Source organism: Hordeum vulgare, chromosome 5H (assembly GCF_904849725.1).
Source record: "Hordeum vulgare subsp. vulgare chromosome 5H, MorexV3_pseudomolecules_assembly, whole genome shotgun sequence".
NCBI lineage: Eukaryota > Viridiplantae > Streptophyta > Magnoliopsida > Poales > Poaceae > Hordeum > Hordeum vulgare.
In genome coordinates, this window is record NC_058522.1 from 527,530,961 (window position 1) to 527,593,709 (window position 62,749).

The 62,749-nt window shown below is 45.1% G+C and overlaps 5 protein-coding genes and 1 non-coding gene across 7 annotated transcripts; 3 read left to right on the forward strand and 3 right to left on the reverse strand.

The window, feature by feature from the left end:
- Window positions 1-9,135: 9,135 nt before the first annotated feature.
- On the forward strand, window positions 9,136-11,027 carry LOC123398374 (probable glucan endo-1,3-beta-glucosidase A6). Its single transcript, XM_045092853.1, has 2 exons — window positions 9,136-10,578; window positions 10,816-11,027. Exons 1-2 carry the CDS (start codon window positions 9,150-9,152, stop codon window positions 10,854-10,856), a joined length of 1,470 nt encoding a protein of 489 aa, XP_044948788.1. The 5' UTR covers window positions 9,136-9,149; the 3' UTR covers window positions 10,857-11,027.
- A 682-nt stretch (window positions 11,028-11,709) lies between these two features.
- LOC123400461 lies at window positions 11,710-11,905 on the reverse strand. Its single transcript, XR_006610732.1, has one exon. It is a non-coding gene; the product is annotated as a U2 spliceosomal RNA (small nuclear RNA).
- A 16,165-nt stretch (window positions 11,906-28,070) lies between these two features.
- Window positions 28,071-29,110, forward strand: LOC123452262 (transmembrane protein 256 homolog). 2 transcript variants are annotated; one of them, XM_045128890.1, is made up of 5 exons: window positions 28,071-28,257; window positions 28,338-28,408; window positions 28,534-28,614; window positions 28,701-28,744; window positions 28,866-29,110. In XM_045128890.1, exons 1-5 carry the CDS (start codon window positions 28,206-28,208, stop codon window positions 28,963-28,965), a joined length of 348 nt encoding a protein of 115 aa, XP_044984825.1. In that variant the 5' UTR covers window positions 28,071-28,205; the 3' UTR covers window positions 28,966-29,110. The 2 variants fall into 2 exon arrangements, with proteins under 2 accessions (XP_044984825.1, XP_044984826.1); XM_045128891.1 differs by having other exon boundaries at window positions 28,073-28,241.
- LOC123452260 (major pollen allergen Ole e 10) lies at window positions 28,976-31,657 on the reverse strand. The gene is made up of 3 exons (XM_045128889.1): window positions 31,094-31,657; window positions 30,356-30,613; window positions 28,976-29,815 (listed from the first exon to the last, which is right to left on the reverse strand). The coding sequence occupies exons 1-3, from the start codon at window positions 31,218-31,220 to the stop codon at window positions 29,781-29,783; spliced, it is 420 nt and encodes a 139-aa protein (XP_044984824.1). The 5' UTR covers window positions 31,221-31,657; the 3' UTR covers window positions 28,976-29,780.
- On the forward strand, window positions 31,658-37,077 carry LOC123452258 (protein TORNADO 1). Its single transcript, XM_045128887.1, has 3 exons — window positions 31,658-33,673; window positions 33,986-35,223; window positions 35,452-37,077. Exons 1-3 carry the CDS (start codon window positions 32,116-32,118, stop codon window positions 36,805-36,807), a joined length of 4,152 nt encoding a protein of 1,383 aa, XP_044984822.1. The 5' UTR covers window positions 31,658-32,115; the 3' UTR covers window positions 36,808-37,077.
- Window positions 37,078-37,094: 17 nt separating this feature from the next.
- On the reverse strand, window positions 37,095-40,595 carry LOC123452259 (oligopeptide transporter 3). The gene is made up of 5 exons (XM_045128888.1): window positions 39,928-40,595; window positions 39,196-39,293; window positions 38,267-39,104; window positions 37,987-38,169; window positions 37,095-37,915 (listed from the first exon to the last, which is right to left on the reverse strand). The coding sequence occupies exons 1-5, from the start codon at window positions 40,429-40,431 to the stop codon at window positions 37,301-37,303; spliced, it is 2,238 nt and encodes a 745-aa protein (XP_044984823.1). The 5' UTR covers window positions 40,432-40,595; the 3' UTR covers window positions 37,095-37,300.
- Window positions 40,596-62,749: the final 22,154 nt, after the last annotated feature.

Consider the following 62,749-nt stretch of genomic DNA (forward strand, 5'->3'; position numbering starts at 1 on the left):
CAACTTACACTAAGTTACATTGCTTGCAAGGCTTGTGTGTGATGTTGTATTACCGAGTGGGCCCCGAGATACCTCTCCGTTCACACGGACTGACAAATCCCAGTCTTGATCCATACTAACTCAACTAACACCTTCGGAGATACCTGTAGAGCATCTTTATAGTCACCCAGTTACGTTGCGACGTTTGATACACACAAAGCATTCCTCCGGTGTTAGTGAGTTATATGATCTCATGGTCATAGGAATAAATACTTGACACGTAGAAAACAGTAGCAACAAAATGACACGATCAACATGCTACGTCTATTAGTTTGGGTCTAGTCCATCACATGATTCTCCTAATGATGTGATCCCGTTATCAAGTGACAACACTTGCCTATGGCCAGGAAACCTTGACCATCTTTGATTAACGAGCTAGTCAACTAGAGGCTTACTAGGGACAGTGTTTTGTCTATGTATCCACACAAGTATTGTGTTTCCAATCAATACAATTATAGCATGGATAATAAACGATTATCATGAACTAAGAAATATAATAATAACTAATTTATTATTGCCTCTAGGGCATATTTCCAACAAAGCATCCCTATGCTAATCATATCATCTATATGATTCATGATCGACCTTTCGGTCTCATGTGTTCCGAGGCCATGTCTGCACATGCTAGGCTCGTCAAGCTTAACCCAAGTGTTCCGCGTGCGCAACTGTTTTGCACCCGTTGTATGTGAACGTTGAGTCTATCACACCCGATCATCACGTGGTGTCTCGAAATGACAAACTGTAGAAACGGTGCACAGTCGGGGAGAACACAATTTCATGTTGAAATTTTAGTGAGAGATCACCTCATAATGCTACCGTTGTTCGAAGCAAAATAAGGTGCATAAAAGGATTAACATCACATGCAATTCATAAGTGACATGATATGGCCATCATCACGTGCTCCTTGATCTCCATCACCAAAGCACCGGCACGATCTTCTTGTCACCGGCGCCACACCATGATCTCCATCAACGTGTCGCCATCGGGGTTGTCGTGGTACTCATGCTATTACTACTAAAGCTACATCCTAGCAAAATAGTAAACGCATCTGCAAGCACAAACGTTAGTATAAAGACAACCCTATGGCTCCTGCCGGTTGCCGTACCATCGACGTGCAAGTCGATATTATCTATTACAACATGATCATCTCATACATCCAATATATCACATCACATCATTGGCCATATCATATCACAAGCATACCCTGCAAAAACAAGTTAGACATCCTCTAATTTTGTTGTTGCATGTTTTACGTGGTGACCATGGGTATCTAGTAGGATCGCATCTTACTTACACAAACACCACAACGGAGATATATGAGTTGCTATTTAACCTCATCCAAGGACCTCCTCGGTCAAATCCGATTCAACTAAAGTTGGAGAAACTGACACTTGCCAGTCATCTTTGAGCAACGGGGTTACTCGTAGCGATGAAACCAGTCTCTCGTAAGCGTACGAGTAATGTCGGTCCAAGCCGCTTCAATCCAACAATACCGCGAAATCAAGAAAAGACTAAGGAGGGCAGCAAAACGCACATCACCGCCCACAAAAACTTTTGTGTTCTACTCGAGAAGACATCTACGCATGAACCTAGCTCATGATGCCACTGTTGGGGAACGTCGCATGGGAAACAAAAAATTTCCTACGCGCACGAAGACCTGTCATGGTGATGTCCATCTACGAGAGGGGATATTCGATCTACGTACCCTTGTAGACCGTACAGCAGAAGCGTTAGTGAACGCGGTTGATGTAGTGGAACGTCCTCACGTCCCTCGATCCACCCCGCGAACCGTCCCGCGATCAGTCCCACGATCTAGTGCCGAACGGACGGCACCTCCGCGTTCAGCACACGTACAGCTCGACGATGATCTCGGCCTTCTTGATCCAGCAAGAGAGACAGAGAGGTAGATGAGTTCTCCGGCAGCGTGACAGCGCTCCGGAGGTTGGTGGTGATCTTATCTCAGCAGGGCTCCGTCCGAGCTCCGCAGAAACGCGATCTAGAGGTAAAACCGTGGAGATATGTGGTCGGGCTGCCGTGGCAAAGTTGTGTCAAATCAGCCCTAAAACCTCCGTATATATAGGGGGAAGAGGGGGAGCCTTGCCTTGGGGTCCAAGGACCCCCAAGGGGTTCAGCCGAGCCAAGGGGGGCAACCCTCCCCTTCCAAACCGAGTCCAACTAGGGTTGGAAGGAGGAGTCCTTCCCCCTTTTCCCACCTCTTCTTTTTTTCTTCCTTTTCTCTTTGATTTTCTTCCTATGGCGCATAGGGCCTTCTTGGGCTGTCCCACCAGCCCACTAAGGGCTGGTGCGCCACCCCCAAGGCCTATGGGCTTCCCCGGGGTGGGTTGCCCCCCCCGGTGAACACCCGGAACCCATTCGTCATTCCGAGTACATTCCCGGTAACTCCGAAAACCTTCCAGTAATCAAATGAGGTCATCCTATATATCAATCTTCGTTTTCGGACCATTCCGGAAACCCTCGTGACGTCCGTGATCTCATCCGGGACTCCGAACAACATTCGGTAACCAACCATATAACTCAAATACGCATAAAACAACGTCGAACCTTAAGTGTGCAGACCCTGCGGGTTCGAGAACTATGTAGACATGACCCGAGAGACTCCTTGGTCAATATCCAATAGCGGGACCTGGATGCCCATATTGGATCCTACATATTCTACGAAGATCTTATCGTTTCAACCTCAGTGCCAAGGATTCGTATAATCCCGTATGTCATTCCCTTTGTCCTTCGGTATGTTACTTGCCCGAGATTCGATCGTCAGTATCCGCATACCTATTTCAATCTCGTTTACCGGCAAGTCTCTTTACTCGTTCTGTAATACAAGATCCCGCAACTTACACTAAGTCACATTGCTTGCAAGGCTTGTGTGTGATGTTGTATTACCGAGTGGGCCCCGAGATACCTCTTCGTCACACGGAGTGACAAATCCCAGTCTCGATCCATACTAACTCAACGAACACCTTCGGAGATACCTGTAGAGCACTTTTATAGTCACCCAGTTATGTTGGGACGTTTGATACACACAAAGTATTCCTCCGGTGTGAGTGAGTTATATGATTTCATGGTCATAGGAACAAATACTTGACACGCAGAAAACAGTAGCAACAAAATGACACGATCAACATGCTACGTCTATTAGTTTGGGTCTAGTCCATCGCGTGATTCTCCTAATGACGTGATCCAGTTATCAAGCAACAACACCTTGTTTATAATCAGAAGACACTGACTATCTTTGATCAACTGGCTAGCCAACTAGAGGCTTGCTAGGGACACTGTTTTGTCTATGTATCCACACATGTAAATAAGTCTTCATTCAATTCAATTATAGCATGGATGATAAACGATTATCTTGATACAGGAATTATAATAATAACTATATTTATTATTGCCTCTAGGGCATAATTCCAACATATATAACTTGTACTCTATTATGCAGAATGAAGATTCTGGATTGTAAAAGTAGGAACATCCTAAATATTGGGTTTATTGACCCAGATAAAATACATATAGCGACGCTAACTGATAAACCCAAGGAGACGGAGGAAAACCTTCTAAGGTTTCTAACAGATCAAAAATTTTGTGACCACATACTGTTTCCATACAACTTCAGGTGAGGGTCTTTACTCTGTTGTATCCATTCACTTATAAGTGTAATTGATAAGTTACTGACATATATATATATATATATATATATATATATATATATATATATATATGTGTGTGTGTGTGTGTGTGTATGTATATATACATGTGCAGCTTCCATTGGATTCTGTTGGACATTCAAATTGATAAGGGAAGAGTTGATGCTTTCGACCCATTGTCGAGACCCTTGAAACAGTTCCAAAGCCTGCAGGACATGCTCCAAGGGTAATTTCAATCATTCTTGCGCTCTATCGGTCTCTTTCGATGATTTTCTGATATATCAATTAATGAAAAACTTAGCAAATCATTATCCTTGTCGGGCAGGGTTTGGAAGCGGTTCAAGTGCGTGACTCCCGGTATCGAGCCTCAGAAGCTGACCTTTAGAGCGGCTCAGGTAAGTAGTAGTATGATATACTTCTATTTTCAATACATTTATGATGCTAGATTATTATTTTGATTATATATATTCTATTCTCGTAAAGTGCGACCAGCAGCCACGGGGAACGCATCTATGCGGATACTATGTTTGCGAGACCATTCGCACGTTTACCTCTGAGCACAAGGATCACAGATTCGACGTAAGCAATGAACATTCACACCTCTATTTTTACCCGTCATTCTTTGTTATCGTGATTGATATTCATATTCATCTCCTCTTCTTATATAGTACACGGCCATGAGGACAAAGGTCCTACCAGAGCAACGCGCCATTGCTATTGCAGAGGAGCTTGCGGGATTTCTAAGGACGGAAGCTATAGATGACAAATGACGATTTAGTGTAGCTAGGGGCCATTACTGATGATCGTCCATGTAATCGAATAGACGGGCTCTAGTCCCGATAATTCAGATCTCCATATAATTGTATATATATGCTCGCTTGTAAGATAAGTTAATCTTATATATATATATGCATAATTATTTCTATTTAAATTATATGAAAACTAATTCCCGAACACCAAACGAGGCATCACGTTAATCTCCCGAACACCAAAACCCTAAAACCCTAAAACCCAAAAATAATTTCATTCAAAAAAAACCCAAAAATAAACAAAATCTGAAACTCTTTAGTCCCGGTCCGTGTAACGAACCGAGACTAAAGGGCCTGCCCCTGGGGCGCCACGTGGAGCACCTTTAGTCCCGGCTTGGAACAGGGCCGGGACTAAAGGTTAGGCCTTTAGTCCCGTCCCTTTAGTCCCGGTTGGTGAATCGGGACTAAAGCCCCTTATGGGCCGGGGCTAAAGGCCCCGTCCCCACTAGTGATCCAACCACACGTTGGTTCATAAAAAACACTTTCTTGTTAGGTTTGTGTTAACTCTACTTATATTTTTACAATTAAACTACCGTGGGCCGTATATACACGTGCACAAGTGTGTCACCAAGATAAGGGTGGTTGTAATAGAGAGTATCATATATTAGTGTATGATACTACATCCGTAATATATAATATCATAGGTTAGTATCATAGGATAGTTCATTTATTATCATGCATGACACATACTAGCATAACATTTAATATGACATTGTATCATGATATGATACTCAATCCTCTCTTTCTCCATTAAATTATATGTCACCCCATCAAATATGTCAGTTTACATGCATGATAGTACCTATGATACTTTCATTGCATGCATCTTAGGTTTATAAGTCGAGTAAATTACACGAACGGTCCTGAAACTCGTTGGCCCGCTCTAATACAGTCCTCGAACTAGTGAATCACTCCAAAACAGTCCTCATACTTGCCATTACCCTACACGTACGGTCCTGTTTAGGTTTCCGCATATGCTGGGCGCTGAGATGGGTGCGATGTTCCTTCGAGCGGGTCCAGCCGGAACGCTTTGCTACGTAATTGTGCAACCGTCCCGGTGATTGCATATTGTTTCCAGTTCGAGCCCTTCACCCTTTTTGCCCCTCTCTCTCTCTCTCTGTTATCTCGATGACAACCATGGCTGGCGGCCGTGGATGGTGATTGACGTGATCGCAGATACGGGAGTCACGCGTTCCTGGGGGATTTCGCGAGGCGGCGAGTAGATCTTCGTCTACCGCTGTGAATGTCGTTGATGTTACCTATAGAGCGACACAACGGTGGTCATGTGCCCATGTACGGTAAGATTCAACTACCCCCAATATTCTCTAACATTTTCTTTGTAAGTGCTAGTTGTATTATGACCACGTCGATCGCGTTGGCCGGATGTGTTATAGTACAGTTTAAGTACTTTCAGCACAGTTTTAGTTAGGGTGTAGGCAGATTCTTATGTTTCTTTGTGGGATGCTAAAATCGGTGTTTTCCTTTTCGTTTTACACAAGAAGGCACTGATTTCTACACCATTGGAGGCGTTTTCACTGGCGGTGGATACAATAGGTCTTATATGAATGGTCGCAAGGTCTGCTATGACTATTGTGATGCCAGTGTTGCCTGCATGGATATGTTGTATGAATTAATAGAGGTACTGGGTTATGAGACTGCAGGCAGAATAGACATATTGTTGCTGCTACCTGGAATGCAAATAAATGAGGATGGACTGGAATTAATATCCAGAAACAATGATATGAACTGCATTAGGAAGTTTGTTAGGGAGAGGCACAAATACCTTATGTTCTATCTAGATCATGATGGCTCTTATGGTGGAGGATGGGATGATGTCGTATCCAATCCGTGTGCACATCCTCCTCCCGTGATTAGTCCAACGAAGAGCAAAACAATTGACGGTACTTTAGAGCAAAGCATTGTTTTCCTTCAGGGAAACACTTCTGACATGACGTATGCATGTGAGAGCACTGTACAAGGATCAAATAGGAGCACAAGAAGAGGAACAATAGAGGGGGAGGGAGAATTAAGCAGTGAATCAGATTCAGATGATTCGGATTATGACCTGGAGCTGGCTGACAGTGATTATGATCTCGAGGATGGTGATGATGATTTGGTCAGTGATGAAGTTGAACATGCAGATGCTAATGTTAAGAAAGGAAGGACAAAAGGGAAGCGGCTAGAAGAAGAGCCAAATTCTGAAGACGATAATCTTGAATTGCCAGATTCAGATGACAAAGAAATGAAGTTCAACTTCAAACATTTCACTGAAGAGGATTTGAATGAGCCCAAGTTTCATGTGGGGCAGGTTTTCTCGTGTGTTGCACTGGTCAGACAGGCAGTTAGGGAGTATAGTTGCAAGGAGATATTGCAAATCACATTTCCCAAAAATGACAAAACAAGGATTGGAGCAAAATGCAATGATGGATGCCCATGGTATTTATATGCTTCTTATGGCAATAGAACAAAAGGTATAATAGTTAAAACATTTAAAGATGAGCACACATGCAGTAAGAAGTGGCATGTTAGAACTTTCACTGCCAAGTACATAGCTAGCAAATATGTTGACAAGATAAGAGCAGATGAGAAGATTTCTCTGAAGGGTTTAGGATCTATGGTGCAGCAAGAATGGAACATGAAGGTTCACAGGCAAAAGCTTTGGAGAGCAAGGAAAATAGCATTCAACATTATCTATGGAGATGACATAAAACAATACAATATGTTGTGGGATTATGCAGCGGAGTTAAGGAGATCAAATCTTGGTAGCTCATTCTTTTTGCAAGTTGCTGATGATGGCAATTCCAGAAGTGTTATTTCTCATTTGATGCATGCAAGAGGGGATTTCTTTTAGCTTGCAGGCCTGTTATTTTCTTAGATGGTTGTCACTTGAAAACTCAATGTGGAGGCATGATGTTGACTGCAATAGGAATGGATCCTAACGACTCTATCTATCATGTGGCCTTCGCTGTTGTGGAAATTGAGAACACGAAATCTTGGAGATGGTTCCTGAGTGCTCAAAAAGAAGACCTTGGCATTGTCAACACCTCAGGTTGGACGATCATGTCTGACAAGCATAAGGTAAGTAGATGTTAATAATGCTTATGCATGTTTTTTTATATGTGACAATGCTTATGAACATTTGCTCTTTTACATGACAATGCCTACCGGGTTTAATTAAGGCTGTTAGAGAATATTTCAGTGATTCTGAGCATAGGTATTGAGTGAGACATATCTGGCAGAATTTCACTAAAACTTTTAAAGGAGAAATATTAAAAAACCAATTATGGAGATGTGCTAGAAGTACAACTCATGGTCAGTGGAGAGGGAACATGGATAGAATGCTAGTTCTTAATAAAGATGCTCATGATTGGTTAGAGGAATTAGACCCTAAAACATGGGTGAGGGGATTTCAGAGTGATTTCCCCAAGTGTGATGTCTTATTGAACAATAGTTGTGAAGTGTTCAATGAGTATATTTTAGAAGCAAGAGAACTCCCCGTTTTGAGCATGATTCAAAGGGTAAAAGGGCAGTTGATGGGCAGAATCTATGGTAAGAAGATGGAGTCAGAAACTTGGCCTGGAACCATATGCCCTAAAATCAGAAAAAGATTGCAAAGGAATATTGATGTTGCAAACACTTGCCATGCAGATCATTTTGGTCCGGGTATGTTTGAAGTGCAAGACAGAAATATGCAGTTCAGTATGGACATCAGGTTGAGGAAATGCAGTTGCAGAAGGTGGGATTTAATCAGAATTCCTTAATGATGCAGGTGCCCTAATGATGAATGTACAATTGCCATATGCCCTAATGATGGGGAATGCATGTACAATTAAAAAAGAAATTAGAGGGAAAGCAACGTCTAATTCTTTAGAATCAAAGCCGAAGAATGCAAGATGAAGAACCCCGAGATCAACAATGAATGCATAGAGAAGATATTGATTCAACTAATGGGAGTAGTTATGAAAGTTGGATATCTTCTAAAATTTCTAATTGCAGTTCTTGTTTTCTTGCATCTTGTTGTTTTCGCAAAGATTTGATGAATTATGATGTATCCAATGCCTTTGAAAAAAATAAAAAACAACAAAATGTGTATTCACGCCTGAAAATGTAATGAAAATAAAAGATGTTATGGGCCGGCGTGGACGGCGGTCGAGCAGACCCCGCAAAACGGACATGTATAAAAAGATATTCAAGCGTTTTTTTCGTGAACCGCAAACGATTTTTATGGATCAGCTTTATACGGAGTTTGCTAGAGATGCTCTAAGTATGAGGAGTAAAGAAGACGCACCCCAACAATCAGTGAGCCATGAAGTGGCGTTGGTATTCATCCACAAGTCAACTATCGGTGAGCAGCGATCGAAACACGACTCCCATAAAAAAGAACGTCGTCGTTCTTGATCCAAGGGATGCGCATGAATTTTATCTGTTTTTTCTTGACCATCGGTCGTTGCTTGTGTATTGTGAGACAATAACAATGGCCGGTGACGCCTTGAGATCGATGCATTCACCTGCTGCCTCTATCGTATTCCTCAAAAATTAGTCGTACTATACCAAATTTCTCTTCTTTATCTCCGGATTCATGCAAGTTGTCCTAATGTTATACGCTACATACACGTTATAAACGAAAGTCTCCCGCTCTGCCATGCTATCACGGTTCACCTCCACCATGGCAATGGCATCATCGTCCCCCATCGTCCTGCTCAGCTTCCTCTTCCTCGCCATTGCCGCCGCCGAGCCGGCCTCGGGGACAGCACAACACTTTCTGGGCGTCAGCTACGGCAGGCTGGGCGACGACCTGCCGCCCCCGCACCGCGCGCTCGAGCTCGCCCGCTCGGCCGGTGCCGCCGCGGTCAGGTTCTACGACGCCAACGCCACATTCCTGGTTCCGGCCGCATCATCCGGTCTCGGGTTCGTCCCGGGGGTCCCCAACGAGCTCATCGCCTCCCTGGCCGCTTCCCAGCGCGCCGCCGACGCGTGGGTTGCCTCCACGCTCCTCCCCTTCCGCCGCAACCGCCGCCTCCGCTACCTCTTCGTCGGCAACGAGGTGCTCTCCGACCCCACCACCAAGTCCCGCTGGTCCCGCCTCGTCCCCGCCATGGTCAACCTCCACCGCGCGCTCCGACGCCATGGCCTCGGCCGCGTCAAGGTCAGCACCACGCTCGGGATGGACGCTCTCGTCGGCCAGAACGTGTTCCCACCGTCCGCCGGGGTGTTCCGCCCGGACATCATCGACGTCGCCGTGCGCCCGCTCCTCGCTTTCCTTGAGCGCACGCACTCGTACCTTTTCTTTGACGCGTACACCTACTTCACCTGGTCGGCGAATCACACCATCATGCCGCTCACCTACGCTCTGCTCGAGCCGTCGCCGGCGCCGGGGTACCAGTACCACGACCACGGGACGGGGCTGTCGTACACCAACCTCCTCGACCACATGCTCGACGCGGTGATCGCCGCCATGTGCCGCGCGGGGTACTGCGGCGTCAAGCTGGCGCTGGCCGAGACCGGCTGGCCCAACGCCGGCGACCTCGACCAGTTCGGCGCCAACGTGCGGAACGCGGCCACGTACAACCGCAACGTGGCGCGGCACCTGGCGTCCGGCGCCGGCACGCCGCGGCGGCCGGGGATGCGCATGCCGGCGTTCGTGTTCGCGCTCTTCAACGAGAACCTCAAGGGAGGCCCCGGCACAGAGCGGCACTGGGGCCTCTTCTACCCCAACGGCAGCGCAGTGTACGATGTCGACCTGGCGGGTAGCCCGCCGGCAGCGTCGTACCCTCCGCTGCCACCGGCCACGAACGACCTGCCGTACCCCGGGCAGCTGTGGTGCGTTGCGAGGACTGATCGCCAGGGGGCAGTGGCGAACGAGACGGCGGTGAGGGAGCAGGTGGCGACGGCGTGCGCGGACGAGGCCGCGCTGTGCGACCCCGTGCGGCCAGGAGGCGAGTGCCATCTGCCGGACACGGTGGCCGCGCACGCGAGCTACGTGTTCAGCGCGCACTGGAACAGGTTCAGCAAGCAGTACGGCGGGTGGTGCTACTTCGGCGGCCTCGCCGTGGAGACGACCGTCGATCCCAGTGAGCTTTTCTTTCTATCTGCTCCAGAGATTCTTCTTTTAAAAAAGTTTCGCCTCTTTGACCGCAATGCACTATATATACACACTCTTTCGAATGTGCCAACGACAATGTGTTTTTTTAGCTTGACAGTGTATGTTCCAATTAGAGTCTAATTATTGCCTCGTACAGTATATGTTGCATACAAGTATCTATCATCTACTATATGATCTAATGATAGTTTTCATTTCTCCTCTTCAGGCCATGGATCTTGTAAATTTCCCAGCGTCATACCAAACTAGAGAGGCTCGGTTTTCCTTTCCGTTTTAAGCACAACGCTGATTGAATAATGAACTCCTGTACCTACCGCTATATTTGTCTTTGCTGTAGTTGATTATCAAGATCTACACTTCTACTGTGGTTAAATTGTCGCACGATTCATATTGGAGGAAATAAAATTTGATGGTTCTTAAGGTTGGAAACCTTTGCTGGTATATTATTTCACCGCGCCATATTGTTCACCAAGTACTGTAGAAGAAAACCTAACAACCTGTCATTGGTTCCAAGGTTTACACCTCTATGTGACTATTACTGTATTGGTACTTTGCTACTCTCTGTGTATTATAATACTTGTTGTTGGGAGAGCTAATCTAGTTCTCCCCAACAATAAATATTTAAAAACAGGGGTAGTATAAAGCTAACTAGCACTCATGATGCCTCAAAGACGACTAGTGAAGAGTTTTCCTGTGAGAAAGAGGCATGAAGTGCCCTCAAAATTTTCACCGTTGAAGATATGCTAACAGTTCTAGACATTGAGAATTTGTTCGGTAATCCACCGACTCCTTAAAATTTAAGAATCTATGGATCATCTGTGCAACCGCTTCATGAATTTTAACTATAGCTCCGTCTGTTCCGAAAGCAGAGCCGGGGAGCGGAGGGACTTCGAACGGGGCTGAATGATTGAAGATTGGTACCAGTTTCAAACCATGCCGACGAACTCCAACTTTATGCTTTCTTCAATGTTCAAGCGACTTGCGTTCCAAACCATATGGAAACTCCAAATTTCAACTTTTGATGTTTGATTTAGTTACGACATGCTAGGCAATAGTGAAATGCATTAACTCGACAAAATTTTGAAATTAAGGCTTGATTTGCTTGGGGTGCGCCATGCCCACGCAATAGTGCAACGCCTAGGCGACACGTGAGAGCCCCGACAGCAAGCTACCGTGGCGGTCCCTTACTCATAAAAAATAATTTAATATCATTGTGGACACATAACCCACATGCTAGATATTAAACTGATAAGAATAGATACTACACTTGATCTTAGCCAAAAGGCCAAAAAAAGTATGAGCTGAAACGTTGAACTAGGTCTCATTTTATAGCCATCCTCCCTAAGTGTTGCTCCTCCGTCCATAATGTGGTACATAAACTTCTGCCTTCTTTGTTTTTTTTAACATAATGTGCCTTCTCTGCTTTGTGTTCCCGGCAATGCCACCAGTTGTTGGTTTCGGCCCAAACTAGGAGGCCATATGTGTATCACACATTACCGCAGCATGGGCTTTTCTGAACCTTTCTATTCTTGGTTTTGTTAGAACTCATCTAGCCGAGTTTTAGTTACGACTCATTCATCTTTTTTAGCTATAAGATGTGATACTTTAAGATACTTGTGTGTTGATGTGGTTGTATCTGTTTTTATTGTCTATGTTGTTGGATCGATAAAAGAGGTATCTAGAGGGGGTGAATAGACTACTTGCATAAATTAAAATCCTAGCATTTTCTCAATTTTAATGGTTGACAGATTTTATCAATTCTAACAAGTCTAGTGCACCCTACACATGCTAGTCAACAAATATGACAGTTCAAAGTAAAGACTTTGCACATGTAAGAAGGAGTAGAATTTAGGAAGATCAAATGCAAGGATTGACACGACGATTTTTGGCGTGGTTTCGATAGGTGGTGCTATCGTACGTCCACGTTAGTGGAAACCTCAACCCACAGAGGGTAACGAATGTAAGAGTCCATGGAGGGCTCCACCCACAAGGGGTCCACGAAGAAGCGACATTTTCTATTGCAGCATGGCTTCCGTCCACACAGGACTAGCCTCACTCACGGTAGATCTTCACAAAGTAGGCGATCTCCTTGCGCGTACAAACTTCTTGGTTTAACTCCACAACACGAAGTAGGAGGCTCCCAAACGACACCTAATCAATCTAGGAGGCACCACCCTTCAAAAGGTAATAGATGCGGTAGAACGATGAACTCCTTGCTCTTGTGCTTCAAAAGATACTCACCTCAACACTCAATCACCCTCTCACAGATTTGGCATGGGTAGGAGAGATTGATCTTGTGGTTTAGGGTTTAGGGTTTAGGGTTTAGGGTTTTTAGGGTTTAAGCAATTTGGGGAGGCTAGAGATCAAGTTTCAAATGGTTGGATTGGAATCTCTTGATCTCAACACATGAGTACGTGGCTCTCTCAGAAAAATGGGTCTGACAAGTGTAAGTGTGTTCTGAGTGCTTCCTCCACGAATGAGAGGAGGTGGAGGGGCATATATATGCATCCCCCGTAGTCCAACTGTTACAACATTACTGCCCAACTCGGTGACACCGGAATGAATCTGGTGGTACCGAGTTGCACTAAATGTGGCAACTTTTGAATTCTCGGTGAGACGAATATACAAATCTCGATGGTACCGATACGATGACCTAGACCAGTGTCCAAATATTGGTGAGACCAATTTCAATCTCGGAATTTTTTATTCCTGGAATTTTCTAATAAGAATTTGTCCAGTGAATCTCGGTGGCACCGATATGGAAGTTGGTGGTACCGAGAGATTAGGGTTTTGCAAAGGACCTATCCAGTGGAAAATCGGTAGGTCCAAGTGGAAAAAGTTGGTGGCATCGATTTTGCTGGTTCAGCTTTGGACAGAGATATTTGTGGGAGAATGACTCAGTTTTTTTAGTGGTTACCTCTAAGCTCTTGAGCAACCAATTCATCATAATACATCACCCCTTTTAATAGTATTGGCTTTCCTATGGATTCAAAGTGATTTCTCACAAATGTAAAATGTAGAGTCTTCTTGCTTTAAGCTTGAGACAATCCTATTCCATTCCTTGCATCAAGGGGCTTCTCATCACAATCCTTTGGCCAATGCTCTCTGTGGACTATACCTGAAATATACTAGGTAAAAGTGTTAGTCCAAGAAACAATGTATGTTGTCATGAATTATCAAAACCACCAAGGGAGCATATGTGCTTTCATTCTCCCCCTTTTTGGTAATTGATGACAACATGCAAACAAAGCTTCAATTAAAGATAGGCATCAGAATATGAGAGCTTTGAAAGATACATGACTAGTAATGGCTCCCCTAAATGTATGCCATCCCTTTTTAAAGGATAGTTGCTTTGGACTACATGGGCAGACACATAGTAGAAAGGACAAGACAAGTCATATAAATCTTGACTATATGCATCAAACATATGTGAATGAAGAGCTTCCATGTTCAAGACTCACTCTTGCAAACAATATGTGCAAGAGACAAGAGATCATAATGAACAAGGACATGATGCATATACTTACCTTGAGGTTCTTGAGCGTCTTGGCAGTAGGAGTACATTTGGGAAAATAAATGTTATATGACACAAGAGTACTCTATTGTAAAGATGCAAAGAGCTTAAAAAGTACCAAGATATGGAGAACATATGAGAAATCTAATTTGATGATAAATATGTCTCCAAGGTTATTTAGAACTTTCTCCCCTAAGAATGAATACATAAGAATTTCATCTCCCCCCTGAATCATAGCATGTAGATATTGGGAGTAGGTAGGGTGAGATAAGTTAAATCCAAAGATAGCAATAAAACAATTATATATATCTCCCTTAATGGTAATTCTGCCCCTAAGTATGTAAGGTTTGATATATCTCCCCCTTTGGCAGATCTCCCCTTAGGTAGACCTTCCCTTAGGAACATATATCCCCCCTTTGACTGAAGCTTATTGGAAGCTTTGATATTTCTCCCCCTGTGGCATTAATTTCCAAAAAGATCATAGGGTAATGGCTCATTGAGAGAAAGGGAACCTTGATTCTTCTCTCTCTAAGAAGGGTTCCTTGAATTTAACTTTTCTCCCCCTTAAGAATAGATAAGAGTTCCTTGAACTATCTTTCCCTGTGTTAGGGATCATGGATGTTTCTCCCTCTTATAATGTGGGATCACTAAGGATTTCTCCCCCTAGAGAAGTTTTATCCCCCTAAAATTTTTTGGTAAACAAGATTATATTCTCCTTTGGCAAACATGGAAATGTTCAATAAGAGCTTAGGAATTAATAAAACTTAGGATCATTGGCTATATTTCTCCCCCTTAGGCAAAAATCCAGAAAATATCTGAAAATCATAGGCAGTGATATGTTTGTGAGGCACCGAGGCAATATGGTTTGGTAGAACCAAGAGTGATAATAGGCCTCTCGGAGAAATCGATTAAACCGAGTTTCCCAGATCGGTGAGACCGAGTTGCAATGAAAATCAACTCCTTAACTAAAATAGATATAAAATATCCACAAATTTAAAAGGAAATAAGAGAATTTTTTTTGGAAAATATATACATACATATAGATGAGAGTTGAATGGTTCCAAGAAATCATGCAATGAAAAATGTGAACCATACAAGAATATCCATCTAGATGTGGGGCGGTGACTAAGTCACCTATATTAGAGTATATTGACTTGAGGAGTCAAGCAAGAATGCTTGATGATAGGTCATACTCATTGTTAAGCGTAAAATGGGGTTACCATTTTTTTTACTAAACTTTTAATGTCTTCATATCACTTGAGTTGCTTTACCTCATGACTTGGTGTAAATATTTATCAAGGATATCAGTACATACCTTCGAATGATGTTGATGAAGTGGCGTGTAGGTGAACTTGTCGTGGATGCTTAACGTTGATGAAGATCATCTTAAGTTGGAAGCAATATGTGTCGTTTTGGTTCACTTTTCACCTACATTGTTTAGTCAAGCAAGGAAGAACATAATATATCCAAATGACATGAGTGAATTTCATCATCATATAATTGTCAAGGATATGATTTTGTTGTCTTCTTCCTTCATCTCCGAAGAAGGGGTTGTTGATACTTGGCTATGACAAGATTGCTTTTGATGTGAGTTGATTGCAATCTTGTGGAGTGTATTTCCTCCAAGTACCTACAAAAGTTTAGATGCAATACAAGGGAGCATAGTTTTCCAAGACATAAGACAATGAGATATCATAAGCATCGGGATATAATCAAGTAAGCTCATGCCCTTGCATGCATCCGAGTGAGTCTAGCTCAAGTTTGAAGCATCAATGATGTTCAATTCACTCAGCAAATGACAAAACACTTTCTCATCAAGTGGTTTGGTAAAGATATGAGCTAATTTTTGTCGGTATGAACATGCTTGAGATCTATATCTCCTTTACCAACATGATCACGAATGAAATGATGTCGCACTTGAATATGTGTTGTTCGAGAATGTTGCACATGATTATATGCAATTTTAATATCACTTTCATTGTCACACAATAATGGAACATGTCTCACATGAATGCCATAATCCTTAAGAGTTTGAGTCATCCATAGTAATTGCGCACAACATGATCCAGCGGCAATGTATTCCGCTTTGGCAGTAGATAAAGATACCGAGTTTTGTTTCTTGGATGACCAAGACACAAGAGATCTCCCAATAAATTGACATGTACCTGAGGTGGATTTTCTATCAACCTTGTTTTTGTCATAGTCCGAATCGGAATAGCCAACAATATTAAAAGAAGATCCCTTGGGATACCATATTCCAAAGTTTGGTGTATGTATCAGGTATCTCACGATTATTTTCACAACCAATAGATGACACTCTTTAGGTGCAAGTTGATATCGGGCACATATGCAAACACTCAACATGAGGGCACCACACATATATAGCAATGAACCGATAATTAATAAATAAACCTTTTGATCAACCGGTTTGTACTCCTTAGTGAGGTAAACATGTCCACTAGCAGGCATGGGGATTCTCATACCTTTGCATTCTTGCATATTGAACTTCCTGATTAAGCCCTTGGTGTACTTGGTTTGAGAGATAAACGTACCTTCTCTCGATTGTTTGATTTGCAATCCAAGGAAGAATTTCAGCTCACACATCATAGACATCTCATATTTCTCTCACATCAACCTTCCAAATTTCTCACTAAACTGTGGGTTAGTAGAACCAAAGATAATATCATCCACATATATTTGGCACGCAAAAAGTTCTCCATTAACTCTTTTAGTGAATAAGCTTGCGTCAATTTTACCAATCTCAAAACCCTTTTCAATGAGAAACTTCGTTAGGCATTTGTACCAAGCTCTAGGGGCTTGTTTAAGACCATATAAAGCTTTATGAAGTTTGTAAACATGATTAGGTTTCTTGGGATTCTCAAAACTGGGAGGTTGTTTGACATAAACCTCCTCCTCAATTTCACCATTTAGAAAAGCAGTTTTGATATCCATTTGGTAAAGAGTAATATCATGGTGATTGTCATAAGCGAGAAGAATGTGAATAGCTTCAAGTCTAGCAACGGGGGCATGGTCTGACCATAGTCCATACCTTCGACTTGCGTGTATCCTTGGTCTACGAGACGCGCCTTGTTGCGTACAACTTGACCATCTTCATCTTGCTTGTTCTGAAACACCCATTTTGTACCGATGATGTTGTACTCGTCCTCGGGATTTTAAACAAGTGTCCACACTTGATTCATATCAAAGTTGTGTAGCTCTTCATGCATGGCATTCACCCAATCCGGGTCTTGAAGGGCTTCTTCTACCTTCAAGGGATCAATGCTAGAGATATGCTCATAAAAGTTAGCTAAACGAGATTTAGAGCGAGTGATTCTCCTGGTTTGTATGTCACCGAAGATTTGATTCAGTGGATGATATTTGTCCACTCTTGCACGAACTCATGACAACTTCTTTTTGTTGGATGGTGGAGCTTCTTCATCATCATCATCTTGCTCATTCTCATTGACGGTGTCATCCCCTTAAGGTGGTGGTGAGGAAGGTTGAGGTGGATCATCACGATGTACTTCTTCCTGTTCTTCATCATGTCGTGTACCGCTTGTGGATGCCTCCATGTAGTTTTGGGGTTCACCTTGACGCGAAGTAGGAGCTTCCATTTGGGTTGATGAAGTACTTTCCTTCACCTCCATGGGACGAATCTTGTCGATAGGTAGATCTTAGATGGCTTCCGAAGGTTCCTTATCTCCTACATCATTTGGAAATTGTTTGACTTCCAAACCATTAGATTCATCAAACTTCACATCTACCGTCTCTTCAACTATTCAAGTGAAGCTATTGTAGACATGGTAAGTGTGAGAGTTTGATCCGTAACCGAGTAGGAAAACTTCATGAGATTTATGAGCAAATTTTGTGCGATGATGCTTATCAAGAATGTAGCACTTAGAGCTGAATACTCGAAAGTATCCAAGTTGGGGTTTGTTACCGGTGAGTAGATCGTATGCCATTTTACCGAGAAGCTTGTGTAAGTAGAGTCGGTTTATGGCGTGCCAAGATGTTTCCACGGCTTCTGCCCAAAAGTGTCTTGGCGTCTTGTATTTTTCAAACATCATTCTAGCCATATCTATGAGAGTTCGGTTCTTCCTCTCAACAAATCCATTTTGTTGAGGTGTGTACATCATAGATAACTCATGTGGGATACCTTCTTCGTCAAGAAAAGTATCCACATTTGTGTTCTTGAACTCCGTTCCATTGTCGCTTCGAACTTTCTTGATCTTCACTTCAAATTGATTTTGAGCTTTCCGAGCGAAGTTCTTGAAGATCTTTTGTACCTGCGACTTATAATCAAGAAAGAATACCCATGTAAATCTCGAAAAATCATAAACAATGACTAAACCATAAGAATTTCCACCGAGGCTCTTGTAAGCATTGGGACCAAAGAGATCCATGTGAAGCAACTCGAGTGGCCTTCTTGTAGTCATGATGTTCTTCACAGGATGACTTCCACCGACTTGCTTTCCTGCTTGACAAGCACTACAAAGTCTATCTTTATCAAAGATAACATCTTTAACTCCAAGAATACGATCACCTTTGATAAGCCTGTCAAGGTTACTCATACCAACATGTCCTAGCCTTCTATGCCATAACCAACCTTTAGAAGATTTTGCAATAAGACATGTAGGGGTTCAGATTTTTTAGTGAAATCGATAATGTATATATCACCTTTGTGAAAACCATTAAATACCATGTTATAATTATCACGGCGAAACACTTGGTAGTCAACTTCCGTAAATAGCACATTGAAACCAAAGTCTGCTAGTCTAGATACGAAAAGAAGATTGTATCCAAGGGATTCAACAAGCATGACATTTTGAATGGAATTATCACGAGATATGGACACCTTACCAAGACCAAGTACCTTACCCTTGGAGTTATCTCCAAAAGTCACATACTTTAGAGGTCCATGTTTTGGTGTGATCTCATGGAACATGTATTTATCTCCACTCATGTGATTGGTGCATCACTGTCAAGTATCCACTCTTTTCCTTCGGTCATTGATACGTCCATTTTGCATCATGCTTTCATGTTGATATTTATCGCTTTTTGGGCTGTTATTACACTTCACGGTACAATACTTATGCCTTTTCTCTCTTATTTTGCAAGGTTTACATGAAGAGGGAGAATGCCGGCAGCTGGAATTCTGGCCTGAAAAAGGAGCAAGTTTGAGATACCTATTCTGCGCAACTCCAAAAGCTGTGAAAATCAACGAGTAATTATTTTGGAATTTATAAAAAATACTGGGCCGAAGAAGTACCAGAGGGGAGCCACCAGGAGGCCACAAGCCTGCTAGGCGCGACCTACCCCCCTGACCGCGCCTAGGGGGCTTGTGGGCTCCCTGTTGGCCCTCTGGCTCCCCTCTTTTGCTATAAGGAGGGTTTCGTTCCAGAAAAAATCAAGAGGAGGCTTTCGGGAGGAATCGCCGCTGCCATGAGGCAGAACTTGAGCAGAACCAATCTAGAGCTCCGGCAGGGTCGTCCTGCCGGGGAAACTTCCCTCCCGGAGGGCGAAATCATCGCCATCGTCATCACCAACACTCCTCTCATCGGAGGGGAATCATCACCATCAACATCTTCATCAGCACCATCTCATCTCCAAACCCTAGTTCATCTCTTGTAACCAATCTCCGTCTCGCGACTCCGATTGGTACTTGTAAGGTTGCTAGTAGTGTTAATTACTCTTTATAGTTGATGCTAGTTGGACTACTCAGTGGAAGATTATATGTTCATATCCTTGATGCTATTCAATACCTCTCTGGTCATGAATATTATTATGCTTTGTGAGTAGTCACTTTTGTTCCTGAGGACATGGGATAAGTCATGCTATAAGTAGTCATGTGAATTTGGTATTCGTTCGATATTTTGATGCGTTGTATGTTGTTTTTCCTCTAGTGGTGTTATGTGAACGTCGACTACATAACACTTCACCATTATTTGGGCCTAGAGGAAGGCATTGGGAAGTAGTAAGTACATGATGGGTTGCTAGAGTGACAGAAGCTTAAACCCTAGTTTATGCGTTGCTTCGTAAGGGGCTGATTTGGATCCACTAGTTTAATGCTATGGTTAGACTTTGTCTTAATTCTTCTTTCGTAGTTGTGGATGCTTGCGAGAGGGGTTAATCATAAGTGGGAGGTTTGTCCAAGTAAGGGCAGCACCCAAGCACCGGTCCACCCACATATCAAACTATCAAAGTAGCGAACGCGAATCATATGAACATGATGAAAACTAGCTTGACTGAAATTCCCATGTGTCCTCAAGAGCGCTTTACCTCATATAAGAGTTTGTCCAGGCTTGTCCCTTGCTACAAAAGGGATTGGGCCACTTTGCTGCACCTTTGTTACTATTGTTACTTGCTACTTGCTACGAATCATCTTTTCACACAACTATTTGTTACCGATAATTTCAGTGCTTGCAGAGAATACCTTGCTGAAAACCACTTGTCATATCCTTTTGCTCCTCGTTGGGTTCGACACCCTTACTTATCAAAAGGACTACGATAGATCCCCTGCACTTGTGGGGCATCAACCATGTAGTCTCTAAGGTTCGCCATAAGATTAAGGTTCCTCATGGTCTTCTCGTATGCGATGTCAAACTCCGCATCTTCATTGTAGTAGCCATGCTCCACATTTTCATCGTCAGATTAGAATATCCTCGTCATATGAATCAAGAATTTCATCATAATTTTGACTATGACAATGTTCATGTTTATGCATGTGAATCACTTCAACAATGATATTGTTAATGGTAATGACATCTCCTTAGCACGCATGAGGTCACGAAGCTCAAATAGACATTTATCAAAGTTAGGATCATTTGGCTTCATTTTGTAAAAGGTAACGCATTTATGGAAAATGATATCAAGATTTTTCAGGGAATAGTCGGGATATCTTTTCTCTAAGTTTTTTCACAAAGTATGAGCACACTCAAATTTTCGCAATTTTATTAAGCACATTTCTTGGTAGTCCTCTAATGATGATATTTACAGTTTAAAGATTATCAAGCATATCAAGTTCTTCATCATGAGAAGGATGTAAGGGATCGATGGGAGGATCATAGGAATATTCAACATACTTGCGCAAATGGAATTCATCAAATATATCAAGCATTTCATCTTTCCATTGTCTATAATATTCCCCAACAAGAATAGGCACTCTACAACTAATATTCCCCAAACTAGGCACATCCATCTTCCTCCAATGGTGTTTAAACCAAGGTTATGGAGACCTTGCTGTGATACCAATTGTTGGATCGATAGAAGAGGTGTCTAGAGGGGGGGGGGGTGAATAGACTACTTGCACAAATTAAAATCCTAGCCTTTTCCCAATTTTAATGGTTGGTAGATTTTAGCAATTCTAACAAGTCTAGTGCACCCTACACATGCTAGTCAACAAATATGGCAGCAAAAAGTAAAGACTTTGCACATGTAAGAAGGAGTAGAGTTTAGGAAGATCAAACGCAAGGATTGACACGATGATTTTTGGCGTGGTTCCGATAGGTGGTGCTATCGTACGCCCACGTTAGTGGATACTTCAACCACGGAGTGTAACGGCTGTGAGAGTCCACAAAGGGCTCCATCCACAAGGGGTCCACAAAGAAGCGGCCTTGTATATTCCACCATGGCTTCCGTCCACATAGGACTAGCCTCACTCACGGTAGATCTTCATGAAGTAGGCGATCTCCTTGCCTGTACAAACTTCTTGGTTCAACTCCACAACGCGAAGTAGGAGGCTCCCAAGCGACACCTAACCAATCTAGGAGGCACCACCCTCCAAAAGGTAATAGATGCGGTTGAACGATGAACTCCTTGCTCTTGTGCTTAAAAAGATAGTATCCTCAACACTGAATCACTCTCTCACCTATTTGGCATGGGTAGGATAGTTTGATCTTGTGGAAAGCAACTTGGGGGGGCTAGAGATCAAGTTTCAAATGATTGGATTGGAATCTCCTGATCTCAACACATGAGTAGGTGGCTCTCTCTCAGAAAATGGATATGGCAAGTGTAAGTGTGTTCTGAGTGCTTCCTGTGCGAATGAGATGAGGTGGAGGGGTATATATAGGCATCCCTCAAAATCCAACTGTTACAACATTATTGCCCAACTCAATGACACCGAAATGAATCTCGGTGGTACCGAGTTGCACAAAATGTTGCAACTTTTGAATTCTCGGTGAGACCGATATACAAATTTTGGTGGTACTGATACGATGACCTAGACTAGTTTTCAAATCTCGGTGAGACCGATCCCAATCCTGGAAATTTCGATTCTCTGAATTTTCTCAACAAAAAGTTGGTCACTGAATCTCGGTGGCACCGATATGGAAGTTGGTGGTACCGAGAGATTAGGGTTTGACAAAGGATATGTCTGGTGGAAAATCAGTAGGGTTGAGTGGAAAAAGTTAGTGGCATCGATTTTACTGGTTTAGCTTTGAAGAGAGATATTTGGTGGGAGAATGACTGAGTATTTTTGTTGGCTATCTCTAAGCACTTGAGCAACCGATTCATCATAATACCTCACCCCCTTTTAATAGTATTGGCTTTCCTACGGACTCAAAGTGATTTCTCACAAATGTAAAATGTAGAGTCTTCTTGCTTGAATCTTGAGCTAATCCTATTCCTTTACTTGGATCAAGGGGCTTCTCCTCACAATCCTTTGGCCAACGCTCTGTGTGGACTATACCTAAAATATGCTAGGTAAAAGTGTAAGTCCAAGAGACAATGTATGTTGTCATGAATTATCAAAACCACCAAGGGGGCATATGTGCTTTCATATATGAATGAGACCAAATTATATCTCATCTAGATGTGTTCTAAGCACTCCCTTCTATTCTGGTAGCTGGGAGAGAGAAATAGTGGAGATTGTTATATCGCGATGATTTGTTCTGCCAGTTTTTTTCTTCTTGTAAGTACTATGAGATTTATATATGTCCAGATTTTATAAATTATCCCAACTTGTCTTTCATGCCTAGGTACTATAACAAATTTAGTAGATATTGGTTTAGTCTAGCAAAGATTGAAAGCACCAAACGACACACCACCCAGCCACTAGCCTAGCTTTGCCTAGCCTCCCTTTCCTCTCTCGTCCGACCGCTGTCCAGGTACCCTCCGTCCCCTCACATTGCCGTCCATGATGGATACCACATTGCGAAGGAACACCGTGCGCGACACCATGGAAGACGTCGTGGTCGGGCATAACACCGACGTGATGCTCGAGAATGCCAGGGTGTGGATCACGTCGTCAAGGACGACCGTGACATATGGAGGGTCATGAGGCCGCCACGTGTAGGCATTCGTGAATGTGGTCATATTATATTTCTTGGCAGTTGATACGTCTCCATCGTATCTACTTTTCCAAACTCTTTTGCCCTTGTTTCGGACTCTAATTTGCATGATTTGAATGGAACTAACCCGGACTAACGCTGTTTTCAGCAGAATTGCCATGGTGTTGTTTTTGCGCAGAAATAAAAGTTCTCGGAATGACCTGGAAATTTACGTGGATTTTTTGTGGAATAAATAAAAAATACTGGCGCAAGAATCAACCGGAGGGGTGGAGCTGTGAGCCCACAAGCCCACCAGGCGCGACCCCCCTGGCCGCGTGTGTGTCACGCCCAAGATGCGACCCTAACCTCAATTTGGCACGAGGGCCTCGTCAGGGATAGAAGAGCATCTCGTCGTGTCGCAAGAATGGATATCGTTACAAGTACATGTACTTAAAAGTAACGATATCCATTCTTGCGACACAACGAGATGCGGTTCTATCCCTGACGAGGCCCTCGTGCCAAATTGAGGATAGGGTCGCATCTTGGGCGTGACAGCCTGGCAGGCTTGTGGGGCCCACGTTGCTCCACCGCCTCCAATCTCAGCTCTATTTAGTCCCTTTCGTCCGGGAAAAAATCAGGGAGAAGAGTTCATCGCGTTTTACGATACGGAGGCGCCGCCACCTCCCGTTCTTCCTCTGGAGGGCAGATCTGGAGTCCGTACTGGGCTCCGGAGAGGGGAGATCGTCGCCATCGTCATCACCAACCTTCCTTCATCGTCAATTCCATGATGCTCTTCACCGTTCGTGGGTAATCTCATCGTAGGCTTGCTGGACGGTGATGGGTTGGATGAGATCTATCATGTAGTCGAGTTAGTTTTGACGGGGATTGATCCCTAGTATCCACTATGTTCTGAGATTGATGTTGCTACTACTTTGCCATGCTTAATGCTTGTCACTAGGGCCCGAGTGCCATGATTTCATATCTGAACCTATTATGTTCTCGCCAATATATGTGTGTTCTTGATCCTATCTTGCAAGTTGTAGTCACCTACTATGTGTTATGACCCGGCAACCCTGGAGTGACAATAGCCGGAACCACTCCCGAAGATGACCATAGTATGAGGAGTTTATGTATTCACTAAGTGTTAATGCGTTGGTCCGGTTCTTTATTAAAAGGAGAACCTTAATATCCCGTAGTTTCCATTAGGACCCCGCTGCCACGGGAGGGATGGACAATAGATGTCATGCAAGTTCTTTTCCCTAAGCACGTATGACTACATACGGAATACATGCCTACATTACATTGACGAACTGGAGCTAGTTACATATCTCTCTGTGTTATAACTGTTGCATGATGAATAGCATCCGGCATAATCATCCATCACCGATCCAATGCCTACGAGTCTTTTCCTACTGGTCCTTGCTACGTTACTTTGTCGCTACTGCTGTTACAGCTGCTACTGTTACTCTGTTGCTACTGCTGTTACTCTGTCACCACTGCTGTCACTTTGCTCCTACTGGTTACTGTTGTTACTGTTGCTATCACGCTACCTTGCTACTGATTTTTTGCTGCAGACACTAAATCTTTTAGGTATGGTTGAATTGACAACTCAACTGCTAATACTTAAGAATATTCTTTGGCTTTTCCTTGTGTCGAATCAATAAATTTGGGTTGAATACTCTACCCTCGAAAACTGTTGCGATCCTCTATACTTATGGGTTATCAGCAGTCGTATAGAGACCAGACATGCTACATTTTCAAATCAAGTGTGTCCATGTAAAGAAATTCAAAATAGGGTCATCGAGCATAGCAGATAGCCATGCGAAGATATTTTAAAAATCAAGCACTAGATCAATTTAAAAATCAAACCATTAATGTAATTAATGTCTACTTTTAATGGGGGAGTTGGTAGCCGGGTAAGGTTTATTTTTGTCTGGACTTTTATTATATCACAATTTCGTGCTTGCTTTGGAAAGTGTTGATTCAATTAAATCACATAAATAATGTGTAATTATTTTTGTCTGCACATTTATTATTATCACTATTAATTGATAATCACAAGTTTTCTAATACAACAAAAATAACATATCTTTATATATATATATATATTCATCACCCAAGGTGCAGATTAAATTATTCCTCACCCAAGGTAAATTTACGACCATTTCATAAATAAATTAAATTTGAAATGCAAATAGATACATTTATATTGATTCATTACGAAAAATTTGACATAAAAAAACAAAAATATAGGTTATAAGACCAGAAAAACCACATTTTATGTATAATTTGCGCTATGTTTTTATGTTTGTAATTTTACGTGAAATAAAATAGTTTTTACAGTGACTGTGTATTTTTTAGTCACTTTTTACGTATGAGATAAGATTAAAATTTTAAAAACGTAAAATTACGGTGTATTGATGTAAAAATAGAGGGGGGGTGAAGAATAACTATTCCTCATCCAGGGTGACGAATAGCGCGACCATATATATATATATATATATATATATATATATATATATATATATATATATATATATATATATATATATATGTGCAAGCATCCACGCAACCATGCGTAGGGACGCCGTGCGCGACACCATGAAAGACGACGTTATCGGGCCTCACGCGGCGTAATGACCGAGAATGCCAGGGTGTGGATCAGGACGTCGAGGATGGTCATGGCATATGGTGGGTCATCGAACCGCCACGTATAGGCGTTCGTGGACACAATCACATTATTTTTCTTGGCAGTCATATAGAAAGCCACACATGCTACCTTCTCAAATTAAATGTGTTCATTCAACTGTCAAAAAATTGCTTAAGAAAATGTGTCCTACAATACTCAATCGTCATCATTGTCGTTCATAGCAGCCATTCATGCGAAAATCAAACCTTTAATGCAATTTAGCTAAAAATTTAATTACATGTACAATTAATTAGATCCATTTAAATAGGAATATATTTCCGCACCGAATCAATTTGGCAATCGAGTCATTAATGCAATTAATTAATCAGGTAGACAATTATCTATGCCAACATATAATTAGAAGTAGGGATTTTTTCCCAATTAGTCATATAATTAATTGATTTGGTTGGCAGTTAATTAGGCATGCAGAGAATTGGATATGTCGTTAATCATTTTTATACTTAATTGATTAAGCAAGCGATTAATTGTGTCGAATCATTTTAAAAGCGTTTGTGCGCAAGGATGATCAACAAGCTCTCAACGACATGGTCGAGCACCGCTTGCCAACATGGACCATGGCCACCATGGGCTCACAACTTGGGCGACATACCATTCACCAAGATTAATGATGACTATGCTTTACAGGATGTCTACACGCTGACGATTGACGAAATGTTCACCCATGAAGACAACAAGACATAACATTCGCTAGATGGTTCATGCTATAGTAGAAAGAAATAGTGTTTCAAAAACTAATTTTTTTTGAGTATTCTAGAAAATAAATAGGAATGAAAATTAAAACTGAGCAGGAATGAGAAAGAAGAAGATGAGGCCTCGATGACGACCACACTAATATTGACGTGATATTGGTTGGCGCTAATGAAATGGGTTAACAAATAGGCTAGGAGTAGAAGATGTAGGGTAGGACGAGTAAGAGAAGAACAATAATTATCCTTTCTAGCAATGAATGGTATGCGGGCTGAAGATGAAGCTTATTGGTGGCTATAATTCACGTTGCCACTCACTTCTGACATGTGCGTTTACAAAGTTAAATAGACCTTTGAGAATGATCTCTATAGTTATTTGTTGTTGTCAATATTATGTATCCGTCTAATCCACTCTATTATATTGTTAACATGATTTTTTTTTATCGTTGTTGCAATGCACAATGAAGATGAAGATGAAGTGGACGAAAAATGAATCGCCACGGTAGAAAACAAATGGATGAGAAGGTTCTGACAAAAAAAAGATGCGCCATGGGATGGTGGTTTTGTGTTAGATCGGAATGTTAGAGATAACACGCCGTATAGCCCGTATGAACACACGGGTGTTTTCCTTGGGAAATCGTTTCTGGCCGGTGCGCCGGTCGAACTGTTCGGCCGGCCGCACGCGACCGCGCGTACCCGCTGACTGGCCATGCAACATTTTTTCGTTTAAATTGTTGCAACCAGCGTCATATTTGCTGCAAGCGTTATTTTTCCTATATTTGTCCAGTAAAAAGCTGCATATACGTTTGGTTGCAACTCCAGTTCTTCGAATTTTTTGTTACAATCGATGTTTTTTACTTTTGTTACAATCGTGTTAATTTTTGCTACAACCGGCATCATTTTTTATTGCAACCTTCACTAAAAAAGTTGCATACACGTCACGTAAATATTTGTTAGACCGGCGTTTCACTTTTGGTATCATGTACCATCACCTTTGTTTTTTTGCTACAATCACGTAGGTACTTTTTTGCTACAAATTTTATTTTTTGTTACAACCGTTGAAAAAATTATTGCATCGTATCAAAATTTTGTTGCATAAAAAAATGTTGCATGAAGATCCAACGGTGCGGACGCGCGGGGGTTGGTGGATCGTGCGGCCCGCGCGTGGCCGGCCCAAAGTTTCGGCCAACGCGCCGGCGCAGATCACTCCCCTTTTCCTTATACCCTTAGCAATGCGCCGTGCTGGCCATTCATCCAAGTATCCAACGTTTCACAACTGTTTCGACCGATTTGGCCACAGAAATTAGTTGACTGCGGCCAGCAGCTCCCTCGAAAAACGTCAACCACCAGCGGAGAAGGAAGGAAAGCGCAAGCAGAAGCAGCCGAGCGAACGGAGACGACGACCCGAAGAGGGAGAAGAAGATGGTGATGCCCACGGACCCGATGCTATGGCACAAGGTGGCCGCCGTCTCCGGTACCCCCCACCCCCCTCCCCACCCCCCCTTCCTCCGGTTTCTTCCGCACTCTGACGGCTGGGTGAAATTGGTCGAGCAGGGGTCGCTGCTCTTGGACTGGGCACCTATGGAGCGCACATGTTCCGCCCCCAGAACCCTAGATACAAGGAGGTACGCTCGGCCACTCTCCGTTCGTCGACCCCGGCCCGCTCCCTCGTCCCGCTTCCGACCCGTTCCTCCAAATCACGAATCAATCTGCGTCTTACAGTTGGGGGATTTTTTTTTGTTTTGGACAGATTTGGCAGACCGCGTCCCTGTACCACCTCGTCCACACTGCGGCCTTGCTCGGGGCTCCCATGACCAAGCGCCCCAACGTCGTCAGTATCAACACCCGCATCGCGCTTTCGCTTTTTCTTATGTAGCCGCGCGCTAATTCATGCGGTTCTTTGCTGTGTATATGCAGTTCGGAGGCCTTCTGACAACTGGAATTGTGCTCTTCTCTGGAACGTAAGTGTGTTTTTGTATATAAATTGCACTGTGAACTTTCGTGGGATGCAAAGAAAACGTGTGTTTGCGTTGTTTCTGAATGATGGAATGACGCAATGATTGGTGCTCATTTCATTTCTAGGTGCTACACCGTGGCTTACCTTGAAGACAGGAAGTTCTCTTCACCGGCGCCGATTGGTGGCTTTGCATTCATTGCTGCATGGGCCAGCCTGCTCTTCTGATTGTATTGTGTTTTATCGGGTGAAAACTATGTCTACTTTACACAAGGCTTTGTATTTGTCGCTCTATTAGGTCATGATTGTACTGCTGTGTCACACATCTTTCTCATGCCTTCAGAGAATAATTAAAATAAATCAGTTCCGTTGATGTTTCGCACTTCCTCATTTGTACATCCTGCTTAATAGTCGGACCAGTTGCTCATGCCAATGAAGCTGCGTCTCTTGTTTCTTTAGATTTAACGCCAATAATTTTTCCATGACAATCACGGTATCTTGCCTCTCGTGGTTGGCCTTGCGAACACGGTCAGTTAGGTCAGCTTGACTTCTGTCAATCTCTCTGCTTCCATCCATCTACAAAATATCCTCTTTTTCAGGTTATAGTTTGGTTCACCGTGCTTCCATAACTTGTATGATTATAATTTATTTAACATTGTAGAGATCGGGCACGGGCACTACTTACTGTAGTAATGATTCAATCTAATTGCACTACAAGTGTCAGATAACCATAGTGATTATTGCGCTTGATTATGTCCTAGCTGTTTGGGTCTCTACCCCTTTACGCACCATAGAAAACGTGCTCAACTTGTATTGATACAAAACCGGGTAGATGACTAAAATTGAAAATAGTCTGATTATAGATGAGACACAGAGTTGAAACATTCTGAAGTATGGATCAATATTAGGCATTGCCCTCCTGATTCGAGTAATGACATCCCCTCCACAAAGGCGAACAATGTGAACATTTTTTCCCTTTTCTTTATCTGATTTGAAGGATCAGTAGAAGAAATGTGTCTTCTAGTGCTTCACCCACCGTTATATCAGGGCACTACTTCAAAGTTACATGAGTTACGACCTGCATTGACATGACGGCACAAAGTGAATGACAGGCTGACAATGATCATGTTTTTGTGTACTGCCTGTGATTCACAATATAAGTAGCCTAGAGCATTTACATGGTTTTCAAAGTAACACTTTGATCATAATTTTTTCAAAAAAAATGTTGTTTCAGACAAATTCTTAATATAATTATGACACTAGTCATGTCAGTTTCATATTGTCTAAGCTGGTAATTCTTTCTATATCGATGGTCAAACCTAAAAATGTTTGACTAACACAAATTCGAAAACTGCTTATATTATGAATCAGGGGGAGTAAGATAAGTTATTTATATTTGGATGCTATCCTAACTTTGTTAGGAGTACTTGCTGATTCCAAAGAAAAGAACTTCCGTAAGTGTGTGTGTTATGTGGTGTGTGGTATGTGTGTGTGCTTGTGGCGTGCGGGCATCTTGTGTGTGTGGTGTGTGCTTGTGCTCTGCATGTTTGATCTTGCCAGTGGAATTTCAACCTGCAAAAGTGTATGCTCCTAATGATGGTTCAGATTATGGACATACTTGGATTTAGGTTGGTGACCATTGCAGCTGCATTGAAGTAGCAAGAACCACCATGTTTCTTGTATTTTTGCCAGTAGCTGTTGAAGGCATAAGATGCATCGTCCCTGACTGTATTGGGTAGGTAACATGATTTGTTAGGCTCAATCATCGTACAATCTGCACCTCCAGGACCACATGCCCAGCTAAGAGCAATCTGTAGGATACCATCTGGTCTTTGCTCATCCTCTATGCACCATTGCTTCTCCCAGTTACCATCCTCTGCTTGAATTTATAGGTGTAAGTATTTCTTCAAATTCGTTACATGGTTTGGTGTTTCATTCATTTATCTGGGAGACTATGGATTCAGATCACACTATTTCAGTTACTGGATGGTTCTTTTCAATGTTCAGTGATTATTTCTGTATTTACTAACATAGCACCCCATGAATCTTAATATGAACAGCAAGGAGGCCATGATTTCTCAGGCTCAAAAGTTTCTGATATCTCATTCAAGAGCAATAAATATACCCACTGATGAATGTGACAGAAAACTGCTTATGGACAATAGCGCCCCCCCCCCCCTCCCCCGGTTTACATGGTTAAAGTCTGCATTGCTTACTCTGAGATTGAATTTTATGTTATTAGAATTTTGAAAGAAGAAACACTTGGATGATTAGAGAAAATAAGATGAAAAATGCAAAATAAGGATAAATAGCACATGAGCATTTTGGAATCAGGAGCTAGAGGTTACTGTCATACCTTGCTGAGCCGAAACTGCGGCAAAGTGAAGGATAAAATAAAGTAGCAGCATCAGCCTTGTTGCTGCTTGGTTCCTCAGATCGCAGTTCTTCACTCTGCCTGCACTTGGTGGTAAGTATGTACGCATTTTGCTTCTTTCTACTCCTAGCACCTTAACAACTAAGTAATTCTACAGTGTGTTTCGTTTCTTGGAAATCTACAAGTATGCAGCTCAACAAGTTGTGTGAAGCTCATATAAGGCTCAGTCTCTGTAGATAATAAGAGGGGGGAAAGAATGGGCTGGCTTTTATTGTCTGAATATTAAAGGCATCCCGCACTTATTCCTTACTTCCTGCACACTTCTGAGAATCTATTTCTGAATAAAGCACACAATGCAATGTAATGCTAAAATTAAGAAATAATCAAATTGATTACCAGTGATGTAAGACAATGGGAAGTAAATCTTCTTTTATTTCCTGAATTCTGCAATGGTACAAGTAAACACAATTTTAAGTTTATTGCCTGACAATGTAGATACTTCCTGTCAAATATTGTGCTGATGTTGCAATTTATATGTGTTATATGTGATATGTGATATTTTGGATGGGTGCATGTAGTTAGGATGGATCATACATATACTGGAGCCATGGTTGATGCTTTAAAAGTTGACAATCAAAGCAAAACTTTGATATTTTCAGTATACCAACTTTGATACCTTGGTACGTGGAACTACACAAGCGACTTTGTATACTTGGAATCGTATTAGCTGCGCCAATCATGTTCCTTCAGACAAGCAAAGCAAAAAGATTATTCCTTTCTTTATGATGCTCCCTAGACAAGCCAGGAATCTGATGCCTGACCTTGCCTTGCACTCGTTTTCTTTAGAGAACTTTCTTTCCAGTTGCCATATGTGACATCTGCCGCTGAAATCTGTTTTGTTCAGACACCTATATACATCTGAATTCTACTTGCATGGTAAAGGTAAACCTTTCACCTTTGCTTCCCGTCCCTGATTCAACTACTCTTCATCAACACCTCCAAGCATGGGTGATGGGATCATCATGGTACCATCACCATCTAACCAGGAGTATATCAGAGATGTTGCAGAAATTGATTTACAGGAGTTCAAGGACATCGAGAACATTGCGTTCTACCAGGTTGCAGCAAACTCGGGATCGGGCTTGTCAATGGAAAGTGAGAGATCACTAAGGATCCATATTTGTGCAGACCGCAATGGTGTCAACTTTCTGCTTGAGTTTCTGCATCATCTTGTGGATTCGAAAGAGAGCTACAGAGGTGTGACTAACCTTCTTTTTCATGGTATTGAATGGCAGCCTGAAGCAATCCAACTTCTCTGTTCATACTTAGGCCCTGTCTCAAATGTGAAGCAGGTGGAGTTCCAAAAAAATGTGTTTAGCACAAAATCAGCTGTTGCTTTAGTCCCACTCTCAGAAATGCTCCAAAGGAACAACACCTTGAAAGCCGTTGTTTTCAATGATTGTAGAATTGGAGCCACTGGAGCCACACTGCTTGCGTCAGCTTTGGGAAACAACAGAAGCGTTGAAGAGTTTCAAGTATGGGAAGACTCCATGGGCTCCAAGGGAGCAGAAGAACTCTCCAAGATGATTGAGGTGAACTATATGTTGAAGCTGTTGATTATACTTGACAACAGCTCCATTCCAGCGGCCCCGCTTATCTCTGCTGTGCTGGCACGCAATCGCAGAGTGGAGGTGCATATATGGGGACGCAGTCGTGATACAAGAGGTGGCATGGACAACTGTAAAATTGTTGAGTTCCTGCCAGAAACTGGAAACATGAGGATTTACAACAATATCAATTCTACAGGCCTACAACGGGTTGCTTGTGCTTTGGCGTGGAACACCACGGTGACAACATTGGACATGACAGGTGTCCCTCTGAAGTCCAGATGGACCAAAGAACTTCGAGAGGTCCTCGACCGGAATAGGAGCCTAAAAGTTGTCAAACTTACCAAGTGTTGCCTCAGGGACAAAGCAGTGGTGTACATAGCTGCAGGACTATTCAAGAACAAGTATTTAGAGAGTTTGACTTTGGATGGGAATCGCTTTGGTGGAGTTGGGTTGGAGCATTTGTTATGCCCTCTTAGCACATTCTCACCACTTCAGACACAAGCCAATTCCACTTTGAAGGTTTTGAGTTTTGGGGGAAAGAGAACAAATATAGGTAGATATGGTGTGGCTGCAATCTTGCAGATGTTGGAGACAAACCAGAGCCTCATTCAGCTGGCAATATGTGATGATGCAAGCCTGACATCAAGTGATGTGGTCAATATATTTACAACCTTACAAAGGAATGCCACTCTTCGAATTTTATCATTCAGAGGGTGCAAGGGAGTTGAGGGGGAGGCAGTCTTACAGACCATTATGAATACTTTGCAGGTCAATCCATGGATTGAAGAAATTGATCTTCATGAAACACCTTTGCATGTTGCAGGCAAGACAGGCCAAATATATGAGAAACTTGGTCAGAACGGGAGTTTGGTTCTGCCAAATGATTTGCTTGATTTGCCACTAAGTGCTCCTACATGCTGCCGAGTTGTTCTGTGCGGCCAAGAATTAGCAGGTGCAATTTCACCCACCAATACCCTGCTTTTTCTAATCTATAGGCATCAATAAGCAAATACTAGTTTTATTTTGTTCAGCATACAATTTTGACAACCTGTGAATTTTCTGAATAGATTATGTCAAATATCATTTTGATGGAATGTGCTTCACATTCACAGGACATGTGGGCCTGCTAAATTAGTACCTACATTTTGTTGACTTCACTATACAATGTTTGTACCTTACATGACAGCTCTACAAAAACAAATCCCGTTATGTTCTCTAAGAATTGGTTATAATATGTGATGCTTCAATTTGCATGTGCTCTCAGGTAAAAGCACGCTATGTAGCTCCATGAATCGGTGCATGAATGCAATGAATTTTCCTCGCATGGATGTTAGAAAAACTCTGAAGACTCCAGTTGAGCAAATGCCATTCAGCGATGAGAATAAGATGAACTCAATCTTTGATGGCAACACAAAGTTGACAATGTGTAATCTTGGTGGAAATGAAGGAAATTTTGCGTTGCATGATTTCATGTTCGTGGTGCTTGGTGGTCCAAGCTTTTTCATGATTGTGTCTAGTTTGGTTGGAAAGCCTGCTACTAAATATCCAAAAAGCATAGATGAGATTGAATGGGAACTCATATATTGGTTGAGGTTCTTGATTTCAAATTATAGGCGGAGAGTGTCACAGTTACACTCGTTTCGACCCTGTGTAACTATAGTTCTCACCCATTATGACAAGGTGTCTCATCTACCAGAAGGGCTACAGCCAATTGCTACCGTTGTACAAAGGCTCAGAGAAGACTTCCATTCAGATGCAGAAATTTACCCCACTGTTTTTGCTGTGGACTCGAGATCATTGGTTTCAGTAAGCAAACTCACTCATCACTTGCGAAAGACAACAAAGACAATAATCCAACAAGTTCCTCAAGTTTATGAAGTATGTAATGATTTGATCAAGATCTTGCATGACTGGAGGTTGAAGAATAGCAGAGCAGTGATAAGGTGGGCTGAGTTCTGCGAGATATGCCAGCTCAACATTCCATCGCTAAGGTTGAGATCGAGGCGTGATAATGTGGAGAAAGTGGACACACGGAGACGTGCTGTTGCTAAATCACTGCATACCTTGGGTGAAATAGTATTTTTTGAGGAACTTGGACTTCTGGTAATGAATTGTGAATGGTTCTGCCGAGATGTCCTCAGCCAACTAGCCACATTGAAGTCAATCAAGATAGAGAGCAGTGGTGGTTTTGTCCATAAAGAGGAGCTGGAGAAGGTTCTGCAAGAGAAGCTGCAGAACCAAATTCCAAGAACAAACTGGAGAACTGGTGCATCCTTACAGGCCAGTGATATCATAAATATATTGCTGGAACTCGAATTGTGCTATGAACAGGACCCTGGGAACCCACATACATTACTTCTACTACCAGCCATTCTTGAGGAAAACAAAGTAGGGACTGAAAAATGGCAGTTAACTATGCCGGAATGTAGATTTGTTGGAAGGCGTCTCGAATGTGAAGATATACACATGCTCCTGACAAGTGACTTCTTTCCAAGACTGCAGGTAAAACCGTAAAAACATACACCAACAGATAATTACTACTGTAATTTGTATCTGCCAAGTGATCCTTTTATTTTCTTTCAAAACTTGTGGCTTTGCAAACCAGTGCCGCAATTGTTATAGTTTTCTGGTATTTACTCTAAAACATAAATTAACTGGTGGTTACACCTGGATATTGCTTCAGTATAGTTTATACAGGTTCGATTTTCTAAAGGAAAATTTTCTTTCCAGGTTCGTCTGCATAACAAAATCATGTGTCTTGGACAGCAGGAAGCAGTTTATAACCTCGAGAAAAACCTTATTTATACAGTGATCAATGGTGTCCATGTAAAGGTGGAGCTAGGAATGAGGTTTGGCTCATCCATAGATGTTCTTGCATGCTCCGGTAGAAACATTACGGACATGGTGAGGCTACTCCACAAGTTTGTTATCCCAACAATACTGAATTTGTCTCCCAATATGACGTTCAAGGAAAACATTCTCAGGCCTGACTGTGTGAAATATCTCATACCACGAAGGTTCCGTGCAACTCAGCAGCTCCCTCTGAAAAAAATAAAGCAAATTCTACTGTCACTGCCGGCAGAAAGCATATATGATTATCAGCATACCTGGAATGCAGTTGAAAGCAATAGAAGGCTCATCTTAAGATCAGGATCCGACCATGCTAGAGATCTGCTATCAGATGATGACTTCCATGAAGTTCTGCACCGCAGGTACTATGATTTACAGTTTCTCGCAACTGAACTCGCTGTCACCCCGGACAATCTGCAGCAGCCTGAAACCATCCCTGAAGCAGGCGTGGTCGATCCCTCCATCCTGGGCATCGCGAGAGGGGTCGAGATGGTTCTCCAAAGACTGAAGATAATAGAGCAAGGAATAAGGGACCTGAAGGAAGAGATTGCAAGCTTGAGGTACTACGAATATCACCTTGTGACCGAGCTCCACAGGAAAATGGACTACGTGATGAACTACAGCATTCAACTGGAAGACAGAAAAGTGCCCCAGATGTTCTATCTTGTCAGCCTAGACAACCGCTCCAGGAAGCTGGTCACGAGAATCCTGCCCGGCATGCGATCCCTACGGGTGCACATGCTGTGCGAATTCCGAAGGGAGATGCATGTGGTGGAGGATCAGATCGGGTGCGATCTGATCCAGGTGGACAACCAAGCGGTGCAGTCCCTGCTGCCCTACATGAGCAAGTTCATGAAGCTCCTGACGTTTGCCCTGAAGATCGGCGCGCATTTCATCGTCGGGATGGGGGAGATGATCCCTGACCTGAGCAGGGAGGTGGTGCACCTGCTCGACTCCTCAGCCATGTACGGTGCCGCATCGGTGGGGGCTCTAGGTGCGGCAGCGATGTATGGAAGGGCGAGGAACAGCGGCACCAATGACATGGGGGAGGACATGAAAGCGGCCAGGCAGTGGCTCGTGGATTTCTTGAGAGGGCAAGGGGTTCTGACAGGGATGGACATTGCGCAGAGGTTTGGCCTGTGGCGCGTTCGGTACAGAGACGACGGCCACATTGGGTGGGTCTGCAGGAAGCACATCGCCGCGAGAGGGGACGAGGTGTTCGAGCTGCCGCTCTGAACCATTCACTCCGGCGTGCCCAACGGCCGACGACCACAGGTGCCTCCCTCTCATGTCACTCTCCTGTTGATAGCTTGATAGGTGGCAGTTGAGAATAGTGCCATTGTGTGGTGCATAAGTATGCTCTGTTCTGTTCTTATCATTCTGTTGTGTTAAATTATGCGTATTCCTGTGTCCTGGCGGATTGATTTATTTGCTGCATTGCATTGACCATATCTTTGTGGTTTCATCATCACGATAATAGTGAAGGGTGTGATTTGCCTATGAGTATATTCAGAGTGACATGATTTTATATAGACCAGGCATTTGATTTCCTTGGAGAAAACACACACACACACACACAATGTTTACAATGGGATTCAGGACGAGCGGCTGCGTCGCTTAATGGACACAAGAGAGGCCGAATTCATGGCTTCCTCTACCAATCCAGACGATGATCACTGCCAGCTACATACATGGTGGGCACTGTCCGATGCTCCGGCGAGCTCAGTGCTCAGAAGACCGGGCAGCCCTTGACGACGATGCCGGGCGCAGTGGGGCAGGTGGCGAGCGGGCAGTGGTCGACCTCGGTGCCCCACCACTTGAGGTCGTGGTGCGCGTTCTGGAGCGCGAAGAAGATGAGCACCCCCATGAAGGCGGTGCCGGCATCGAGCGCCGCCGACAGCACGTAGTTGTACTTCTGCCACCACCCCTTGCGGTACCTGAAGACGAAGAAGTTGAAGACGGTGCCAGTGACGAGCCAGCTGGCGATGTTGGTGGGCGTGGCCGGCGGCATCCCGGCGAAGCCGTAGGAGATGACGGGCACGTTGACGAGCGCGATCCATTTCTTCTCCGGGAACGCCCGGCTCAGCAGCCACACCGGCACCGGCAGCACGGCGCCGACCACAAACAGCCACACCAGGTTCCGGTACAGCCCGTGCTGGCCGAAGAGCCTCCCCGGCCCGATGAGGCCCCAGATCACCGACGCGTCGAAGGTGACCCGGTACTTGGGGCACGTCCAGGGGCTGTCCGGGTGCAGCGCCTCCACGTCGCAGATGTTCTCGATGCTGTCCAGCATCCACCATGCCACCGCCAGGTTCACCACGCCGGCGACCACCGTGCCCACCAGCTGCACATTCATTCATTGAGGTTAAGACGGGAGATTTTTCATGGTTCAAAGCTTCTAGGCGGGATCTGCACCTGGGCGGTGTACATGCAGCGTGGCGGGATCTTCATGTAGTGTCCGAGCTTGAGGTCGGCGAGGAAGGACAGCGCGTGCACGGTGCTGATCCGGCCGTAGATCTTGAAGAGCAGGTTGGCGATGGGCTTGCCGGGCAGCGCGTAGCCGATCATGAACTGCGCGATGATGTCGTACCCGGGTTGCTGCAAGCAGACCGCACGATGAACCGGTTGATGATCAGTTGAGCGCAGGCAAAGATTGTGCTGCATTACTGCTGAAGAACGGAAAATAGATGTGCACCTGGTTGGTGGTGGCCTGGATGACGCCGATGGGGAGGGTGACCACGAAGGCGAGCGCGAAGGCGAAGAGCATCCCCCACCATGGCAGCTGCACCTGCTCCTTCCACACGAAGCACATGAGCAGCGACACGGCGATGCTCCCGGCCAGCAGCACCAGGAACCACCACTGCGGCACCTGCTTGTACCTCTGCATGAGCCTGGCGTGCACGTCGAGCTTGGCCGCGGCGCCGATGGCCCTCCGGCTCTGCCGCCACATGTCGGCGCCGTGGAAGAGCAGCACGTGCACGATGGTGGCGGAGAAGCGGAGGAACCCGGAGCCGATGGAGATGGCGAAGAGCGGGCTGAGGTAGAGCTTGCCGTAGCTGTCATAGGCGGCGACGTTGAGGTCGAAGTCGCTGGTGAGCACCTTGGTGGTGTCGTACTTCTGGCCCGTGGAGGTGAAGAGCTGGTTGGAGAAGATGGGGAACCGGCGGGCGTCGAAGGTGTTGAACCGCCAGTAGCAGAGCGGCACGATGACGTAGATGAACATGACGAAGCCGACGGCTGTGTTGGCGATGGACGCCCACGGCGCCACCAGCGGGCTGCCGTGGTACGCCGAGATGCCCGCCCAGTCCAGCGTGAAGGCGCCGACGCCGAGCCCGTGGTAGCCGGACCCGACCTGCTGCGCCGTGATGCTGCGCGGCCACACCCAGCACGCCCACGAGAAGAAGGTCAGGATCGGCAGCAGGTAGCCCGGGAGCGCGTAGTAGGCGAAGCTCGCGAAGAAGAAGATGAGGAAGAAGCGCATCCTCGACGGGCCCTTGGACGGCTTCCCGCCCTCCTTCGTCTCGTGCAGCGCCCTGCATTCCATCCAAAGTTGTAGGGAACCCAAAATTTTCCTTGTGTTGCAAGATTAGCATTGGGAGAGTGAGCTTGGTTACTACTTACTACCTGAAGAGGGAGACCTGGGCGAGGTTGGAAGGCCACCACATCTCGGCAGGGTCAACGAGGAACCTCCTCAGCATGCCAGCCCAGCCATAGCCCAGAATCTGTATGCAGTTTTGGACGAGTCAGTACACGTTTTCCAGTATGTACTCTTAAAAAAGCATCACATGCATAACAACTGAAAAAGAAAGACGGACACTTTTCTTCTGGGTGGATTATATTTAACTGATCGCTCCATGACATGACAGTGCATCCATGATATGATGATAATTTCTCTGGATGAATGCATCCACGATGTTATATTGCACTGGTGACCGCAACCTGACAGAATTTCAAAGTTGACCACGACGAAATTCCACAAGAGGTGCATGCATACGCAAGAACAGAGCCCCGCCAATTATTCGTAGGGCCATGGATTCTCGGTGGCGCTAAGATTTTTCCTCCGTTCTTTCTCCGACGAATCATTGGCGGTAACTCTCTAGGCGGACCAAAACATCACACCATCGACTGGCAGCCAGGCATCTAGTGTTGGTCACTTCTCCCTAGCCATTAGCTAGATGCCTCGTGCCCGTCGCATTCGCGTGTGGAATTCAACACCAAACGGAACGGAAGGCACTGTCAATTCCTTGATGCGTATGCAAGCAACTTGTTGACAAATGATCAATTGAGCTTGAAAATATATATTTTTTCGAATTTTCGACTCTGTGAATGGCGAGATTGACGATGAAGGGATCGGACCTGCGTGGAGAGGACGATGAGGAGGGCGCAGAGGAAGCTGAGCGACTGCTTGTAGTAGGCCTTCATGACGGTGATGGCGCCGATGGAGTAGGCGTCGCCGCCGCCGTAGGAGACGCCGCAGTTGGCGAAGATGGTGATGATGACGTGCTCCTTGATGTTGAAGGGGCCCGGGTTGAGGTTGAAGCTCCCGAGGCGGCCGCCGAGCAGCCGGACCTCGCGGTCGGGCAGCACGGACGCCATGAAGCGGCCGACGGGGAGCACGAGGATCTGGGCCAGGATGCCCGAGATGGTGAGCGGCTGCGTGCGGTACGTGAAGAAGGTGTTGAGGAAGATGAGCACCACGCAGGAGGTGAGCCCCAGCGTCCACGCCCGGAATGTCATCACCGGCGTCGCCGGGTCGTCCGTCTCCGGCACCACCAGCGCCACCTCCTCCACCGGGTACCTCTCCCCCTCTCCCTGCGCACCCTTCCCTCCCGCCGCCGGCGGCTTCGTCGTCGACGACATCTCTCTCACGTACGCTCTGCACGCACGCACGCTCTGCTTCGCTGGCCGTGGCTGCACGCGAGCTACGAAGCTACAATGATTCGCTCGTATATATCTCCGGTGGACTGAAGAGTGGAGACGGTGGTACACTTGCCTAGATTCTTGGATGGTAGCGTCTGACCGCTGGTCATCCCAATTTATATTCCACTTGGCGTCTCCATTCCCTCCTCTACTCCACTCCTCGTACGCCCGCCGCCGCCTTGGGTTTATTTCCTCGGGGGCTCTGGGCCATGGGAAACCCATCGAGGCCGTCCGTGGCTCTGATCGGACGGCGGACGAATGGCCAGCAGGGCACCCCGACGGGCACGCGCCGGCACGCGCGCGGCGCGTCCGTGGCACGCGACTCATCGTGCATCGCCACTTCGTGTGATCGCGCTCGGCCGATTGGGGTTGCTCTTGCGCTTTTAGCAAAGTGGCTTTTTGGTCCTGGCCCCGTCGTCTACATGCGCATGATAAAAGAATTGTGTCCGAAATGGGAACCCTCATGTGAGTACTCTGATATAGCGTCGATCATTGTGCGTAACAAGATCACAATTTTGTGAAGTAAATAATTAGCATTGTGCGGTGACAAAAAACTCGAGACCAGAGACGAAACCTTGGGCGGGAATCGGGTGCCGTCAAAAGCGTCCCGGCTAAAGTTTTGTCCTGCCTGCTTGACGTGTCTGATTACAGTTTCACATGCCCCGAGCGACCTTTGTTCTCTTCTCTGCCCTATCCGGATCATTTAGACGTCGATGCTCTCGCCTAAAGAAGTAAGGATGCATGCCCCAATCGCCTCACGCCTCAAGACCAAATATCTAATACTGATATATTCGTGTCATCCACGGGACTGTTCAAGAGGATTTTGTACTCGATATCGCCGAGGGGTCGAGCTGGGCACAAGTGGAGGGTGTAGAAAGATGGCATCTGGTTCGAGCCAGCGAGCGGGCGCGCGCGCGCACATGGGTGGCGGCCACGCGCGGTGCATGCATGGCGTTGCATGTTTCTCCCGCCTGCAACAAGAGGACGGCATGCACAGGATCGATCGCAGCCTACTGTGCCGTCGCCAGCAGGTACCAATCGCTTTTGACATGGGGATCGGCGATTAAAGGTGGTCAGCTTTCCGGTGCCCTTGTCCTCTATTATCATGTGAGAAGTGATGAGCCCATCCATCTATGGGCATCATGCGTTGGAAAAGTAAACTGGATAGATGCCATGGCCTCGATCACCACTTCACCAGGATGATGAGGATCCTGGACAAGTGATTTTCATTTGTTTTAACCAGCCGTTGACGCCACTATGCCGTTGATAATGCGCGTCGTCGCGCGCTGGGTGCGTCGAATCAAATGGCCGAGCCTTGCGCCAGCCGTCCACGTGCTTTTACCTACGCCGGCCGGCATCGGAGTAGAGCATCTCCCCAACAGTGACCCTGCATGCTGCAGGATGGGTGATGATCGATCGATCGATCGGTCCAACGATCGATACCGCGCATGCATACTGGTGTGGACCTCCATCGACCGACCGGTCTCCGGTCCCCCGTCGTCGCTGCGTGTGTGCACGCGCGCCGCTCGCCGTGCGCGTCCGCTGGCCAAGTGGGAGTGGACCGTATCCGTATGTAGCGTAGCGACGGATCGCTCGCTGCCGCTACTCGCCTGCGATCGGGAGGTCGGTACAGCATGCAGTGGGCAATGGTGGTGAGCGTGCATATAACACCACCCGCCGGCGACGCATGCACGCGGCCGCGTGTGCCCGTCGCGAGGCGCGCGCCACCTCGGCGTTTGGCCGCCTGATTAGCGCACGCTGCCGTGTGCAGCGCACGCGGTTATATAGTGGAAGGGCTTTTCGGCATAGGTTTTTAGCACACCACGAGTGGACCAGCGCCGGCGGCAACGCTTGACCCAAGGTACTAGTGCCTAGATCACTACTCCTGAGTATGTGTGCGCGCCTTTGGCTACACAAACAGCAGCCGGGTGCAGAGGTATCTAGGCCCTAGATCTGGGCCATGTTATTTTGTACCACCTGTGCTGAAGCCGAAGGAGCAGTGCTTGCTTTCCGTGCTCGGCTCCGATAGCACGGACGGGACGGGACGGGCAGCGCTGACCTGCCCCCGGGGCGGGCCGTCTCGTGTCGTGTCGTGTGTACGCGCCACCTTTCGTTTTCCGCTTTTGTTTGCAGGTCCCCCGGCCACCGGAGGAGGGATCCGCGCGTTCGTGGAATCAAATCCGGCCGGGGCGTCGCCCAGCCACCCGTCACGGGCAGTAGACTCGTAGCTCTCCATCCTCCACTGTCACCAACCAGCCTTTCTCCTCCCGCGCGAGCGAGACAAACAGCTAGCCTTCGCTCGCGTCGCCGTCCGGCGGGTGGTGTTGCCACCCCTCTGTGTGCGTTCTGCGATTCGTAGGAGTTCGGATGACTGCGGAAGTGCGGATTTTAATTACCCTAAAATACTTAAAAATGCAGAGCAAAATCGAGCACACGCGCCTCAAGCCGTGCGATCGCGCGGACCTTCCGCGATCGCCACGGACGGTGTGATGGCCATCCCGACATAGGTGGCGACAGGGGCGCGGTGTAGTGGCGGGCCTGAGGCCATTATTTCACGAGGAAATTGCCTGCATCGCCGCTCATTTCGTTCGAAAGCCCCGCACCGTCCTCTCGTTTCCCATTTCGAATCCCCCTCTGCTCCTCCCTCCCCACTCCACTACAACGACGACGTGCGCGGGGTTGTGGTAGTGGTTTGGTCGAAGATTCGTCGATGCCGGAGGCCGTCCGCGGTCGCGGCTTGCCATCGGCTACACATAGGTGAATCCCGCCATCTCCTCGGTTCCGCTTCAGAGTTCGATTGGCACGACGAGTTAGGGTTTCGGTGGTAATGACGGGCCCTGCATCCGTCGCGTGCAAGGTGGGCGAGCACGAAGGCTGTCCATGGTGTTCGCGGGCACCACATGCCCCCCGAGGCCATTGAGGGAGAGGGCCAAGGGCGAGGAGAGGGGTTCGCAAAAGCATCAACAGAGGAGTGTCGGGGTGGAGTGTTTCGAGGAGCTCGTGCTCGAGGAGGAGGTACTGGCCATGACGCGGGAGGCTCGCATTTGTCCGTTTTTGTTTTTTGTGGAGTTTCTTGAATATACACAAGCAATTGCTTAGAAATTTGAATACAGTAGTTGCGTATTTTGTCCAATTGCAGATGTAAAGGGGGTAATGATAGTTTTTCGTGTCGACAGTTGCAATGTGGAGTTTCTTGAATCTCCACATGCAGGTGTATAGAAATTTGAGTGGAGTTGCTTTTTTTTGTTTCATCCAGTTGCAGATGTAAAGGGGGTAATGTTAGTTCTTCGTGTCGAGAGTTGCAATGTGGAGTTGCTTGAATCTCCACATGAAGTTGTATAGAAATTTGAGTAGAGTTGCTCTTTTTGTTTCATCCAGTTGTAGATGTGAAGGGGGTAATGGTACTTCTTCGTGTTGGCACTTACAACGAAATAGGGCATCAGTTGCTTTTTTAACATCCAGTGGGACTGTATTTTGGAAAATAATTTAGTGGTTGGTTGACTTTTTTATCAGTGCATTTCATATTTACTGTCCATGAGTAGCATCCTTTTTTTATCTTTTTATTTTTTTTCTATTGAAGTCAAGCAATGCGATGAAGATGAATATGTGGTTTGGTTTTGTGATGTTGGTTGTTTTTGTGTGCCAGTGCCACCATGTACTACCGAATATCATGCTAATAGCAAGTAGGAGATGAGATGTAATCATGAATATTAGGCAGCTTTTAGTAGTTGTGGCGATGAAGTTAGGAGATGTTAAATAGGGAAAGAAATTTTACCCAGCAAAGATAGTGTAGTCACACATTTTTTATATCTAGGAAGCAGATTTTGTGCTTTTATGTCTTGGGTTTCTTCACCAACATGACATTTTCTTATGTCTTTGTGTATTTTTGTTTTACAAAATGACACAAAAGAGCAAAAGGACCACGAAAAGAATTGATGGAAAAGAGGAGGAGGCTCAAACGACGGGCAATGTTGGACGCAAGCGTGGGCGGGCGAATCAGAATCATGTCCGGGCTCCGCCTCCCCGCACGCGGTCTTGCCGAGCGGGCAGGCCGCCACGCCGCCGGGCGGGCAGGCCGCTGCGTCGGCGAGCAGCAGCTCCTCGTTCTGGCGAGCAGCAACGCCTGCTCGAGCTGCCCGGTCTGGCGAGCAGCAGCTCCTGCTCAAGTGCAGGCGAGCAGCAGCTCCTAATATGCCACGTCAGCACTTTCATGCGGGTCATCCTTGTCATAAACTGATTTAAACAAACCAAATCGTCAACTTTTTTGACATGATAGTTTTTTTTGCCATTTATTAGGATAAAAGTGGTAGTTTTCTTACAAAATCATATTGTAGTTCCTGGACATGTTGGCGTGAATTATGATAGTTTTCTATTAAATACCAACTAAAATGCCAGCTTATCTTCCTATCATATTCAGACATCTCTGCATCTGTGTGTTGGAAAACATGTGCCTCATTGCTCTGTGACATGTGGTTATCCACCTCATCCTAACCTCCCAAATCCCGCTGGAAAGTCTGTCTTTGTGCTTCGAGAGGGTTACCCTCCTTCCCCTGCCTCCACCACGCGCTCCCGAACCATCACGCCCACCACCACGTCCAGTTCCGCCAGCTCAACCCCCTCGATTACCAATTTCTCCTAGCATGCCTCTTGAAGATAAGATGAAAGGACCCCACTCAAACTTTGATGTATCATGTTCTCTGTCCCACACTCCTCATACCAGTGACCCAACATGCTGCATTCATAACAAAACGTGGGCAGCTTCTCATATTTCACACTGTAATTCTCAGTTACTCCGGACTTGAATCGGACCACTCTCGTCAACTTTTTTCCAACGTCCAGCTTGACTCTCACCCTAATAAACTCCCCAACAAAGCCACCGGGAAGTGTTACTTGAACCTCCAGAACTTCACCTATGCGGCGTGCAAGATTCTCCAGGAAGGATTTGTTCTTCAACACACCATGAGGGAGCCGATGGATTTGAGCCCAAGTTTCTAATCTATCCAACTTCACCTTCTCCGGCTTCAAGAACCCATCATATTTAGCAAGAAGCAGAGCATAACCTATGAAATCCCACGGCCCCTTGTGCATTGCCTTGTTCCAGTCTCCCAAACAATTGAATTGGATGGAGAAAAGGTTAGGGTTTATCCGTCGCCACACCATCGGCTGCGCTGGATTCCATGCCGCCTTCATGTCACCAATTAACGCACTCTGACTAAACGACTTTGCCAACAGAAGCCTCCCCGGTGCAAGCCACTTGCGCTTGATCTGAGCGGTGTCAAATTCGTCCTCCTAGACCAGGTCATCTAGTTTGGCATCCTGTAGATTCAGGCGTTCCAGCAGATCACCAGTGCCATCCACTCTAGGGACCTGAGTCGCCCGCTCGCCTTCCTCTGGATTCAACATGTTGGCTCGAACCACCGCGATCTGAGTAGGCAATATACGAAGGAAACCCTAGGTTACCCTCCTCGTGTGAGGAGAGCACCAAGGGGATTGAAAGAGGCAAAGAGGCTTCCGTTGAAGGGATGAACCGAAGCAGCGCCAGGAAGATATGAAAACTCACGGTGTTGGAACGCCGGAGGATAAAGGAACCCTAGGTCGCCGCCTAGGGGAAAACGCCTACATGAGCTAATTCAATTACTCGATCTCCCATTTTTAGATAGAGCGTGCGGAACGAATCAAACATGCCCACACAGCAAATGTTGTACTGAAGATCCGAACCAAACGAAGCGATGTCTCATGCTAATAGTAGAGACTACATCGCCGGGAGAAGGAAGAGACTACCGCAAACTGGCTATATAGTGGAGATGCACATCACTGAAAAAAATCATGCAGCTGCGTCATGAGCACAGAGCGAACAGCGAACTATTCTTTCGCCTTTACTAAAAAATACCATATGCACATCATACACTTATTTTTGAAGGGAACCTACTCCCTAAGTGGGTTCAAATAATACAAATTCGATCTTGACTGATCTGATCAATATGTTTATACCAAAATTCATACTCTTTTATCTTATACTTCCTCCGTCCCAAAGTAAGTGTTTTAAGCTTAGTACAACTCCGTACTAAAACTAGTATAAAGTTAAGACACTTATTTTGAAAAGAAAGAAGTATTAGAGAGTATAAGTACGTAATATTTAGAAATTAGAAATCAAGGGAGTACATTTTTAGCAAGTTCTTTACTTTTGCTACTATGTTCTCTTGTTTATGGGCATATCCAGATTTCCGCATCGTCAATATCTGCGAATCCAAAAAGAGCCGCTCATTCCGGAATATATGTATTTTTTTTGTGAGTAACTTCTTTTTGAAGATTTCTCGCAAGTATGTAAAAAATATGAGTTGAACAAACATTCATTTTTTCTTGAACATTTCTTGCAAGTATGTAAAAAATACGAGTTGAACAAACATGCCATGAACATGTAAATGGGCTTACTTTCTTCAGCCGTTGTGACAAATCACTTGAACGCATTACGATACATATTGGGCCTCTGGCTGAGTCGTCACTTGGAGCGTCTTCTCACAAAACCTAGGTTCATGGCCTAAAAGGTACTTGTTTTCGGTACTGATGAGGAGCCCAACACCACCAGTTTCATTTCTGAAAATTGGCAAAACTACCAATGAGAGTACATCATGTTTTCATAACGTGCTATGGCGCATGGGCATAACCCGCCCAGCTAGATTTTCTCTACTATTAAAGCAAGATCGAACGTCGCGATGGTTCGACCTCTCGTCCGCCCGAAAAAGCACCTCCCTGGTAACCTCCTCCTCCTCCCGCGATCCAAAAATATCGGGAGAAAACTAAACCCACGCACGCACCAAGCCCACACACGCACGTCTCGTACCGCAGACCCCCACCGACGTCTCCCATCCACACACCACACACACCCCGGAGTCCCTCCGCCTCAGCAGCGCGGCCGGGCTCCTCCCCGCCGCGTCCGGCGCCGTGTCGGACGTCGTGGTGAGGGTGCTCGACACCGGGATCTACCCGCTCAACCACGTCTCCTTCAAGCCCGCCGGCGACGGGCTCGGCCCCCACCCTCGTCCTTCTCCGGGGGATGCGTCTCTGCTGCCGCCTTCAACGCCTCCGCCTACTCCAACAGCAAGATCATCAGCGCCAAGTTCTTCTACAAGGGGTATGAGGCCGGCCTCGAGCACCCCATTAACGAGACCCTGGAGTCCAAGTCGCCGCTGGATACCGAGGGATACGACACCCATACAGATGAACCGAAGCAGCGCCAGGAAGATATGAAAACTCACGGTGTTGGAACGCCGGAGGATAAAGGAACCCTAGGTCGCCGCCTAGGGGAAAACGCCTACATGAGCTAATTCAATTACTCGATCTCCCATTTTTAGATAGAGCGTGCGGAACGAATCAAACATGCCCACACAGCAAATGTTGTACTGAAGATCCGAACCAAACGAAGCGATGTCTCATGCTAATAGTAGAGACTACATCGCCGGGAGAAGGAAGAGACTACCGCAAACTGGCTATATAGTGGAGATGCACATCACTGAAAAAAATCATGCAGCTGCGTCATGAGCACAGAGCGAACAGCGAACTATTCTTTCGCCTTTACTAAAAAATACCATATGCACATCATACACTTATTTTTGAAGGGAACCTACTCCCTAAGTGGGTTCAAATAATACAAATTCGATCTTGACTGATCTGATCAATATGTTTATACCAAAATTCATACTCTTTTATCTTATACTTCCTCCGTCCCAAAGTAAGTGTTTTAAGCTTAGTACAACTCCGTACTAAAACTAGTATAAAGTTAAGACACTTATTTTGAAAAGAAAGAAGTATTAGAGAGTATAAGTACGTAATATTTAGAAATTAGAAATCAAGGGAGTACATTTTTAGCAAGTTCTTTACTTTTGCTACTATGTTCTCTTGTTTATGGGCATATCCAGATTTCCGCATCGTCAATATCTGCGAATCCAAAAAGAGCCGCTCATTCCGGAATATATGTATTTTTTTTGTGAGTAACTTTTTTTTGAAGATTTCTCGCAAGTATGTAAAAAATATGAGTTGAACAAACATTCATTTTTTCTTGAACATTTCTTGCAAGTATGTAAAAAATACGAGTTGAACAAACATGCCATGAACATGTAAATGGGCTTACTTTCTTCAGCCGTTGTGACAAATCACTTGAACGCATTACGATACATATTGGGCCTCTGGCTGAGTCGTCACTTGGAGCGTCTTCTCACAAAACCTAGGTTCATGGCCTAAAAGGTACTTGTTTTCGGTACTGATGAGGAGCCCAACACCACCAGTTTCATTTCTGAAAATTGGCAAAACTACCAATGAGAGTACATCATGTTTTCATAACGTGCTATGGCGCATGGGCATAACCCGCCCAGCTAGATTTTCTCTACTATTAAAGCAAGATCGAACGTCGCGATGGTTCGACCTCTCGTCCGCCCGAAAAAGCACCTCCCTGGTAACCTCCTCCTCCTCCCGCGATCCAAAAATATCGGGAGAAAACTAAACCCACGCACGCACCAAGCCCACACACGCACGTCTCGTACCGCAGACCCCCACCGACGTCTCCCATCCACACACCACACACACCCCGGAGTCCCTCCGCCTCAGCAGCGCGGCCGGGCTCCTCCCCGCCGCGTCCGGCGCCGTGTCGGACGTCGTGGTGAGGGTGCTCGACACCGGGATCTACCCGCTCAACCACGTCTCCTTCAAGCCCGCCGGCGACGGGCTCGGCCCCCACCCTCGTCCTTCTCCGGGGGATGCGTCTCTGCTGCCGCCTTCAACGCCTCCGCCTACTCCAACAGCAAGATCATCAGCGCCAAGTTCTTCTACAAGGGGTATGAGGCCGGCCTCGAGCACCCCATTAACGAGACCCTGGAGTCCAAGTCGCCGCTGGATACCGAGGGATACGACACCCATACAGATGAACCGAAGCAGCGCCAGGAAGATATGAAAACTCACGGTGTTGGAACGCCGGAGGATAAAGGAACCCTAGGTCGCCGCCTAGGGGAAAACGCCTACATGAGCTAATTCAATTACTCGATCTCCCATTTTTAGATAGAGCGTGCGGAACGAATCAAACATGCCCACACAGCAAATGTTGTACTGAAGATCCGAACCAAACGAAGCGATGTCTCATGCTAATAGTAGAGACTACATCGCCGGGAGAAGGAAGAGACTACCGCAAACTGGCTATATAGTGGAGATGCACATCACTGAAAAAAATCATGCAGCTGCGTCATGAGCACAGAGCGAACAGCGAACTATTCTTTCGCCTTTACTAAAAAATACCATATGCACATCATACACTTATTTTTGAAGGGAACCTACTCCCTAAGTGGGTTCAAATAATACAAATTCGATCTTGACTGATCTGATCAATATGTTTATACCAAAATTCATACTCTTTTATCTTATACTTCCTCCGTCCCAAAGTAAGTGTTTTAAGCTTAGTACAACTCCGTACTAAAACTAGTATAAAGTTAAGACACTTATTTTGAAAAGAAAGAAGTATTAGAGAGTATAAGTACGTAATATTTAGAAATTAGAAATCAAGGGAGTACATTTTTAGCAAGTTCTTTACTTTTGCTACTATGTTCTCTTGTTTATGGGCATATCCAGATTTCCGCATCGTCAATATCTGCGAATCCAAAAAGAGCCGCTCATTCCGGAATATATGTATTTTTTTTGTGAGTAACTTCTTTTTGAAGATTTCTCGCAAGTATGTAAAAAATATGAGTTGAACAAACATTCATTTTTTCTTGAACATTTCTTGCAAGTATGTAAAAAATACGAGTTGAACAAACATGCCATGAACATGTAAATGGGCTTACTTTCTTCAGCCGTTGTGACAAATCACTTGAACGCATTACGATACATATTGGGCCTCTGGCTGAGTCGTCACTTGGAGCGTCTTCTCACAAAACCTAGGTTCATGGCCTAAAAGGTACTTGTTTTCGGTACTGATGAGGAGCCCAACACCACCAGTTTCATTTCTGAAAATTGGCAAAACTACCAATGAGAGTACATCATGTTTTCATAACGTGCTATGGCGCATGGGCATAACCCGCCCAGCTAGATTTTCTCTACTATTAAAGCAAGATCGAACGTCGCGATGGTTCGACCTCTCGTCCGCCCGAAAAAGCACCTCCCTGGTAACCTCCTCCTCCTCCCGCGATCCAAAAATATCGGGAGAAAACTAAACCCACGCACGCACCAAGCCCACACACGCACGTCTCGTACCGCAGACCCCCACCGACGTCTCCCATCCACACACCACACACACCCCGGAGTCCCTCCGCCTCAGCAGCGCGGCCGGGCTCCTCCCCGCCGCGTCCGGCGCCGTGTCGGACGTCGTGGTGAGGGTGCTCGACACCGGGATCTACCCGCTCAACCACGTCTCCTTCAAGCCCGCCGGCGACGGGCTCGGCCCCCACCCTCGTCCTTCTCCGGGGGATGCGTCTCTGCTGCCGCCTTCAACGCCTCCGCCTACTCCAACAGCAAGATCATCAGCGCCAAGTTCTTCTACAAGGGGTATGAGGCCGGCCTCGAGCACCCCATTAACGAGACCCTGGAGTCCAAGTCGCCGCTGGATACCGAGGGATACGACACCCATACAGATGAACCGAAGCAGCGCCAGGAAGATATGAAAACTCACGGTGTTGGAACGCCGGAGGATAAAGGAACCCTAGGTCGCCGCCTAGGGGAAAACGCCTACATGAGCTAATTCAATTACTCGATCTCCCATTTTTAGATAGAGCGTGCGGAACGAATCAAACATGCCCACACAGCAAATGTTGTACTGAAGATCCGAACCAAACGAAGCGATGTCTCATGCTAATAGTAGAGACTACATCGCCGGGAGAAGGAAGAGACTACCGCAAACTGGCTATATAGTGGAGATGCACATCACTGAAAAAAATCATGCAGCTGCGTCATGAGCACAGAGCGAACAGCGAACTATTCTTTCGCCTTTACTAAAAAATACCATATGCACATCATACACTTATTTTTGAAGGGAACCTACTCCCTAAGTGGGTTCAAATAATACAAATTCGATCTTGACTGATCTGATCAATATGTTTATACCAAAATTCATACTCTTTTATCTTATACTTCCTCCGTCCCAAAGTAAGTGTTTTAAGCTTAGTACAACTCCGTACTAAAACTAGTATAAAGTTAAGACACTTATTTTGAAAAGAAAGAAGTATTAGAGAGTATAAGTACGTAATATTTAGAAATTAGAAATCAAGGGAGTACATTTTTAGCAAGTTCTTTACTTTTGCTACTATGTTCTCTTGTTTATGGGCATATCCAGATTTCCGCATCGTCAATATCTGCGAATCCAAAAAGAGCCGCTCATTCCGGAATATATGTATTTTTTTTGTGAGTAACTTCTTTTTGAAGATTTCTCGCAAGTATGTAAAAAATATGAGTTGAACAAACATTCATTTTTTCTTGAACATTTCTTGCAAGTATGTAAAAAATACGAGTTGAACAAACATGCCATGAACATGTAAATGGGCTTACTTTCTTCAGCCGTTGTGACAAATCACTTGAACGCATTACGATACATATTGGGCCTCTGGCTGAGTCGTCACTTGGAGCGTCTTCTCACAAAACCTAGGTTCATGGCCTAAAAGGTACTTGTTTTCGGTACTGATGAGGAGCCCAACACCACCAGTTTCATTTCTGAAAATTGGCAAAACTACCAATGAGAGTACATCATGTTTTCATAACGTGCTATGGCGCATGGGCATAACCCGCCCAGCTAGATTTTCTCTACTATTAAAGCAAGATCGAACGTCGCGATGGTTCGACCTCTCGTCCGCCCGAAAAAGCACCTCCCTGGTAACCTCCTCCTCCTCCCGCGATCCAAAAATATCGGGAGAAAACTAAACCCACGCACGCACCAAGCCCACACACGCACGTCTCGTACCGCAGACCCCCACCGACGTCTCCCATCCACACACCACACACACCCCGGAGTCCCTCCGCCTCAGCAGCGCGGCCGGGCTCCTCCCCGCCGCGTCCGGCGCCGTGTCGGACGTCGTGGTGAGGGTGCTCGACACCGGGATCTACCCGCTCAACCACGTCTCCTTCAAGCCCGCCGGCGACGGGCTCGGCCCCCACCCTCGTCCTTCTCCGGGGGATGCGTCTCTGCTGCCGCCTTCAACGCCTCCGCCTACTCCAACAGCAAGATCATCAGCGCCAAGTTCTTCTACAAGGGGTATGAGGCCGGCCTCGAGCACCCCATTAACGAGACCCTGGAGTCCAAGTCGCCGCTGGATACCGAGGGATACGACACCCATACAGATGAACCGAAGCAGCGCCAGGAAGATATGAAAACTCACGGTGTTGGAACGCCGGAGGATAAAGGAACCCTAGGTCGCCGCCTAGGGGAAAACGCCTACATGAGCTAATTCAATTACTCGATCTCCCATTTTTAGATAGAGCGTGCGGAACGAATCAAACATGCCCACACAGCAAATGTTGTACTGAAGATCCGAACCAAACGAAGCGATGTCTCATGCTAATAGTAGAGACTACATCGCCGGGAGAAGGAAGAGACTACCGCAAACTGGCTATATAGTGGAGATGCACATCACTGAAAAAATCATGCAGCTGCGTCATGAGCACAGAGCGAACAGCGAACTATTCTTTCGCCTTTACTAAAAAATACCATATGCACATCATACACTTATTTTTGAAGGGAACCTACTCCCTAAGTGGGTTCAAATAATACAAATTCGATCTTGACTGATCTGATCAATATGTTTATACCAAAATTCATACTCTTTTATCTTATACTTCCTCCGTCCCAAAGTAAGTGTTTTAAGCTTAGTACAACTCCGTACTAAAACTAGTATAAAGTTAAGACACTTATTTTGAAAAGAAAGAAGTATTAGAGAGTATAAGTACGTAATATTTAGAAATTAGAAATCAAGGGAGTACATTTTTAGCAAGTTCTTTACTTTTGCTACTATGTTCTCTTGTTTATGGGCATATCCAGATTTCCGCATCGTCAATATCTGCGAATCCAAAAAGAGCCGCTCATTCCGGAATATATGTATTTTTTTTGTGAGTAACTTCTTTTTGAAGATTTCTCGCAAGTATGTAAAAAATATGAGTTGAACAAACATTCATTTTTTCTTGAACATTTCTTGCAAGTATGTAAAAAATACGAGTTGAACAAACATGCCATGAACATGTAAATGGGCTTACTTTCTTCAGCCGTTGTGACAAATCACTTGAACGCATTACGATACATATTGGGCCTCTGGCTGAGTCGTCACTTGGAGCGTCTTCTCACAAAACCTAGGTTCATGGCCTAAAAGGTACTTGTTTTCGGTACTGATGAGGAGCCCAACACCACCAGTTTCATTTCTGAAAATTGGCAAAACTACCAATGAGAGTACATCATGTTTTCATAACGTGCTATGGCGCATGGGCATAACCCGCCCAGCTAGATTTTCTCTACTATTAAAGCAAGATCGAACGTCGCGATGGTTCGACCTCTCGTCCGCCCGAAAAAGCACCTCCCTGGTAACCTCCTCCTCCTCCCGCGATCCAAAAATATCGGGAGAAAACTAAACCCACGCACGCACCAAGCCCACACACGCACGTCTCGTACCGCAGACCCCCACCGACGTCTCCCATCCACACACCACACACACCCCGGAGTCCCTCCGCCTCAGCAGCGCGGCCGGGCTCCTCCCCGCCGCGTCCGGCGCCGTGTCGGACGTCGTGGTGAGGGTGCTCGACACCGGGATCTACCCGCTCAACCACGTCTCCTTCAAGCCCGCCGGCGACGGGCTCGGCCCCCACCCTCGTCCTTCTCCGGGGGATGCGTCTCTGCTGCCGCCTTCAACGCCTCCGCCTACTCCAACAGCAAGATCATCAGCGCCAAGTTCTTCTACAAGGGGTATGAGGCCGGCCTCGAGCACCCCATTAACGAGACCCTGGAGTCCAAGTCGCCGCTGGATACCGAGGGATACGACACCCATACAGATGAACCGAAGCAGCGCCAGGAAGATATGAAAACTCACGGTGTTGGAACGCCGGAGGATAAAGGAACCCTAGGTCGCCGCCTAGGGGAAAACGCCTACATGAGCTAATTCAATTACTCGATCTCCCATTTTTAGATAGAGCGTGCGGAACGAATCAAACATGCCCACACAGCAAATGTTGTACTGAAGATCCGAACCAAACGAAGCGATGTCTCATGCTAATAGTAGAGACTACATCGCCGGGAGAAGGAAGAGACTACCGCAAACTGGCTATATAGTGGAGATGCACATCACTGAAAAAAATCATGCAGCTGCGTCATGAGCACAGAGCGAACAGCGAACTATTCTTTCGCCTTTACTAAAAAATACCATATGCACATCATACACTTATTTTTGAAGGGAACCTACTCCCTAAGTGGGTTTAAATAATACAAATTCGATCTTGACTGATCTGATCAATATGTTTATACCAAAATTCATACTCTTTTATCTTATACTTCCTCCGTCCCAAAGTAAGTGTTTTAAGCTTAGTACAACTCCGTACTAAAACTAGTATAAAGTTAAGACACTTATTTTGAAAAGAAAGAAGTATTAGAGAGTATAAGTACGTAATATTTAGAAATTAGAAATCAAGGGAGTACATTTTTAGCAAGTTCTTTACTTTTGCTACTATGTTCTCTTGTTTATGGGCATATCCAGATTTCCGCATCGTCAATATCTGCGAATCCAAAAAGAGCCGCTCATTCCGGAATATATGTATTTTTTTTGTGAGTAACTTCTTTTTGAAGATTTCTCGCAAGTATGTAAAAAATATGAGTTGAACAAACATTCATTTTTTCTTGAACATTTCTTGCAAGTATGTAAAAAATACGAGTTGAACAAACATGCCATGAACATGTAAATGGGCTTACTTTCTTCAGCAGTTGTGACAAATCACTTGAACGCATTACGATACATATTGGGCCTCTGGCTGAGTCGTCACTTGGAGCGTCTTCTCACAAAACCTAGGTTCATGGCCTAAAAGGTACTTGTTTTCGGTACTGATGAGGAGCCCAACACCACCAGTTTCATTTCTGAAAATTGGCAAAACTACCAATGAGAGTACATCATGTTTTCATAACGTGCTATGGCGCATGGGCATAACCCGCCCAGCTAGATTTTCTCTACTATTAAAGCAAGATCGAACGTCGCGATGGTTCGACCTCTCGTCCGCCCGAAAAAGCACCTCCCTGGTAACCTCCTCCTCCTCCCGCGATCCAAAAATATCGGGAGAAAACTAAACCCACGCACGCACCAAGCCCACACACGCACGTCTCGTACCGCAGACCCCCACCGACGTCTCCCATCCACACACCACACACACCCCGGAGTCCCTCCGCCTCAGCAGCGCGGCCGGGCTCCTCCCCGCCGCGTCCGGCGCCGTGTCGGACGTCGTGGTGAGGGTGCTCGACACCGGGATCTACCCGCTCAACCACGTCTCCTTCAAGCCCGCCGGCGACGGGCTCGGCCCCCACCCTCGTCCTTCTCCGGGGGATGCGTCTCTGCTGCCGCCTTCAACGCCTCCGCCTACTCCAACAGCAAGATCATCAGCGCCAAGTTCTTCTACAAGGGGTATGAGGCCGGCCTCGAGCACCCCATTAACGAGACCCTGGAGTCCAAGTCGCCGCTGGATACCGAGGGATACGACACCCATACAGATGAACCGAAGCAGCGCCAGGAAGATATGAAAACTCACGGTGTTGGAACGCCGGAGGATAAAGGAACCCTAGGTCGCCGCCTAGGGGAAAACGCCTACATGAGCTAATTCAATTACTCGATCTCCCATTTTTAGATAGAGCGTGCGGAACGAATCAAACATGCCCACACAGCAAATGTTGTACTGAAGATCCGAACCAAACGAAGCGATGTCTCATGCTAATAGTAGAGACTACATCGCCGGGAGAAGGAAGAGACTACCGCAAACTGGCTATATAGTGGAGATGCACATCACTGAAAAAAATCATGCAGCTGCGTCATGAGCACAGAGCGAACAGCGAACTATTCTTTCGCCTTTACTAAAAAATACCATATGCACATCATACACTTATTTTTGAAGGGAACCTACTCCCTAAGTGGGTTCAAATAATACAAATTCGATCTTGACTGATCTGATCAATATGTTTATACCAAAATTCATACTCTTTTATCTTATACTTCCTCCGTCCCAAAGTAAGTGTTTTAAGCTTAGTACAACTCCGTACTAAAACTAGTATAAAGTTAAGACACTTATTTTGAAAAGAAAGAAGTATTAGAGAGTATAAGTACGCAATATTTAGAAATTAGAAATCAAGGGAGTACATTTTTAGCAAGTTCTTTACTTTTGCTACTATGTTCTCTTGTTTATGGGCATATCCAGATTTCCGCATCGTCAATATCTGCGAATCCAAAAAGAGCCGCTCATTCCGGAATATATGTATTTTTTTTGTGAGTAACTTCTTTTTGAAGATTTCTCGCAAGTATGTAAAAAATATGAGTTGAACAAACATTCATTTTTTCTTGAACATTTCTTGCAAGTATGTAAAAAATACGAGTTGAACAAACATGCCATGAACATGTAAATGGGCTTACTTTCTTCAGCCGTTGTGACAAATCACTTGAACGCATTACGATACATATTGGGCCTCTGGCTGAGTCGTCACTTGGAGCGTCTTCTCACAAAACCTAGGTTCATGGCCTAAAAGGTACTTGTTTTCGGTACTGATGAGGAGCCCAACACCACCAGTTTCATTTCTGAAAATTGGCAAAACTACCAATGAGAGTACATCATGTTTTCATAACGTGCTATGGCGCATGGGCATAACCCGCCCAGCTAGATTTTCTCTACTATTAAAGCAAGATCGAACGTCGCGATGGTTCGACCTCTCGTCCGCCCGAAAAAGCACCTCCCTGGTAACCTCCTCCTCCTCCCGCGATCCAAAAATATCGGGAGAAAACTAAACCCACGCACGCACCAAGCCCACACACGCACGTCTCGTACCGCAGACCCCCACCGACGTCTCCCATCCACACACCACACACACCCCGGAGTCCCTCCGCCTCAGCAGCGCGGCCGGGCTCCTCCCCGCCGCGTCCGGCGCCGTGTCGGACGTCGTGGTGAGGGTGCTCGACACCGGGATCTACCCGCTCAACCACGTCTCCTTCAAGCCCGCCGGCGACGGGCTCGGCCCCCACCCTCGTCCTTCTCCGGGGGATGCGTCTCTGCTGCCGCCTTCAACGCCTCCGCCTACTCCAACAGCAAGATCATCAGCGCCAAGTTCTTCTACAAGGGGTATGAGGCCGGCCTCGAGCACCCCATTAACGAGACCCTGGAGTCCAAGTCGCCGCTGGATACCGAGGGATACGACACCCATACAGCGTCCACGGCTGTCGGGTCGCCGGTGGATGGCGCCGGGTTCTACAACTACGCGCACGGGAGGGCCGTCGGCATGGCCCCCACCATGCGCATCGCCGCGTACAAGATCTGCTGGAAGTCCGGCTGCTACGACTCCAACATACTTGCGACGTTCAACGAGATCCCCGGCGGCCTGATGGCTCACCGGCACGGATCCCCTCCTCCGCCTCTCCGACCGCCCAGTTGCAGCAGCGAGCTCCCCCTTTCCCCGACTCCTATCCTCTCTCACATCACATAAGGTTGGATCGGATCCCTGATTTATTTTTCTGTTCGATTCGGTCAGGTGCAGCAGCAGTAGCAGCGGTAGGCGACCTACAGCAGCTCCTTCCTTGCATGCATGGACGAGCTCGACGGAAATGCCGTCCAGCCCGACCAGGGCTGCTACCACCCCACGCACAAGGTCCCTTCCTGCTCCCCCACCTTCTTCCATGGATCAAGATGCTACACACACTGTTGTTGTTGTTGTTGTTTGTCAAATGAACGAACGAACCTTCCTTACTTACTGAATTGAAAAATGAATCAACCTTCCTCTAGATCGATCAAGCAGAGAATGAATGAATGAATGAATTTGCAACTTCTCTGCTAAAATGAACGAACCTCCAACAATTTGCAATGGAAACGTGTGAAATTGTTGGATGTTCACATTTTTGTAGTTGCATCGATGGGATTTCAATTCTTTAATGGCCATGATATATCACATATTTTAGAATATGCCTTTCCATGTCTCCTTCTTATGTTAATTGGGAGTCCAATAGAGATATTATACTGCACTCTTTCTTCTGTTCTAAATAATTATCGTCCCCTTTCGGTTGAGCAGATGCAGACCATATCTAGGGAGATTAAGATGCTCAAGACCAAGGTTCACAAATGAGATTTCTTGAACTTACTTGTGGAAAGATGAGCAAAGCAATTCCCCTCTCCAGTGTATTTTTGTGGCAATGTTTTGCAGGAAGGCATACTAAAGGATGGCAATGATATACTTCAAGAAAGGGTAATATACTCTAACCCATATCCATTTTAAAGAAACTGCACTGTTTGAGATGTTACCTCTTGATTTTAGGATAGCGTGCAGATTAGTTTTAGCATTTAGACTTGACCAAAGCATGATAAAAAAAACAAGGTTCACGAATGAGATTTCCTGAATTTACTTGTGGAAACATGAGCAAAGCAATTCCCTTCTCCAGTGTCTTTTTGTGGCAATGTTTTGCAGGAAGGCACACTGAAGGATGCCAATGATATACTTCAAGAAAGGATACTATACTCTAACCTATATCCATTTTAAAGAAATTGCACTGTTTGAGATGTTACCTCTTGATTTTAGGATGGCGTGCAGATTAGTTTTAGCATTTAGACTTGACCAAAGCATGATGAAAAAAGGAATAGTCCATAGGAGTGGTAGACAATCTTATTGCCGGTATGTTATATTTTATAACCATGAATGTACATATTTGCTGATAAAAGGTACTTTTGCATATAATCTCCTACTGTGTTGCTTGCTTTGGATTGATTTCATTGATCAATGCATGTATTGTATATACTGAACTGAATCTCCCTAATGTGCTGCATGCATGCTGTGATTAATTTGGTCGATGGATAGTACTGAATCAAGCCCATTGTCCGTGATGCTACAACGTTTCTGTGAAGTTTGGTCACATTGAATTTGCTACTATGCTGACCACATGAGCCAAGCATCAGATATCGGACCCCCTGCCCTTGCCGTTAGCTTTGTTGAACAGACCAGCAGTAGCATTTAGAAGATACATTTTTAGAAATCACTACAACAGAATACAACGTCCCTGAAAAACAGAATAGAATGTCGATACATGAGTGACATACTCCTTAGCATGATAGCGAAAAGGGCCAAGTGTGAACATATTACAGCAATAGACCATGCACCTAAAACATCATTTATTATCCAGGTTAAATAAACAAACAACAAACAAAATAAGTTTTCCTTGCCACTGTTTTTCTTCTTAACATTAACTTCTGATAGCGTGCAGTCTCACATGAAACGTACTTCTTATATTATCGCAGAGCAAGAAATATATTGTTACCTATAGGTAGAATGATATTCATGTCAAAAGGAAGCTCGCGAATGTTTCAGCCATGTAGACCTCTATAACAGACGATTCTCAAAACGGAATCCTACTTAATACTTAGTATTTGTGTGCATCAGCTCGGAAATGTATCATCTCATACCATTAGAAGAATCCTTCTTCCAGTAATATCCATGAGGATGGTCCTAAAGAATGCAATTGAGAATCTGAAATGCCCATGGTTACAGACAAAATCTTAGTGCTCAACAAAATTTACGGAAAGTAGTGTATCACAAACCTGAATAATACCAAACTGTGTAGGCCTGTATAACAAAAGATTCTCAAAATGAAATCCTACTTAATAACAAAAACCTGAATAATTACATTGCATTGGTAGATGATACATAATTGTGAATGAAGAGCAAAAGCTTAGTGGGGTTAACATTGTGTGTATTAGCTTCAGGAAAAAATAAAGTAATGTCTCCTTCAATTGATGTGACCACTTGATGCCTCTCTTCAATCTTCAGTGTTGAGATGTTTGATTACTTGTTTTACACACACATTATCTATGTACATCCGTAAAACAGAAGCATTAGGTTGAATTTTTTTTACGAAAATCAGATTATTAGGTGGACCACAACGAAATCAAGAAGAGAGAGAGGTCAGAGGAGAGGGCGCTGCCGCTTCGGCTGCTCCACTGAGAAACAGAGATGGAAAGAAGGATTTTTTAGTGGAGAGAATAGGGGCACGACACACGGAGGGAGGAGAAGGCGGTTGTGCAGCTTCCGGAAATGTCGGCCTAAGCGGTGAGAGATATAAAAAATCTGTCCAACGCCCTTATCTATCCATCCCATGTAAATGTTCAGGAAATAGTAAAAAAAATGTCAAAAAACAGGAAAAATCAAAAGCTTGCCGGTTTAGTATTGTTACTGATTTCAACTATGCAATCAAGTACTACAAATGTTACCTGTATATATGCTGCCTGGTGATAGGTTATGTCTTTTATCTATATGTAATTCTGTATTCTTGAACACTTGGTTCAGTTGTTTCTGCATACCGTGCTTCCCTTGGCACAATGTACTGGCACGTGCTTCTCCGTCAAGATCTCCTACTACGAGGTGTACATGGAACGGTGTTATGACTTGCTCGAGCCCAAAGCAAAGGAGATCATGGCGTTGGACGACAACCTTGGCAACCTGCAGCTCAAGGGCTTGGCTTGGGTAATGCGTTGGCGCTTGATCATCCTCGAGTGTTTGCTGATATGTGCTTCTGCAGCACACTTACTATTGTCTTTTTGTGGTTGCAGGCCCCTGTGCGATCAACATCTGAATCATTTGATAATAACAGTTTCCTCCTATGCCATGCATCCAGTGTAGCGCTCCAGTGAGAAATAATTAATGGTGCACTTATGCGCTTTACATGTTCTTTATTGACATTTTTACATTGAATTCTAAGCTAAGTGCTTATTCTTTTGTTACTTGCAGGCAGGAACATGAGCATGCTCTTTGGGAATTCGTAAGAAGGCGTTGACCGTCTTATATATGTATTGTTGCTCTCTGCCAGAAACCAAATAAGTAACACTTCTATGTTGCTGCTCACTGATCGATGCTAAATATATGGCTTGTTCTTGAGGATTGTTTTTACTTTTTGATTCATATGGAATTTGAGGATACGGATGACACTGGTTTGTTTCTTTCACTAAAATTTTGTCCACCATTAGCTTACCGGCAATACTCTAGATATCGTCATCCCTACACAAAGTTCATCCATAGCTACTTGACAGTTTACTGCTCATCATTTTTAGTATTTATTGGATTTATGTAATAAACCATGCAAAGCACAATTTTTTCTTGCTGCTAAGATTCAGCATCATGATTATCTATTGAATTTATGTAGTCCGACATGCAAAGCATAATTATTATTTTCTTTCAGAATAAATGATGTTTTGTACTTGCTTTCACGTTTCGGATTGAGGGTTCTTATCTTGACTCGGCATGACAATAAAATATATAACTAATTTATGTTTTGTAGCTTCAAATGTGTTAGCTCAAGTATCAGCATAACTGTACACTACTTGAGTATTTGGATAGTTCAGTTTAAGAATATATGAAGCATTGGAACATAGGGATGGAATGACGGTGGATCTGATTACTTTAACAAATGTGATCTAAATGTGATCTAATGACTCATGATGCAGATTCACATAGGTTATGGTCAGGTCTTACCTTTGATACTTGCATGATCGACAACCAGTTGCTCTCTATCCGTTCTTAACTACTATAACCAAATTTGAATAGACGCTAGCGGCTGCAGGGGTATATCGCGTGCTGCGACTCGACGGGCTTCTTTGTGGATTGAACTTCAAGCATCGGACAGCACGAGCAGCAGGCATTCTTTAAAGAATTAATATATGATGCAAGAAATTAGCAGAGCAATTAATAATGTTTTGAACAAGGCCTTCGTGAGAGTCAACTAGCAATTATGAGCATAATGACCTCATTAGTGGAGAAGCTGAAATTGTAACTGCGTTGGTGTCGCCGCTGATGATGGTCAGTGTAGCGTATCATCCAGGCCAAACACCGATGAAGGTAAGTGAATCCAACATAGCACAACCATTTATACTTCTCCCATTTGGTCAAAAAATTATTTCATAAATAGATACATTACCATCTAGCTTGAAACTTCATGATTGACGGTACTCTGCATTTTATGGTACAGTGCTTAATGTGCCAAGATTGATATTTTTAACATGACTCATCAATCTGTATTAGATGATAAAGTGAATGTTCAGA

Excerpts from the sequence above, each read along its gene's own strand:
- LOC123398374 (XM_045092853.1), top strand. The coding sequence starts at position 9,150 with ATGCTATCACGGTTCACCTCCACCATGGCAATGGCATCATCGTCCCCC. Across the intron at positions 10,579-10,815 it reads GGAGACGACCGTCGATCCCA|GCCATGGATCTTGTAAATTT; the intron begins GTGAGCTTTTCT and ends TCTCCTCTTCAG.
- LOC123452258 (XM_045128887.1), top strand. The coding sequence starts at position 32,116 with ATGGGTGATGGGATCATCATGGTACCATCACCATCTAACCAGGAGTAT. Across the intron at positions 33,674-33,985 it reads GTGCGGCCAAGAATTAGCAG|GTAAAAGCACGCTATGTAGC; the intron begins GTGCAATTTCAC and ends ATGTGCTCTCAG. Across the intron at positions 35,224-35,451 it reads ACTTCTTTCCAAGACTGCAG|GTTCGTCTGCATAACAAAAT; the intron begins GTAAAACCGTAA and ends TTTTCTTTCCAG.
- LOC123452260 (XM_045128889.1), bottom strand. The coding sequence starts at position 31,220 with ATGCGTACATACTTACCACCAAGTGCAGGCAGAGTGAAGAACTGCGAT. Across the intron at positions 30,614-31,093 it reads CGCAGTTTCGGCTCAGCAAG|AGGATGGTAACTGGGAGAAG; the intron begins GTATGACAGTAA and ends AAATTCAAGCAG. Across the intron at positions 29,816-30,355 it reads GGTCACCAACCTAAATCCAA|GTCGTAACTCATGTAACTTT; the intron begins GTATGTCCATAA and ends ATGTCAATGCAG.
- LOC123452259 (XM_045128888.1), bottom strand. The coding sequence starts at position 40,431 with ATGTCGTCGACGACGAAGCCGCCGGCGGCGGGAGGGAAGGGTGCGCAG. Across the intron at positions 39,105-39,195 it reads GCCCAGGTCTCCCTCTTCAG|GGCGCTGCACGAGACGAAGG; the intron begins GTAGTAAGTAGT and ends GATGGAATGCAG. Across the intron at positions 38,170-38,266 it reads TCCAGGCCACCACCAACCAG|CAACCCGGGTACGACATCAT; the intron begins GTGCACATCTAT and ends GTCTGCTTGCAG.
- LOC123452262 (XM_045128890.1), top strand. The coding sequence starts at position 28,206 with ATGGTGATGCCCACGGACCCGATGCTATGGCACAAGGTGGCCGCCGTC. Across the intron at positions 28,258-28,337 it reads CAAGGTGGCCGCCGTCTCCG|GGGTCGCTGCTCTTGGACTG; the intron begins GTACCCCCCACC and ends TTGGTCGAGCAG. Across the intron at positions 28,745-28,865 it reads ATTGTGCTCTTCTCTGGAAC|GTGCTACACCGTGGCTTACC; the intron begins GTAAGTGTGTTT and ends TTTCATTTCTAG.